This window comes from Sorex fumeus, unplaced genomic scaffold (genome assembly GCF_029834395.1).
Source record: "Sorex fumeus unplaced genomic scaffold, SorFum_2.1 ptg000033l, whole genome shotgun sequence".
Classification (NCBI taxonomy): Eukaryota; Metazoa; Chordata; class Mammalia; order Eulipotyphla; family Soricidae; genus Sorex; species Sorex fumeus.
The window spans coordinates 27018820-27082420 of record NW_026606090.1 but is presented as its reverse complement, the minus strand read 5'-3'; the positions used below and the strand labels follow the sequence as shown (position 1 = coordinate 27082420).

The 63601-nt window shown below is 45.9% G+C and overlaps 2 protein-coding genes and 1 non-coding gene across 3 annotated transcripts; 2 read left to right on the top strand and 1 right to left on the bottom strand.

Moving 5' to 3' along the window:
• The first annotated feature begins 3405 nt into the window (after nt 1-3405).
• On the top strand, nt 3406-18952 carry MAK16 (MAK16 homolog). Its single transcript, XM_056116772.1, has 10 exons — nt 3406-3480; nt 8516-8565; nt 8659-8768; nt 9037-9101; nt 9274-9425; nt 11474-11528; nt 16768-16842; nt 17469-17579; nt 18277-18342; nt 18478-18952. The coding sequence occupies exons 1-10, from the start codon at nt 3466-3468 to the stop codon at nt 18652-18654; spliced, it is 876 nt and encodes a 291-aa protein (XP_055972747.1). The 5' UTR covers nt 3406-3465; the 3' UTR covers nt 18655-18952.
• TTI2 (TELO2 interacting protein 2) lies at nt 17105-30506 on the bottom strand. Its single transcript, XM_056116669.1, has 8 exons — nt 29644-30506; nt 27630-27816; nt 24837-24929; nt 22770-22957; nt 22549-22692; nt 20508-20670; nt 19059-19231; nt 17105-17550 (listed from the first exon to the last, which is right to left on the bottom strand). Exons 1-7 carry the CDS (start codon nt 30504-30506, stop codon nt 19130-19132), a joined length of 1740 nt encoding a protein of 579 aa, XP_055972644.1. The 3' UTR covers nt 17105-17550; nt 19059-19129.
• A 206-nt stretch (nt 30507-30712) lies between these two features.
• LOC130026216 (small nucleolar RNA U13) lies at nt 30713-30817 on the top strand. Its single transcript, XR_008792837.1, has one exon. It is a non-coding gene; the product is annotated as a small nucleolar RNA U13 (small nucleolar RNA).
• Nucleotides 30818-63601: the final 32784 nt, after the last annotated feature.

Sequence of the window (63601 nt, the reverse complement as noted above, 5' to 3'; positions counted from 1 at the left end):
TTTCAAAATCCATTCTTTCTCTTCATCTGTTCTTATACGTATAAACACTTAAAGTATGACTCTGAAAGACTCGACAGGAAGCATGGAATGTTCCTAAGGCAACAGACCCAGGCTAGAAATAAAACTGCCAATGTCAGAGGACCCTCCGCGTTCCTCTTTCAAAAACCTTCCTTTAATGGCCAAAGGCCAACGGCTAGTCTAAATATCTTCAAAGTGCTTTTTGCGATTCAAGACTTCTCATTTAAGATTTATGTATTCTCAACAGAGATATATAAAGAATAAATAATTGGTATCAAAAACAAAGCTATTTCTAGCATTCCTGCTCTAACTTCTACTCTCACTCTGGCTTAAGAACTAGGATAATGGAGTTTCTCATTACACAGTGGCTTGTGTTGCTCCACTATTGCGGCAACCCAGAGTGACAGAGCTCCTTTGGCCCCTGTTTCCAAATATGGCACAGATGAGGCAAAAGGAAAACCCAAATATGCACCCACGATATTGACCCTCATATCTCTAAGTCCTTAGGCTATCTGCTCTCTCTCTCTCTCTCTCTCTCTCTCTCTCTCTCTCTCTCTCTCTCTCTCTCTCAACCCTTAAGAATCTCGCTTTTATCATTGACTTCCAGCATATTTTCATTTCCAGGAATAGAGAAAAGCATGTTTAATTCATCTTTCCGGACATAAAAATTCTCAAGAGGCATTTATAAGTCCCATGGGGCCAGAGTGATGGTACAGCAGATAGAGTGCTTGCTTGCGGGAAGCTGACCGAGGTTCCATCTGTGACACCCCTTATGGTCCACTGAGCTGGCAGCAGGATCCCTGAGCACAGAGCCTGAACTATTCACAATACCCAAGATCTGGAAACAACCCAAGTGTCTTAGGACAGATAATTGAATAAAGAAACTGGCCCATATGCTGTCCCAGCCCATGTGCATCTCCCTTCCTGAGATGTGTACTTTCATGCTTTCATGTCTAATGCTGGGGTGTGTGGAGGGGCTCTCTCCGCCCTTGGAGAAGCCCGGATTCTCTCTCTTGAGCACGTTATTCTCTGTTTTCTTCCACTTTCTCTCCCTCCTTCCCTTCAAAATCTCCAATAAAAACTGAGTAATTTCAAAAAAAAGAAACTCTGGTACAGAGTTTGCATTGCATAATACAATGCATACAACTGACCAGGGGGTTGATTCCCCACCAACCCATACAATCCCCAGAGAGCCAGGCAGTATTTATCCCTGAGAGCAGAGCCAGGAGCAAGCCTGGAGCACCATCCGGTGTGGCCCCAAACCAATAACAGTTACAATAAAATTAAACTAAAACAAAAAAGACAAAAAACCAAAAGTCAAAACCATGAATATTAACACTATCACAAACATGTTATCGAATCTACCAAAAGATCTTTTAAAACTAAGATTGCAGGGTCTGGAGGGGAGTACAGCAGGTAGACCGCTTGCCTTTCATGCCACCAACCAGGGTTGGTCCCTGGCATCCCATAGGGTCCCCAAGCCCCCAGGAGCGATTCCTGAGTGCAAAACCAGGAATAACTTTCGAGCATTGCTGGGGGTAGCCCCAAAAACAAAAACAAGATTGCTCCCAAGATTCCCCTAGGGGTGGTGAGCTTAGATGAGAAGTTACACTAAATCAAAATGAATAGATACAACACTTCCTTTCCTTAAAACAACTCAGCAAGTGTGGTGTGAGGCCAAGTGGCAAGGAAGATTCAGCTTTTGATTTCGTCCACTGTTTCACACACTGTTTTTTACATTGTTATGTCCCGGGAAGGGAGTTTCACTCACACATTGACCAGACCAGATGCGAAGAAGCAAGTGCAAGGCCCCTTTATCACTAGCTCGAGCTAGAGTCCGAGTCTCATCCAACACAGTGGAGTCTTGACAAAGACCCCGACTCTGAATTCTAAGCAGTTTATGTAGGGTTTGGTTACATAACAGCATTTTTCCAGGAACTAGCAATATGTTTCCAATTCTGGTCCCTGTCTGTCCTGTGACTCTAGGGACCAACAATATGTTTCCAATTCTTGGTCCCTGTCTGTCCTGTGACTCCACTCCTCTCATTGGCTGGGCACCACTGCCCATGCCCCCTACTCTATAGGTTGCTGCCATAGGGCAGTTTATCTACCCAGGGTGATTCTGTTTTCTGAGAAATTGGGACTTTCTGATAGGGGAAACTGGAACTTAGGCCTGCTGAGTTTTGGTCCTAAAGTGGAGCCTGCCCTGGCTCCACTTCAGCCTCACAACATTGCACTGTAAGCTATACCTGGGATTCGATTCCCAGCATCCCATATGGTCCTCCAAGCACTGCCAGGAGTAATTCCTGAGTGTGTGAACCAGGAATAACCTCTGTACACTACCTGGTGTGACCCAAAAAGCAATATACACTCTCCGGACACATGAAGGTACCGGCAGAGGAACAAAGGCATGCAGGTCCCAGGGCTGAGATCTCCAAGCCTACTCAGATTGGGGCTGAGCATCCTCCACCCAGATCCTCCAAATTCCAGTAGGCAGGGGTCACACCCACCACCCTGGTGCCGTGTAATCCCATCAACGGCCAAGACCCAGAGATTACAAAACCCAGCTCCCGGAAGTGACATCTTATTATCTCATTCCTACTTTGGACAAACTGGCAGGCTACCCAATGTAGCCTGCCCACACGGCAGAGTCTGGTAAACTCCCCGTGGCGTACCCAATATGCCAAATACCAGTAACAATGATGGGTCTCAGTCTCCTAAAGAGCCTTGAATATAGCACTTTCTTAAAAATCTCAGGGCTAGGATGAAGGAGACGTTACTGGGGCCTGCTCGAGGCAGTCGACAAATAACAAGATGGTCATGATTCGTGAGATATATATATATATATGTATATGTATATGTATGATATATATATGTATGTATGTATTTGGGGGGTCACACCCAGCAATGCTCAGGAATTACTCCTGGCACGGTGCAGGGGAGCATATGGGATGCTGGGAATCAAACGGAGGTCGAGCGCCTGCAAGGCAAACGCCCTACCTGCTGTGTAGAATTCTTAATGTAATAAGCAGTCCACACTTATTTGTGCTTTTCTTACTTTTTTTGGCATTCTTAAAATTACCTTCCTTTTCAAAAACGATGGTTTTGAAAAACCAAGAAATTTTATCCCGCCAAAATAGAGTGGAAAAAAAATCTGTTAGCTCGCCCAAGTCCGTTTCCTGCAGGTTCCAGGAGGGCCCAGCGCTGAGCCTGCAGCCGGTGGCCAGTGCGCAGGCGCGGGCGCGGGCGCGGGGCCGCCCCGAACCCGGGAGGAGCCGGCCGAGAGGCGCGCGGGGCACCCGGGGCGCCAGGGGGCACTGTGCCGAGCCAGCCCGAGATCCCCGAACTCTCGCGAGACGTGAGCTGGGCTTCCCGGAAGTGGCCTCCCGGAAGAAGCATGGCTGCCCCCTGCGTCTGAGCACGCTCTCGGCGCGGACCTCCGGCATCATGCAGTCCGATGACGTAAGTCTGCTCCTGCTCGCCCCGCAGCCGCGTCGGTGGGGCCGGGGGGTTCCCAGAGCCCCGTTTCCCGAGCCTGGGGCTGTCCACCTGGGCTTTCGGGGCCTGGGTCCGGCCAGCTGGACCCCGCGCTCAGCGCAGCGGTCTGGGGGGAAAGGGTCTGGGGCTGGCGGAGGTGGGGGCGGGGCGAAGGGGCCGTGCCGGGTTGCAGCGGAGACAACACCCAGGGGTCCTTTGTACACGTTTACCCCCCGGTGTGCCCAGAGTGCAAACACGCTGGAGAAATGGCCCAGGGGTGCCCACGCTGTGATAGCGACTGGAGTTGTTTTTTTTAATTTTTTTTGCAGCCTTTTTTTTTTTCCTTTGATCACTGTAAGGTAGATGCTCACAGAGCCCTTCACTTTGGGTTTTCAGTCACGCGGCGTCCCGACACCCATCCCTCCGCCAGTGCACATTTCCCACGGTCCCTGCCATCACCCCCCACCCTCACCCCCACCCCCTGACTACCTCTGTGGCGGGCGCTATTCCCTACTCCCTCCCTGGCTCTCCCTCTCCCTCTCCCTGTCCCTTTCCTTCCCTCCCTCCCTCCACCCTCCCCCTCTTCCTCCCTCCCTCCATCCCCTTTTTGGGCTTTGTAGTTTGCAGTGTTGATACTGAAAGTTTATCAAGAGTACCCCTCTACCTCCTTTTAACACTCAGTTCTTGTCCAGCAGGATCATTCCCAGCTATCATTGCCATGCCAGTCTCTTAGCTCCCCTCAGCCCCCCCCCCCCACACACACACACACTTGACCGGACTGCATTCATTTGTGGTATATATATACGTGTATGTACATATACATATGTATGTATGCCACAAATGAGTGCAGTCAATCACAATCACGACCATCCTGTTATTCGTCGATTACCTCCAGCAGGCCCCAGTAACGTCTCCTTCGTCCTAGCCCTGAGATATTTTTAAAAAGTGCTGTATTCAAGGCTCTTTCATAGTTAGGAGAATGAGACCCATCGTTGTTACTGGTATTTGGCATATTGGGTACGCCACGGGGAGTTTGCCAGACTCTGCCGTGTGGGCAGGTGACATTCGGTAGCCTGCCAGTTTGTCCATAGTAGGAATGAGATGATAAGATGTCGCGTGGCCGCACTTGCAGCCACACGGTTCAGGGAGCTGAGCGTGATAATCTCTGGATCCTGGCCATTGTTGGGGTTACACGGCAGTTGGTGGGTGTAACTGTCTAGTTACTGTCAGGTCCAGTCCCAAACTGTGCAGGCTTGGAGATCTCAGCCCCGGGTCCCACACACCTGGGTTCCTCTGCCAGTTCTTTTATGCGTGAAGCTCATCCAAGTGTGTGGAGAGTGGTCCCAGCATGGCCTTGGCTGGGCCCCGGAGGTCTTCAGCTGTTGGGCCCTGGTGGAGACAGTCAGGCACAGGGTAGGAGACTCTGCCTTGTTCTCTCCCAGGAGCTGAGTGTAATGATCTCTGGATCCTGGCCGTTGTTGGGGTTACACGGCAGTTGGTGGGTGTAACTGTCTAGCTACTGGCAGGTCCAGTCCCAAACCGTGCAGGCTTGGAGATCTCAGCCCTGGGTCCCACACACCTGGGTTCCTCTGCCAGTTATTTATGCGTGAGGCTCATCCAAGTGTGTGGAGAGTGGTCCCAGCATGGCCTTGGCTGGGCCCCGGAGGTCTTCAGCTGTTGGGCCCTGGTGGAGACAGTCAGGCACAGGGTAGGAGACTCTGCCTGTGAATGTTGAATACAATATATCATGATCATCCTGTTATTCGTCGATTGCCTCAAGCAGGCCCCAGTAACGTCTCCTTCATCCTAGCCCTGAAATTTTTAAGAAAGTGCTATATTCAAGGCTCTTTAGGAGATTGAGACCCATCATTGTTACTGGTATTTGGCATATTGGGTACGCCATGGGGCGTTTGCCAGACTCTGCCGTGTGGGCAGGTTACATTTGGTAGCCTGCCAGTTTGTCCAAAGCAGGAATGAGATAATAAGATGATAATAAGAATACTATATATATACATATATATAGATGTATATGCATGCTGTAGCACTGCCCTCCCGTTCATCGATTTGCTCGAGTGGGCCCAGTAATATCTCCATTGTTAGACTTGTTGTTACTGTGTTTGGTATATTGAATACGTCACAGGGAGCTTGCCAGGCTTTGCTGTCCGGGCGAGATACTCTTGGTAGCTTGCCGGACTCTCCGAGAGGGGCAAAGAAATCGAACCTGGGCCGACCAGGTCGGCCGCATGCAACACAAAGGCCTTTCCTGCTGTGCTATTGCTCCAGCTGGTATATAGGGCTAGAGCAATAGTACATCAGTAGGGCCTTTGCTTGCGGGTAGCAAGCCCAGCCGAGCTGGGTTCGATTCCTCCACCCCTCTCGGAGGGCCCGGCAAGCTACGCAGAGTATTTCACCCTCTCGGCAAAGCCTGGCAAGCTCCCCGTGATGTATTCGATATGCCTAACACAGTAACAAGAAGTCTCATAATGGAGACGTGACTGGGCCCACTCGAGCAAATCGATGAACAACGGGAGGACAGTGAATATGTATACATATGCACATATATATTTGTAGTAGAAGACTTAAAATCCGTGACCAGGGAAAACAGAGATTTGACTCTTATATAACGAGACAAAAGTCCTGCTTTCCTGAAGCACCTATGGGGTGACAGACGATAGGCAGACATAGCAGTGAAAGTGGTATTATTCCATACTGTAGCCATATAATGTAGACAAGAAGATGGGTGCGTGAAGGAGTCAAGTGGGCTGAACGAGAAAGGTTTCTGTGAAGAATTTCGCGCTGTGAGCTGAAATATGAGAATGAACCAGGGCTTAAAGAGTGAGGGAACAACGGTCAGTTGGGACAGCCAACTATCAAGTCTGGAGACGAGAGAAGGAGTACAGTAAAGAGTACCATTGGCACTGTGATAGAGGAATGAACAGAAAATGGTGCTGCTATGCTTACCAGCACAAAATCATGTAGAGTTGTAGATAATGCTTTTTATTATTATTCTTTTGAGGAGTATGTCAAACTTTCTTTTTTCTATTTGGATTACACCCTGTGATGCACAGGGGTTACTTCTGGCTCTGCGCTCAGGAATTATTCCTGGTGGTGCTCGGGGGACCATATGGGATGCTGGGAACCAAACCCGGGTCGGCCCTGTGCAGGCGAATGCCCCACCTGCTGTGCTATCGCTCCAGCCCCCTTAATGACTTTTGGTGGGGAAAAAATCTATACTAGTGAAAACTCTAGTTGTATGGAAGAGGAGGACTGAAAGCAAGAAGACTGTACTATGATGAAAGGAGCTTTTCAGCTAAGGTAATGCTGGAGACGAAAAGAAGTAGGTGAATTTGGGATCTTTGTATGACTAGTGTAACTTGGTGATAATTAAAATATGAGAAGAAAAATAAATGGGTTTTGGGAGTTGAATAAATTGTGCAGCCTTATTTTAAAAAAAATAATAAATTCCTCGAGGTGGTGGAAACTAAGGAAGGAACACATTGTTTGGAGAGGTATGGAATGAAGAGTCCCATTTGGACAAGTTAATGTGTCTGATGCTTTGTAAACTTTCAGGTAGGGGGGCCGAGTGGGCAGCAGGGTGGGTAGAGTATCCTGTTTACTCTTTATTATGTTTTTCCTTTTAAATACTTTCAGGACTTCATTCCTCAAGGCAGTTCAAAGACCCTCATTCACCTCTTTTTTTCCCCCCCCTCTCTTTTTGGGTCACACTTGGCGATTACTCCTGGCTTAGGAATTACTCCTGGCGGTGCTCAGGGGACCATATGGGATGCTGGGAATCGAACCCGGTCAGCCGCATATAAGGCAAACGCCCTGTCCACTGTGCTATCACTCAGCCCCTCATTCACCTCTTCTGTGAGCCCTCTGTTGCCTAGTTAGTCAGAGTCTGTCGCTATGGTGCTCACGGCTTCAGTGCTTGCACAGGACCCTCAAATGGTCGCTCTTCCTGACCAAAGCGCTCACACATCTTTCCGCGGGAGTATTTGCACAGGGTTGCACCCTTTCGTTTCATTTCGTTGCACCATTTTGTTTGTATTGTAGTGCCTGGGGTTGCCGGGATCCCACAGCAGAGCAGCCAGCGGTGTCTGGCACATCTGCAGCACCAGTGATTGAACTCTCAGTCTTGATGGTTGCAAAGCTGGCGTGATAAACCAGTGAGCTGATCCGAGACTAAGCCCTATTAAATCTTCACTCAGCAAGCACTGGAGTGCATTCTGTGTTGGGATACATTGATGTCAGTCGCTTAAGTGTACGGAAATGCATTAAGAGCATGTTAGTGGAGGACACAATAGATGGTTTCCCTTGCCCACAATGAGCTAAAATAATGGTAAGGATGTTAAAAAAAAAGATAGTAATCCACAGACTTCAACCATGGGTAATAAGCATGCTCATAGCACAGCAGGTAGGGTGTTCGTCTTGCACCTGGCTGACCCGGGTTCAATTCCTCCATCCCTCTTGGAGAGCCCGGCAAGCTACCAAGAGTATCCTGCCTGCACGGCAGAGCCTGGCAAGCTCCCTGTGGCGTATTCGATATGCCAAAACCAGTAACAAGTCTCACAGTGGAGATGTTACTGGTGCCGGCTCGAGCAAATCGGTGAACAATGGGACGACAGTGTTACAGTAAGAAAAGTATTTCATACTTAGTAAAAGTCTCATTTTTACCTAAAATGAGACTACATATATAGTCTGAGGATATAAACATGTGTGTTTGTGTCTGTGTGTATCATTTTAGGTAAAAATATGGAATACAAAATGTTTAGAAACAAAATGTTTATAAAACATTGGTGACATTTTCTCTCTGGACAGTGGAGTTATAGTTTGAGCAAATTTGTATTTTTTTTTCTTAAAAAAAAAATCTATTATTTGTGTTAAGAAAGGAAAGCCAATTAGACTTACAAAGCACTTCTCTTTCCTTAAAGATGCCTTTCCTCAGTAAAGCAGGGTACTACCCTCGGGCATTGTTTTTCTGGGATTAAAACAAATGGATCTTTATTTTGTCTTGCAGGTTATCTGGGATACTCTCGGAAATAAGCAATTTTGTTCCTTCAAAATCAGGTCAGTGTGGATCTGCTACTTGTACAGAGGGGCTTCTGTTGCCTTCCTGGTAACCCAGCTCAATCCTTGTGTGCTTGTTTCCTCCCATTCCAGAACCAAGACCCAGGGGTTCTGCAGAAATGAATACAGCCTCACAGGGCTGTGTAATCGGTCCTCTTGTCCTCTGGCCAACAGTCAGTATGCCACCATCAAAGAAGAGAAAGGTAACGCTCACGTTTCAACTTCCACGAGAACTCCCAACAGCTTGTAAAATGATTTTTCTAAGGGACCAGAGATAGTACATCGGGAAAGCCTTAGACACAGTGCACTCGGGTTTGGTCCCTCGAACCTCTTCCGTTCCCCCTAGCACTGCTAGGAGGGGACTTAGCATAGAGCCAGGAGTAAGCCCTGAGCATAGCTGGGTGTAACCAAAAACCAAAGAAGTAATGAAAAAGATTTTCTTTCATTCGAGGTGTTTAATTTCTCTTGCAGGCCAGTGCTTCTTATACATGAAAGTTATAGAACGTGCAGCTTTTCCTAGGCGTCTCTGGGAACGGGTGAGTTTTCAGACAAGTGTGGCCATTAATTCAGAGCAAAATGCCACATGCTTTTCTGTCCTCGAGCAATCTGTGTTGAACTTTTCAAGTCATTCTCATTAAGCTTGAGGCAGTTAGTGGCCCAGACCTAATAATTAACTCTCGTCCTTGCTAAACTTTTTCTGTTTCGTAGGTCCGGCTTAATAAAAATTATGAGAAAGCACTGGAGCAAATAGATGAAAATCTTATCTACTGGCCCCGTTTTATTCGACACAAATGTAAGCAGAGATTCACCAAGATTACCCAGTACCTAATTCGAATTAGAAAACTTACACTCAAGCGACAGTAAGTACTTAGATCATTCATCTACTTATTTTAAACTGTTTTCCCATGAATCTTTATATGAAGATGAGAAAATTTTTTCTTTTTTTTTTTTATGTAGGAGTACTGCTGTTCATTCAGCCGCTGATTGAATCGGGCATGAACGCCACCTTACTTTTTTTTTTTTCATAATTTCATTTATTTATTTTCTTAGATTTATTTATTGGATTACTGTGGGAAAAGTTACAAAGCTTTCAGGTTTAAGTCTCGGTCATACAATCATCAAACACCTTTCCCTTCACCGGTACTCATTTTTCACCACCAAGAACCCCAATATACCCTCCTCCCACCCCTCCCAATGCCTGTGAGGCAGATGATTTTTACTTAACTCTTCTCTACATTGATTACATTCATTATTTCGACAAAAGATACACCATTATTGTTTAGAATTCCCCCCCCCCCCCCCCCCCCCCCCCGCCCAGCAATCAGAATTGCCAAAAAGGCATTGTGAAACACTTTGTTTTCAATAGCTGGTTGGGTGCTAGTCTCCTATTTTGTTACTTTATGTTCCCCAGATGAATGCAGTCTTTCTATGTCTGTCCCTCTCTTTCTGATTCATTTCACTTAGCATGATACTTTCCATGTAGAACCACTTGTATGTAAATTTCATGTCTTCATCTTCTCTAACAGCTACATAGTACTCCATTGTGTAGATGTACCAAAGTTTCTTTAATCTGTTCTTGGGCACTTGGTTTTTTCCCCAAATTCTGGCTATTGTAAACAGTGCTGCAATGAACAAATAAGTGCAGATATCACTTCAGTAATATATTTTTGGTTCCCTGGGCTTTATTCTCAGGAGTGGTATTGCTGGGTCAAATGAGAACTCAAATTCTAATATTTTGAGAATCGCCCATACTGTTTTCCAAAAGGGCTGAACCAGTCTGCATTCCCACCAGCAGTGGAGGAGGGTCCCTTTCTCCCCACATCTATGCCAAGACCAGTCGCTTTTGTTCTTTTGGATGTTAAAAACTAATTTTTTAACTATAAAACTAATTGGCTATCTTCTTTCAGGGTCCCAGTATTTTTTTTTTTTTCATTGTGATCGCCCAACAATGCTTCAGATACTTTTGAGTTTTCTACAGAAAATTCCTTTTTCTTAGTTCACCTTTGTAAATGCCCTCATATATTTCAGAGTACCTGGGGGGGGAAAGATACCCACATTGAAATATGTTTAAAAGTTCTTACCCCATTAAATGTTTAGAAAATTTTTCTTTTTTTTGTGGGGCCTAATTGGGCCACACCTGGTGGTACTCAGGGCTTACTCATGGCTCTGTGCTTGGGGACCACTCTGGTGTTACTAAGGGACCATATAGGGTGCCAGGGGTCAAACCCAGGTTGGCCTTGTACAAGGCAAGCATCCTATTTATTGTACTGTCACTCTGACTGACCCTGTCTGGGGAAATGTTATGTCATTTTGCTCTATTTCATGGAGCACTGCAAGTCAATTCCAATCCTTTTTTTCATTTTTAAAAGAAAACCTAGCACATGCACTTGGGTATTCTGATCACTATCACGATCACGATCCTCCTGTTCATCGATTCCCTCGAGCAGGCACAAGTAACGTCTCCTTCTTCCTAGCCCTGAGGTTCCAGTGCTCTTTCAGGATTAGGAGAATGAGACCCATCATTGTTACTGGTATTTGGCATATTGAATACGACACGGGAAGCCTGCCAGACTCCGCCATGCGGGCAGGATACTTTCGGTAGCCTGCCAGGTTTTCCAAAGGAAAAATAAGATAATAAGATGTTGTGCGGTCGCATCTGTGGCTGCGCACTTCGGGGATCTGGGTTTTATAGTCTCTGCGTCTTGGCCATTGATGGGACCAACCTGGCGCTGGCGGCAGCTGGTGGGTGTGACGCCTACCTACTGGAAGATGGAGGGTCTAGCTGGCGAAGGCCCAGTCCCAATCTGAGTAGGCTTGGAGACCGCAGCCCCGGGACCCTCATGTCTGGGTTCCTCTGCCAGTGGAGAGTGGTCCCGGATATTCTGATAATGTGTTTTATTTTCTATAGGAAGAAACTTGTTCCTTTGAGTAAGAAGGTGGAGAGAAGAGAGAAAAGGAGAGAGGTGATGTATTGTTTTATATTCATAGTTTCTTAGTCACCTCTGTCTGTGAACTGTTGAACTGTTTAGGCCCTGGAGAATGCTTTGCTAATGTGCAATGTATCAATTACCTGGTTTCCACATCATAGTCTTAGGAGTTTGGTAGCAGTTAAAATATGAGTGCTCTGGGGATATATGTACAGAGAGCAGGGGGGAAAATGCCTTAAATAGAGAAAGACTTATAATTCCTGAACTCAAGAATTTTTTTAAAATTTTCTTTTATTTTTATAAAGTTGTTCGCGATGATTACCACATTCAATATTACAACACCAATCCCACCACCATTATTTCCAGTTTTCCAAACTACCACCCAAGCCTGCCCCAATAGTAGGCCCTAGTAATTTATTTTGTATTGCTTGTTATGAATAATTTGCTAAAACGATCAAAAAAATTTCTTAGAAGAAAATGTGTGAAAATTATTGTGTCTTACCTGGAGCATTTGAACCCTTGTATAAAAAATTACGAACATGTCGTTACAGGTTAAGCCTTGTGTTAATATTTTCTTAACCGAGACCGATTGCCTTCTACTTTATATCCCATCCAATGGGGTGTGCCACTCCTGGTATATCAGTGGTGTAGAGTATGAGATTTGCAGTCTTGTGCTCCAGGACTTCTAAAATTTTGAATGGGGTGAGAGAGCTGGGGTTAAATTTTAACTGGATGGTGACTTTGGGTTCCGGAAGCATCTCTGTTGTTGATCTCAAAATTTATTTATGAGTCTTTGGATCATGGCTGGTTAATGAGCTTCTCTGGAGCCAGAGGCAGTTCATAGGTATGACTGCCAGGCTCCCGGAAGAATGGGGAGGGTGGGGGGAGGTCACCCATTCCATGCTCTGAGAGCCTGGAGATTTCTTGCCCTCAGGTTTTTCAGGTGCTTTGAAATGTTACATACATGTTCCCGGCAGCAAGGTTTGAGCATTTCAGTCAAATGCTAAAATTCCGCAGTGGAATATAAGAATATTTCCACTCCGTCGAAGTTGTAGACTGTTTTTTGGTTGTTGGTTTGTTTTTTGAGGGGTTGTCAAAAATGGAGTTAAGGCCTCACAAATATCCTCCCGTGACCAACCTGCATCCCCAGCCCTAAAAGACTTTAAGTAGTCTTGTGTCTGTTCAGGTCATACTTGACCACTTGATTGAGTTTTTCAGGTTTTGGAGTTTCTGGTTGCACACGGGACCTCTCATTTGATCCCTAGCCGGGCTTCATCTCCTAAGTACAAGCTCTGAACCCTGGGAGCAGCCCCAGGCCCTCACTGGAAGCCCCCCTGAGCACCATTGTGGACCTATGACAAAACAAAAGAGTGAATTGTTTAGTTTTGTTTTTTAAGTAATTCTGACGATAGCACAGCGGGTGGGGCATTTGCCTTGCATGCCACCGACCTTGGGTTCAGTACCTTGGAGAGCCTCCCACCCGCACTGCAGTGATGGCATATTCAATATGCCAAAAAACAGTAACATCAAGTCTCATAATGGAATGTTACTGGTGCCCGCTCAAACAAATTGATGAACAAATTGAATGGGAGGACAGTGTTTTTTTAAGTAAACAGGGCGGTTTTATTCGATGTGGATAATGATTTAATACTGTGCTATCATGGGAACATATGAAGAGGATAAGCCAGCCTCTGTTGCCTAGAATAGACTGCATGTATGTCGACTTTACTCAAGCTGAATTTTCTTTTGGGGGGGGTGGGGAGGGTAGTGGGGGGCGGCATACCTGTCTGTGCCCAGGACTTACTTCTGGCTCTGCATTCAGGAAATCAGTCCTGGCAGGTTTGGGAGATAATTTGCGCTGCTGGAGATTGAACCTGGGTTGGCCAAGTGCAAGGCAAACTCAAGTGCCCACCTGCTGTCCTACCGCTCCGGCCCCTCAAGTGCAGTTTTCTTGAGTCTTTTTGGTGGGTGAAGGGGCATGCCTGGTGATGCTCAGAGTTTACATCTTGCTCTGGACTCAGAGATCACTGCTGATGATGCTTGGGGGACCATATGGGGGGCCAGAAATCCAACCCAGGTTGGCCTTGTGCAAGGCAAACCACCTACACACTGTATTATTGCTCAGACCCTTCATTAGAGCTTTTTAAAATCCAGGAATTAGCTTTTCCTGACAAATTCAGTCATTCTACGTGTGTACTTGGCTTACCTTCATACTCCAGCATTTGAAGCTTTTGTTCCACTAATTATATAGAGTTCTGTACCTCAAAACCTATTACATTGTTGGTTTCCAAACTTTTTTTTTTGGCCATTTAATTTCTATTTTCCAGTTTTCGCCCTTATATTTTATATAAACACGGTTTACAAAGTTGTTCATGATCATTTGTTACAGGCGTTTGTTACAGGCATTTCATCTTCCAGCACCAATCCCGCCACCATTACACCTTCCCTCCACCATTGTCTCCAATTTTCTAAACACCTCCAAAGCCTGCCCACAAAACAGGACCTCAGTAATGTTAATATTACTTATTATCAATAATTTGCTAAGAGAATGATCAAAAAATGTATCCCTAGAAGAAAGTTAATGAAGATTGTTCTATCTCACCTTTGAGCCACTAAGTCCTTGGATAAATAAGAGATTACTAAGATATTGTTACAGGATAAGCCTTCTGTGTTTACATTTTTTAATTGAGATTAGTTGCCTTCTGCTAGTTTATCAGCAGTATTGTAGAGTTTGGGATGTTGCATTTCAAGAGTTTCAAGAGTTTGAGCCCTTGCGGCCGCTTGCTCCAGGAAGCCCAAAATTCTTAATGGGGTGATTCAGCTGGCGTTAAATTTTTAACTGGTTGGTGGCTTTGGGGTGTGTGCGTGACTGTTGGAGCTTCTGGAAGTACAGGGAGATGGGGGTGGGTGGCCCATCCTGACTTCATAAAAGCCTGGAGGTTTCAGTCACAAGGTTTCCAGACTTAATCATTTCTGTCATCAAAACTTTTGAACCTGGGGCTGGAGAAATAATACAGTGGCTGAGGCAGTTGCCTTGCACACATCTAATCTGGGTTCCACCCCCAGCATCACATCAGGTCCTCCCGATTCCTGATTCTTGAGTACAGCCAGGTATGCCCAAAAACACAACAAAAAATGGTTTTTACATATGTTCCCTGATATTTCTCTTTTTTTCCTCACCCTTGTTCATAACGTCTGGGTGCACGAATAGTATGTCTTCACTATCACAGCTGATATTTAAAGGGTATAAAGTGCATTTTCAATGATTTGCATTAAGTACTTGCTTATTATTTTTTGTTCTCCAGCATGATTATACCTTTGTTATTTGTTTTTTTGGGTTTTTTTTTTTTTTTTTTGCTTTTTTGGGGTCACACCCGCCAGTGCACAGGGGTTACTCCTGGCTCATGCACTCAGGAATTACTCCTGGCGGTGCTCGGGGGACCACATGGGATGCTGGGAATTGGACCCAGGTCAGCCACATGCAAGGCAAATGCCCTACCCGCTGTGCTATCAACTCCAGCCCATTTGGGGTTTTTTGGTTTGGGGACTATATGGGTATCAGGGATCATACCCAAGTTGGCGGCATGCAAGGCAAGCGTCTTACCCACTATACTATCATTCTGGCCCCAATTACGCAATTTTTATTCACATCTGCCTAATGAGTTTTCTTCTTTCCTGGCTGTCAAATAGGTCTTTTATAAAGCTTTGAGAAGAATTTTTTTGTTTTACTCTGTTTGAAGCCCTATGAAAAAATGTAGCTATGAAAAATTTATAATTAATGGGTTGAAAACTTGTTTACAAATGTTTTAAGTATGTTATTGCGGTGTTTTTACTTCCAAATTTTGTAAGTGATTGCAGTTTCATAGAGACACATTTCCAACAGTGTAACATAAAGTTCTGTCCACAGTGTTGGTGGGCTGGGCTTTGGGGCCACTGCTAGCTTCTCTGGGCTATGCCTTCCTTGGGGCAGGGTTTGGGGGAACCAAGCGGTGCAGGGACTCAAACCCAGCCCTCCTGCACACTCTTGACAAATACCAGCCCTTTGACCTCTCTGCTCTGCTCTTTAAAAAAAAAAAAATTTTTTTATGTTTTTCAAATTCAGCTACAATATGTTGGTCATTTCTCTTGAAAGAATATTTTAAGAACCAAAATACTAAATAACTAGCATACCTTTGTAACTTTTCCTTGTCTTAGTGCAAATTATTCAATATCATCTGTATTACGCTTTACCAATGTGTGTAATAATCAGGGTTAAGGAGCAGGAGCGGTCAAACTTTCTGTGCTCTATTTTTTCCCTCAGGATAGCTTGCTGATAGCAATAGAGACACAAGGCACCACTGACACTATACATTAAAAATATTTGTAACAAAGGCTGGGGCTACAGTACAGCAGGTTGGGCAATATATAGCGGGTAGGGCGTTTGCCTTGCACGCAGTCGGCCTGGATTCAACGTTCGGTATCCTATAGGGGTTCCTGAGCACCACCAGGAGTGATTCTTGAGTAGAGCCAGGAGGTCATGAATATGGGTGTGCTCTCTCCCCAGCAAAATAAAATAGAAGCAAAGCAAGGAACCACAAGGTGCTTGCCCGCGTGGAGGGCCCAGTTGGATCCCTCTTCCTGGAGTAGGCCCTTCCGGCCCCCGCTGCTTAGCATCCACTAGGCGGTGGCCTATTTCTGGCCCCCAAAGAAAGGCAAGCAGAGGAATGCACTCTGATAACAGAAAGGAGGTTGACAGATTAGAGGCATAAAGGGGGGGGGGGGGGGGTGTCCCCGGCACTTTGCTATCATTGGAGGTGCAGTGATGAACACTTTTGGTGCACTAATACTACAACTGTGTTACCTCAGTTTACAAAGATAAAGGCATAGAAAAGATTTTAAATAAAGATGCATTCTGATAACAAAAAATCCTGTTTCACTTTGTTTTCACTGTCAAAACGAATGCAGTTGTAGGCTAAAAATGTCCATATATGGTTGGTTTTTTTTTTGAGGTGGTACAGGTTGATGATAGATACCATGTCATTTCCTGAGAGCAACTGGAAGAGATTTCTTACGTATCAATGGCTTTGTTAGAACTTAACGAACAGTGGAGTTTGTTTTAAGTAAAAATTTCCTCTGGTTTCAGAAGAAAAATATATCTGACTTAGAGGCAAGCCCCTGAAAACTGTTAAGGGAAATGATTACGTTGTTTTTGTTTTTTACTAAACTAACTTGCTTGGCTTCTACAGGCTAAAAGGGAATCCCAATGAAGTATGAGTTTGCTGTTTTTCTCTTATAGGAAAAGGCATTAATAGCGGCTCAGCTGGACAATGCTATTGAAAAGGAATTGCTGGAGAGACTGAAACAAGATACGGTGAGAAAACTCAGGGCTCGGTTTCTATTTTACACGGCAGTAGGCTTGGAAAAGTGGGAAATGTGTTTCGTTTTTAAAGATGCTGGAATGTTATCTTGATCTTATCCCTGAAATATAGATAGTCCTTGGCTTCCTTGATTGAATTTATTAATGCAGGTACAAAAATACTTTGGTCACATCTGTTCACAGCAAGAATCTTTTTCACTTTTTTCCATTAATCCCAACTGCAACAGTTTCAGATGTCTGCATAAGTCACACATATTTGTTTGAAGTTTAAAAGACCACGGTCTTTGAAGTGTAAAATCACTTTTTATTTTAAAAGTCAGTGTCATTTACAGAGACAACATGAATACTTTTTTCTTACTATAAAATTAGTTATTCCAGTCTGTGGTTTTCATTGACAACTCAATTTTAAGTAATCTGATTCCTTCCTTCACAGTAACTACCAGTTTGATATTAACCATCCGTTATTTAAATATCAGAATTAAGTTTCACAGATAGCTCTCAGCTGGATAATAGAGACATATCATCAAATTGAGAATTCAATTGAAGAAAAGGTGCTTGTCAGATTGTAGACTCTATGTCTAAGGTTCCAGTGTAGCTGAAGCCCATCTCTGTTTCCTCAGTATGGAGACATCTACAACTTCCCCATTCACGCCTTCGACAAGGCCCTGGAGCAGCAGGAGGCAGACAGTGACTCGTCAGACGCTGAGGAAAATGAAGAAGATGAAGAAGAAGTAAGACTTTTTTTAATTTTTGTGGTATCAGGCAGTAATCCCCAGAACTAGATCTATGATCTGTATTGATGAGCCAGAGTATCATTTTCAGATCTCTAGCCCAAAACAATTTGGACTTTTCTCCCTATTATAAGATTGACTTTGACTCAGCAGTTTCTGAATCTCCAGCTTCCTTCAGTTATTTATACATTGACTATTTCAGTCTTTTGGCATCCTCAGGTTGTTCCTAGAAGGTAGTAAATGAGTCCTCATCAACTGGTCGAATGAGAAACTTAGTGAAATTGTGAAGGATTTCATCTTTATTAAAGAAAGGCACTTGAGCAGTAGTATTTTTAGGAGAGGGGCAGATTTAGCAAGCAGATAATATTAGGGGCACGGGGTACCCCCAGCAGTTTACAGGGCCACCACCAGGTGGTTATGCAGTGCCAGGAATCAGGCTCAGGGCCTTAGCATGCAAGGATACAGCCACCTGTCAGCTCTTTCTCGGCCTTTACTAATGTTTCAGGCATGCATAGGTGGAAGGTATAGTTTCCCTACTAGGAGACATTCTGGAATTGATAGTTTAGCTGAATGTACAAGGAACTATTTATATATCTCCCATTAATAATGACTGGCCACTGATGATTTAATTCTATTTTGCAACTCTGATTCTGTTTGGTTTTTACAGAGTTATATAACCAATCATGTTTTATTTTAGGATGTAGGGAAAAGAGAGTTTGTAGAAGATGACGAAGTGGATGAAAGTGATATAAGTGATTTTGAGGTGAGATTTATGGGCTAAATCATCCCTTGTCCATCATCAATGAAGGGGCGGTAATTCCTGAACACATAAAGGCACATAAAACTGTAGCTCTAAAGTGAGGTGACAGTCAATGAGTTTCTTCCTTCCGCATACTAGGATATGGATAAACTGGATGCCAGCAGTGATGACGACAAGTCCTCCAGTGAGGAAGAAGAAAAAGCCAAACACAAAGGCAAAACACCGTTGAAAGGACCTTTTCGGAGAAAACGTGCCTATGTGGAGATCGAGTATGAGCAGGAAACAGAGCCAGCAGCCAAGTCCAAAACCACGTGATTTCCCTTTGTGTTTTAACAGGACCAACCTTTTGAAATCTTTGGTTTCTTTTATCTAAAACGACTTTCAGTTTTTGCTCCTTGTACTTAGAACAGTGTTTGTGAGTTTTTGGTTTGTTTTTTAATTTATGCCCCTCTGTGGGGCAAAAAATACTAATAGAATGACATTGTTGTGAACAGAGAGAGTATTTTTATAATACTGGCATATGTGTTAAAATAACAGCTTGAGCCCAAGCAGCTCAACAGATGAGTCTGTGGATATAAACATTTCTAAATTATAAACTGTCTCCTTGGTGTATTCCCCATTACCTCCCCCAGCATTAGAAATATTGAAACTTCAATTTTTTTCTTGTTCTCCTCTTCCTATGAAAGGAAAAAGATCTGAATCATAGCTTTAAGAAATACCTCTTGTCCTTAAGAGATTTCGTTTATGTAATTGGAATAGGAAAATCCTCTTCAGGAAAATAATACAGATCTTAGGTTCTGCTGTCGGGAGTGCCGTCAGAAACCTGCACTTTCCTGATACAGCTTACCACCGTGTCATCATCACAGCTTTGGACAATTTTGGCCAGGAGACCCTGAAACACAAAACCAAGCAGGCTCAGATTAGTTCTGTTTTAGTTATTTTCCTTCTACTTTAGTATTGGTTCTTTCATATAATGCTCAAAGAAGGAAACAATGGATGACCGTAGGGGAGAGTTCACAGCTTAGCCTAAGAGCTACTGACTTGAGGGCTGGCTCGAATCCAGTGGGGGCTGGTGCAGACACTTGCCTGGGGTTCAGTTCTCGGCATCCTCGCCCCTACATCCCACCCCCACAGAAAAACTCTTGGAATGCTTGAGAATGTTTTAACTTTCTCATGACCCAGCAGATTATTATCAGCGAGGGATCTAAGTCTTGAAAACTGTTTTAAAGAGTCAAGATAAAATTAAAAGTTTTTAGGATATAAATTTCTGTTCATGCTGCCTTTAGGCTTTGATATAGCAAGAGCAACATTACTAAATTACTTTCGTCTACATTTTATTCCTGGGTCGTCTTCAAGACTATTATTTCATTAAAAAATTCAGATGACGAGACCATAAATGAATGTTACAAATCTGATCGTTACCATTTTGTCCATTCTCCATCCTTAGGGAACGTCTGATTCTCATGCCTTCTGATGTAAATGGCTCTGAATATTTTTTAAGGTACTGATCAAACTCTTGAAGGCTCAGAGGTGGACACCCAACTGTCATGATCAAACTCTTAACTTATAGTTAAGAATCGTGGCACTTTGGCCTGGCCCATTTCGCTGCCAGGGTAGCTCACCGCTTGCCCTGGGTCCATTCAGTCCCTCGTCGGGACCCTGCTTTTGGGGTGTTAGGAACTAAGGGCAACTGAGGCTTAAGTCGAGAAAGCAGATGCCCGGGAGTGAATAATATTCAAGGCCAATCAAATCCTAAGTTACAAAGCATAATGTTAACGGTCTTCCTGTATCTATACAAAAAGGATATTACTTTAAGGTAAACTGTTCATAAGGCATAAGGAGAGGAGAAAGGCAATATTTCACTCATACACAGAAAATCATAGATTTCTGGGAAACTGATCTTACAAATTAACAAAATCTGATTAAGGGGGAAGCTGATTATCTGGGTGGGGAGGAGAGCATAGGAAAGACTGGAAGTGGAAGTGCTTCAGGAGCACTGTGATGGGTGTAACCAGATAAACCTAAGCTGCTTGTACTCCAACACCCAACCTTCCAGGTCATTTACAGATTGGTCAGGCATGTAAACACTAATCATATCTATTAGAGCCACTAGGTAAGATAATGAGCCCTAACTGAAGCCAGTTGCACCCGTGCAGACTGTCCCTTACCTTCACCTGCCCTTTCGAGCAGTGGTCCAGGACAATCAGGCAGTCTGTGGCCGCCTCCAACAAGGCATTCTTCACAGGCTTAGGTGTGAGGTCGGGATCCCTGGCGACATCACAGATCAGTTTCAAGAGAGCCTTCAATAAAACCACAGTTCGACAAGGAATTCTGGAATCAAGAAAAACTGCTTAGGCTCCACATCAGAATATGAAAACAAAGAGATGTCAAGTCCATCTGAGTGTAAAACCCTTACTTTATAGGAGATGAAATAAAGTCAGAGTATAATGACATGAAGATGACAGAACTAGAGACCAGACTCCATGCACAATGTTTTTTTTTCACCCCTTTAAATAGCATCTACCCAGATACACTCGGGCCTGTCTGAGAGTATCTGGCTTCCTTCCAAAAGCTCGGTTCCACTGGAAATGGAGGACTGACATCCCCCTTTACTTTGTTCAGCCAGTGACATTCTTTAACTTTTACACAATCGTAGGCTGAAAGTTAAAAACTAAGGAAATAAGCTTGGCTCCTGGGGTTTAAGTATCAATTTGAGCTTCCTGTTATTTAAATTCCAGATCATTTTTATTAGTTAAGTCCAGACTATTACTCATCAGCCTAAGTTGTTTACTTAATGAAGTGGAAGTGGATAATGGTGATAGTTTAAAAAGCTGTGAATAGATTTAGTGTTTCTGAATTTCTTATACATGAAATAATACAGGTTTGGGCTGGAGCGATAGCACAGCAGGTAGAGAGTTTGCTTTGCACGCGGCCAATCTGGGTCCGATTCCTCCGTCCCTCTCAGAGAGCCCGGCAAGCTACTGAGAGTATCCCACCCGCACGGCAGAGCCTGGCAAGCTCCCGGTGGCGTATTCGATATGCCAGAAACAGAAACCAGTCTCACAATGGAGACGTTAGTGGTGCCCGCTAGAGCAAATCGATGAACAATGGGAGGACAGTGCTACAGAATAAAGGTTTAGTGGAAGCTTAAAAATAACCAAAAATATTCTCAGTACACCATAATTCTGGACAGGAATGTAGAATGAAAGACAGCTTGATTTTAAAAGTATTCATGAATTTTCCTATCATTTGTGTCCTGCTCAGCTCTCATTTGACAACTGTCCACTTGCCCTCTTCATAGGTGACATTTCCTACGTAAGCTTGGTTTTCTACATATCTTCTACTTTCTTGATCTCTAGTCCAAATACTTGTGTGCCGATCTTAGATTCTTATACCAATATGAGCTTCGATTCATGCAAACCTTATAATGAGCAGGGAAGAAGGGAAGTAAAAAGAGGCAGTGAGCCCAGTTACAAACATGACCGAAGTGGCCAAGGAAAGGGAGGGGTTGAGGCACTCTGTCCTGCACACATCAGGCACCACCAGGGCTGATCTCTCAGCACAGCTGCGTGGTCCCAAAATACCACAACAGAAAATCTAGGCTACTGAAAGGAAATAAGGGTAGAGCTCAGAACAGCTATAGCAGGCAGTATTTCCTAAAAGACTTAATTCAAGCACGGAAGCCTTCTGCTAATTGAGCTTGTCTGAGTTCTAGCTGCATGTTCCTCAAACCAAAGTGTGAAGGCCTTATGGGAGAAGCGGGGGAGGTGCTTGGAATCAACACCCTGCGATCCCGGGGCTAGGCAGGGCTGCGGACTGAACTGGGTTTGGCTGCACACACTCGAGGCATGCGCCTTAGTCCCTGCCCTCTCTCTGGTCCAGTGGAAATGCTCACTAAGCAATACAGCCTACGGAGTACTATGGTCACTGCCGATACTCACTCTGCAGATGCTACAGTCGCCACACACCCGTTTTCAGGAAACCTCGGGGTGAATGAAGCATGACTTTACAAATCTGTAAAGATGTATACCTAAATAACTGTATTCAACTTTCTCAGTTCAATTGATGTGTGAAAATGAGAGCTCAAACATGTAGCATGACCTTCCTTAATTTAGCATGAAGATGCTAAATGTCCATCTGGGCAAGGTTCTTCTGAGGAGATGAACTGAGGTTTGGTCTGAGCACACCTGGTCTGTGTGGCTGGATTACCTGGGCCATGTACACTGCATGAGGAGTTTTAGGGTTTCCAACATCTTCAATCGAGCCTCCTCCTCTGGTCCATCATAAACTTCCAGATAACCAATGATGACTCGCTCCAGCCTCTTCAAGTGCCGGACAGTTAGGATCCCCAATCTGAAAACAAAAGAGAATGTGGCCGTGAGCATTTGAAGCGGGAGTCCACAGTCCGGCCAGTTTGCCTGAGAGCGCACCTCTTCACAAAGGCCGGCAGGCTTCTTGCGTAAGTCCTGCGTAAGATCAGGCGATGCTCTGGCTCCATGTGGGTCAGCACCAGCTGCAGCACCTCATCACAGTGTGTGGTGGGCCGCGCTGGACCTCCCTTCCAGTGCTGGCCTTTCTCCAGGATGGGAAACAAATCCAGCAGACACGGAAGCACGACCTGCAAGAAGCATACGGAAGCATTACAATTCACTTCTATTCCCAACACTGATTTTCCTAGGATATTCACTAAGCTGCTATTCTTGTAGTTTGTGTTAGAATTCTAAAATACGACAATACACGAAGTGTCTCCCTGCTTTTTATTTTGTTTTTTTGGGCAATGCTCTGGAGCTACTCTTGGCTCTGCACTCAGAAATTGCTCCTGGTGTTGCTTGGGGACTGAACATGGGATGCTGGGGTTGGGTCAGTACCTACTGCACTATCATTCTGGCTCCTTGCTTTTTATTTTTTAACTTTACTTTTTACATTCTTTGTCTCCACCTGTCAGTCTAAAATGGTTAACATTTTATCAGGACATTTTTGCTAATCTATAAAGTGCAGGCAATGGCAGATTCTGGATCTAAGTGATATTTACATGTACTTAAAAACACTACTAAATAAAATCATTTGTGCACAATTTAATCCCTGTATCTGAAGTTTCAGGGTTAAGTTACTCCCTTTGAGCCCCTAGGATCAGTGGTTTATCTTAGGTTTTTGGTTTTGTGGGTTTATTTTTTTAATTCATAAGTGACCTGCACTGTCCTCCCGTTGTTCATCAATTTGCTCGAGCGGGCCCAGTAACGTCTCCATTGTGAGACTTCTTGTTACTGTGTTAGGCATATCGAATACGTCACGGGGAGCTTGCCAGGCTCTGCTGTACGGGCGAGATACTCTCGGTAGCTTGCCAGACTCTCCAAGAGGGGCGGAGGAATCGAACCTGGGTCAGACAGGTCTGCCAAGTGCAATGCAAACGCCCTACCCGCTGGGCTATGGCTCCAGCCCGAGTGACCTAAATAACTAAAATAGTTTAAAAAGAAGGATGGGGACAGGGAAGGAGATAAGAAAAAAAACAAGCTAATTTCGATCAGAGAGAGAGGCAGTCCAGTGAGTAGGGTGCTTGCCTTGCACACAGTCGACCAGGGTTTGATGCCCAGCACCACATATGGTCCCCCAAACCCCACTAGGTGAGATCCCTGAGCAGAGCAGAAGTAAGCTTTGAGCACAGCCAGATGTGGCCCCCAAACCTACCAAATATCACTTCTAGCTCTTCTTTTATGACTTGTCTCCTCTAGCTGGAGAATATTCTTCACTCTCTTAAAACTTTAGATAAGCAACTGTCACCTCCTTCCAAATCCTAAAACCACACCCAACAACACCAATCTGGCTGTCTGCTGTTGGGTACCCACTGCACATTACACAAACTTCTTTCCACTGACTCACCACTCTAAAGATGTGTCTGAACATTCAGATGAAGTCAGAAACCCTTTGTGATACTCTTGGAATCTATCATGTTTACTGGTACTCGGTGTTGGATAAAAGAATAAATGACATTAAGACATCAACATGTAAAGAATTTCAAGTATGTTCTGATAAAAAGCACAGGATATCAGGGAAAGAGCTCAAGGGATAGAGAAAATTCCTAGGTGCTCTGGCTTCCATCCCCAAAGCCCCACAAATTTGATTCTCTGTAAAACCTGGCCTGAGCAACATTGGGTGTGGCCCCTATTTTTACAAAAAGGAAGAAAAGATACTTCAATAAAACAGAACATAATAAATACTGCAATGAAATGATTCATAATTGTCAGTAGACTCAAATGAAAAAAGAGAAAGACAAAACACTGATTTTTCTGTTAAGATTCAAGAAGGGGACTGTCCACTTCATACTGAGAAAAATGTCACCAGACAAATGCAACGTCCATATTCTCAACTTGGCAGGAGCTTTAAATTATCACCGTTACTTTCAAGAGAAGAAAACATTGCATAACTGTTCTTAGTCACAATTCCACCTCCTACTCAAACTTTGAACCCAATTCATAGTTAAGAAAAAAAGTTAAAATTACCTCAATGAGTTGGTGCTCTGGTGTGTACAGGTGGTTGAAAAGGGCATGGTACACGACCTGGGCCCTGTTATACTGGAGCAACTCAGCGGCTGGCTGCAATCAGATAAAGAAGAGCTCAATTAAAAAAGTCTTCCAAAGTTGGCAGGAGACTGGTCATTTTGAAACTTAATTATGGATACATAGGATTCCTTACACAGCTCTCCCTAATTCTGATTATATTTTTAAGTCTTCATGATACACAATGTTTTAAATAAACAACTTTCCTTGAGTAATAGCTTGCACACTTGGGTATATTCCCTTCTAGTTTGTTGTCTTCCTTGAAAGCCAATTACTCAAGGTCTGATGATTCAGTCATGACCACCTCTCCATGTTGTATAGACTCATATGTAATCTCTGAAATACAACTACTTTAAGTTGGCAGAGGGAAAATATAAGCACTCAGTTAAATAATATCATGGAGCGATAGCACAACGGGTAGGGCATTTGCCTTGCACGCAGCCAACCTGGCTGACCCAGGTTCGATTCCTCTGTCCCTCTTGGAGAGCCTGGCAAGCTACCAAGAGTATCTCGCCCGCACGGCAAAGCCTGGAAAGCTACCCGTGACATATTCGATGTGCCAAACACAGAACAAGTGTCACAATGGAGACGTTACTGGGCCTGCTTGAGCAAATCGATGAAAAATGGGAGGACAGTGACGGGCAATTAAAAATTAAAAAAGAGGCAACAATTAAACAGTGATATTGTGAACCAGTCTTGTAGTTGGCGAAGGACAAGCAGGCATTGCAAATGCTTTTCCCGGCTTCTGCTGCATCAGCCAGCACTGCTGCTCCTCTCTTTGAGGTCTTCCTTTATTGCTTCTCTGCACAGCTTTGTGAGCTCTGATGTTAGCTTGTGATTGCCTGAGGCTCAATCTGAACCACATTGGCGAATGAGCACAAGAGTTTCCAAAGACAGGTGTCTGTTTGTGGCTTTTCCTCTCTGGGCATTCCTCGTACAGTCATGGTGGTGCTGAACCAGTTGATTGTAATCCTCATTGATGTTGTCAATGACAGTATCTTCCCACATTGCTGCAATAGTGCCAATGAGCTCCCAGTTGGTGGTCATTCTGGGAGTTCTCTTCTTAAACGTTGCAACCGTTTCTTCCCGCTCCGTGAAGTAGAATTTTGCACGAAGGGGACGGTAGTCTGATCCCGCTTGGAATTTTGGGACAACAGCAACATCGGTCAGGCAAAACCATCGATTCAATATGATGTGGTCAATTTCATTGTGGAACTGTCCACCAGGAGACTCTCATGTCCAACATTTAGATTTGGCCTCCTGGAAGTATGAGTTACCATGGATGGTCCTGGTTGACATGATAAACTCAGACAGTCTCTCACCCTGCTCTTTCCATTCTAGGCCATGGGTTCTGATGTGTTCGTCCGTTGATCTTCTTGGTCCTATCTTGGCATTAAAATCACCGACAATAATCTTGTAGAAGGTGTGGTCTTCTTTATAGAACTTCTCCATCTCCATGTAGAACTTCTCAATTTCTTCATTGTAATTGGATGTTGGTGTGTAGACAACGAAGACAGAAACTGCTGGCAGTGAGCCACATCTATTCAAGTGTATTCGTCCGATTCGGGTTGTTAGGCATTCAAATGAATCAACACTCATGGCAAAGTTCGTGTTGGTAAGGACACCGACACCACTGACGCCTCTTTTGTCACACGTTCCAAGGAAGTTCTCCAGTGTCGAAAAAGGCATGATGTGATTGATGCCTTCTTGTCTTGGTCAGACCGAAGATGTTGTACTTGATCTTTTGCACCATCAGGTCCTCAATGGGTGCATCTGATGCCAGCATACGTACGTTGAAAGTACAGTCATTTTACTCCATTTTGGCAGCCTAGTTCGGTCCTGAGATTTTTACCAGCTTCTCCTTCCTCATCCTTAACGCTGCCATATTGGGGGCTTTTTCAGGGTCAGGGGAATGAGATCCATTGTAGTTACTGTTTTTGGCATATTGAATAAGCCACGGATAGCTTGCCAGACTCTTCGAAAGGCATAGAGGCTTTTAGGGTGGCCTCCAATTGCCCTCGCAGGTGTTCCCATAGTTAAAACCATACTTAAACCCCATCAAATATGGTGCGGTAATCTTGAAAGATCAGTATTAAGTGTCTTATGATGTGTCGCATGGCCGCAAAGCAGCCACACGGTCCAAACGTGGCCTGGAGCACGGCGGTGGCTGGGTAGTGGAGGTAGTGGTCTGCCCTCCAACATCCTGATAGATCTATCACATCTTCCAGAAGGACAATGGAGAAGATTATCCATGACTTCTACTCGGATCCCTTTGATAGCCATGTCCACCTGCCCACATACCAAATTCCGCAGGATGGATATGTTATTCCCAACTTTCTCCCTTCCAAAATCCAACATGCCATTTCGTTGATAAAGAAGCAAATAGCACCCGGCCCAGACAAGGTCAGACCCGAACACCTGAAGAATTTGCCATCAGTACTCATCAATACACTGGCTCGGCTCTTCACACACTACCTGTCTGAATGCAAGGTTCCGTCCCAATGGGAAGCCAGCAGGACTATTCTACTGTACAAGGGAGACATCCACGACATTGGCAACTATCGCCTGATCTGTCTGTTGTCTGTCATCTACAAGCTTGGGGGACTATCACTGTGTGATGCCGAGGATTGAACCTGGGTCAGCCACAGGTCAGGCCAGTACCCTTCCCCCTGTACTGTGTGATCCCTGAGCACAAGCAGGTGCGGCCCCCATAAAACGGGGGTGGGGGTTGCTTACCACATTGAGCAGAATGTGATGGAGGCACTGTACACCCAGGATCTTGTTCTCTGTTTGATAGTCGTCTGAGATGAGCAATGCTGGAGGAAGGACCTTTTCCAGATACTGACCCAGCCAGGGTCGTGTGACCTGCTGCAGGGTCCACGAGAAAACATGTTTGGTGGCAGGGTTCTTCTTCCAGGATTCTCTATATGGAAACGGGAAACCAGTGACATGGCATTGAGTAGCAAAATCCAAGATCCAATTAAACAGAGTAGGTACTTTTTCCTTGACCAAAAAGAAAAAAAGGGGGAAAAAAACCCCAGAGAAGCTAACTCAGTGTTAAAACATATTTTAATACTTAAATCAAAATAACCTAACAATCACCCAGGTCTGTAGGTCTAAAATTGATCTAATGAGACGTACTTATTTGTAACCAATTACTTCAAGACTCTGTGATCTGCTTAGTGAGGCTGTAAAAAGCAGGGAGGGGTAGAGAAAAGGCCTTAAGTCTATCTCACTGGGACCTGCCCCAGTTTGTCTGAAAAATATATTCAGGATTCCTGCAAAATGGGGAGTTTTTTCTACATTTTTTCTTTACAAACATGCACATACAAAGGGCAAGTGGAACTCACCAACAGCTCTGATAACAGCAATGCAAAAGGGCTTTAATTTTCCACCCCAAATAATTACTTCTGTATCTAATAGCTATCCCTAGCTAATAACTACGGATGTGTCTGAAGTGCTCTAAACTTAAATCCTGTACAGGTCCTCAATTCCACCTGATTTAAGAAAAAGAAGCTGGGGCTGGAGCAGGTATAGTACAGCGGGCAGGGCAGGGCGTTTGCCTTGCACGCAGCAGACCCTGGATCAATTGACAGCATCCCGTAGAGTCCCCCCAGCACCGGTAGAACTAACTCCTGAGTGAAGAGCCAGTAGTAACCCCTGCTACTACGTGGGGTGCAAAAAGCAAAAAAAAAAAAAAAAAAAAAGCAGCAGCCTTGGGGCCAGAGCGGGCTGGGCACTTGCCTCCCACGCAGCTGACGGCGGGAAACATAGGTTCGATTCCTGGCACCCCATGTCGTCGTCGTCCCCATGTAGTCCCTGAGCACTGCCAGGAACATTACTGAGCGCAGAGCGAGGAGTAAGCCCTGTGCATCGCCAGGTGCGATGCAAAAAGCAAAAAATAAAAAAAAAGAATGAAACAGCAGCAGCAGCAACAGCAGCAAGGCTAGAGGATAGTACAGCGGGCTGGGGGACCTGCCTCCCATGCAGCTCACCTGCGAAAACCCAGGTTCGATCCCTGACATCCCAGGTAGTCCCTGAGCTCTGCCGGGAGTGATCCCTAAGCTCGGAAACGGGAGTAAGCCCTTGGCACCACTGGGTGTGGCCCCCGCGTGAAAAATAAACAAAAGCTTTCGATCAGCGGGCTTTCCGAAGCTGCCCCAGGCCTGGACCGAGCCCTCTGCGGCCTCCATCCAGGCCTGGACCGAGCCCTCTGCGGCCGCCATCCAGGCCTGGACCGAGCCCTCTGCGGCCTCCATCCAGGCCTGGACCGAGCCCTCTGCGGCTGCCATCCAGGCCTGGACCGAGCCCTCTGCGGCTGCCATCCAGGCCTGGACCGAGCCCTCTGCAGCCTCCATCCAGGCCTGGACCGAGCCCTCTGCAGCCGGCATCCAGGCCTGGACCGAGCCCTCTGCAGCCTCCATCCAGGCCTGGACCGAGCCCTCTGCAGCCTCCATCCAGGCCTGGAGCGAGCCCTCTGCAGCCGGCATCCAGGCCTGGACCAAGCCCTCTGCAGCCTCCATCCAGGCCTGGACCGAGCCCTCTGCAGCCGGCATCCAGGCCTGGACCGAGCCCTCTGCAGCCTCCATCCAGGCCTGGACCGAGCCCTCTGCAGCCTCCATCCAGGCCTGGACCGAGCCCTCTGCTGCCTCCATCCAGGCCTGGACCGAGCCCTCTGCTGCCTCCATCCAGGCCTGGACCGAGCCCTCTGCAGCCTGCCCCGGCCCCGGCCCTCGCAGGTGACACTCACCTGCCCAGCTCGGGCTGCAGCAGCGCCAGCACCGCGGGCAGCGTCCCCGGGTCCCCGTCGCCCTCGCCCACCAGCAGCCCCGGCACCGAGGCGGCGCCCGCGGCGCTCAGCAGCCGCGCCAGCACCCGGCGGGCCACGTCCCGCGCCGCCCCGGGGCCGCCCCCGTCATCCGCGTGGCTCACGGCGAACACGTAGGCGGCGCCGGCCACGCGCGCCCGGCCCGCGGCCCCCGTCGCGTCCAGCAGCCGCAGGAAGAGCGCGCCCACGGCCTCGGCGCGCGCGGAGCCGGCGGGGGGCGCCGCGGCCCGGGCCAGCGCCCCGGCCACGCGGCCCAGCAGCGCGGGGTCCTCGCACAGGCGCGCGCCGTCGGCGCCGTCCAGCAGCGCGCCCAGCTCGCAAAGCGCCCGGCCGCCGTCGGGGCCCGCGAGCCGCTGCAGGACGCGCGCCAGGGCCCGCGGGGGCGCGGGGCGCGGGTCCCCGGCGCCTCCGGGCTCCATGCGGCCGACCCCCGAGGGGCCAGGGGCGAGGGGCGCGGCGGGGACCCTCCGGGGCGCGGAGGCCGGAAGTGGCGGGAGGGCGGCGGCGGAGGCCCCGCCCGCGGGAGCAGGAAGCGCCGCCCGCCCCGAGGCTGACGGCCGCGGACTCAAAAGCGGTCCCGGCAGCCGAGTCAGCGGACGCGACACCAGCGCGGGGACACCCCAGGGCGCACCCGGGCGCGGGGCACCCCGGGGCCGCGAGCTGGTCCCGCCGCCAAGCACGACGCCCGCTTCCGCCGCCGACCTACGGCCTCGCCCCGACCTTTCACGACGTCGGGTCGTAAAGCGTGACTCCGAGGAGGTGGAGCCTCGGCGGCTTGTTTGCATAGATTATCATAAGCACGCACTATTTTTGTTTTCTGTTTTCATTTCTGGAGGCAGAAAGAGAAGAATAGGGAGCGGGTCACAGAGGAGGTTGACAATGGAACATCCTGAGGTGTACCAAGATTAAATACATTGAGCTGATGTATATCACCCTGGCTGTAAAGGGGGTGAGCTGTATTTGGGGCTCCGCAACACGCCTACAGCCTTCGATCCTTTTCCGGTTCATAAGCATGATGATTGGGTGATCACACGGTTGTGTGAGATGTGCCGCCCTTTAATTCTTGTTACGCATTGGGCACATTACCCGTCTGACGTGAACTTAAGGATCGTTCCTGAATCTTTCCTGGAGTTTGTGTGACGTTTTGAGACGTGTAACTTTGTTTTATTTCTGTGTTGGGCACTTCGTTTGTTTCTCTCCTAGGGAGCGGATTTTCTTCCTTTCCTTCTGTGTAGTTTCTAAATAACATGTTCTACTTAACTCTCAGACATTGTTTTCTGCCCGGGGAGTTGAGGCCTCCACGCGTTACTAGGCTCATACTTTGACCCGGCGTGGTAGGATTTGTGGCTGTGTGTGTTGTCCCGGGTGCGTGGCGGGGGCGGGCGCTTTGCAGCAAGGGCAACGCTCCTAGGCGCTCGCGTGGGGGTGGGGGGTGGGAAGGGGCGCTGCGTTCCCCAAACACGCTGCAGTCTCCTTTCTGGCTCGATTTCTCCCCCAAAAGAGTCGAGGGTGGGGTCCGCAACGAATTCCAAGTCTTATGCGTGTCCCCACCACCCCGCCCCACCCCCACCTTGCCAATAGGGGACCCACGGCCTGTAAGTGGACTCTGCCCACCACCGCGAGTCCAGCTGAGCTGAAGACGGGCCCGGGTCCGGTGCTGGCTTCTCCTGAGCAGTTTGTCCGGGGCCACGTGTCGTTCGCAACCCGCGGACGCCAACGCCGCCGTCTGTGCAAAGGGGGCGTGGAGCCACCGCGGGTCGGGCAGGCCCTCCACCTCCAGCCCCCCACGACCTCCCGGAGAGGAAGAAGGAGAGTCCAGGGCTGGTTTCGCTTTGTTTTTTCGGTCACACCCGGGGCTCCAGGGCGACTCCTGGCTCTGTGCTCAAGGGTCACTCCTAGCAGGGCTCAGGGGATCCTACCCGGGTTGGTGGCGTGCAGGACCACACACGTGCTCTCTACCTGCTGACCATGCTCCCACCCATCGGAGTCACTGGACGGCACGCATGCCTTTCCTCCTTCCTCCCTCCATCCCTCCCTGCTCCTCCTCCTCGCTCCCCCGCGGTGTTGACCTTGGGCGGAAAAAGTGAGGCAGCCGCTTTGTGCCTTAATCGCTTTAAAATGAGAGTTAAGATCTCTGCTTCTCGGGTTTGGGGGTGCCCGAAGGAGTTAAGTGTAGGTAAGGTGCTGGTTGGCGCGATCTCGGGGCACCGGTAAGTTCTACCGAGGGCTTGCTCACTGTTTGACCACAGCGGATATTAAGTTGCACTTCCTCTTTGCCGGAGAATTTTGCGGTTAGGCCCCTTCCTCCCTGCGTCCCCCGTTTGGCCTTTCCTCCTCTGACCAAGTGGTGGCGCGCATGACTTTCTAAGCAGCTCCAAGCTTGGCGGAAATCCGTTCCCTCTCCTGGCCAAGGAAGGAGGTGGCACAAAGGACTGGATGGAGTGCCTTCTGGCTTGCCAGAGTTGGTGCCGGCCTCACCAAACCCACCCCACCCGAACCCCGGGCTCCGTCTGTAAGGAGTTCCCCAGCCTACCCCTGAGCACTTCTTGGGAGGCTCCAAATCAACCTCACCATGTCCTGGTAGGGACTTCTGTATTTAAGGAACACCCAAGGGTGGTAGAGATAAGGACCAGGAGCATCTCTGCCCAACTTCTGGCCTCGCATGCTGGGGGAAAAGGCAGCTCAGCTAGAGAAGGGACCACCAAGTAAAGGGTGCTTGGAGGACACGCTTGGGATGGGATATGCATGCTGAAAGACCATAGACAGAACATGATGGGCACTTAATACCTGCATTGCTGACCACAACACCCTAAAGGGGGGAGAGAGAGAGAGAGAGAGAGAGAGAGAGAGAGAGAGAGAGAGAGAGAGAGAGCGAGAGAGAGAAAGGGAGTCGCCTGCCACAGAGGGGGGTGGGGCTGGGAGGGAAGAGAGATACTAGGAACATTGGTGATGGAGAATGGGCACTGGTGGAGGGATGGGTACTCGATCATTGTGTATAACCGAAACGTAAGCACGAAACTAAGTCTGTAACTATCTTGCGGTGATTCATTAAAAAAAAAAAAACTTCTTAAAAATAGATAATAAGGTTCATGTGGGAGCCAATGTCCAGCAATAGACAGTTATTGTCCCCTTCCGTGAGTGAGCCTGTCTGTTTTCCACCGTCCCTTGTGTTCAGGGGCTCTGAGGTCTTCCCACTCATGAGGAAACTGCTTGTATTGCAGAGATGGCCCCCACTGCACTCCGAGTTTCCTGAAGCCACACAATTTCTTTATCTCCAGTGCCTGGCACAATTTAGTCATGCAATAAATGCTTCTTGCCCCCACACTTTCATCCCCACGAGGCTGACTGAATAAACCATGGTACCCCTTACAATGCAGTTCTGTGCAGCTGTAGAAAGGCATGAAAACCATCCCTGTGAAAAGGCCATGGGACTCCAGGATGGATTAGGTGAAAAAGACGAACTGGAGACTCTGTATATGTTGCCTTTCTTCTGAGAAAGATGTGTGCTTTTGCTGGCATTTTAAAGAAGCTGTGAAAGGACAAATCATAGATTAATAAAGCGGCACTTGTGGGAAAAGAATGAGGTGGAGAAGTGGAGAATGGCAGCTAAAACTCTTTTCATATCCTGTGTTTTGTAGTTTTAACTTTGGAATCAGGTAAATGTTTTATATAATGCTTTTTAAAAAAGAAAACTACAAAGTATTCCCTTAAAAAAGCCATTCATTGGGTTGGAGAGATAGTACAGTGGGTAGGGCGTCTGCCTTGAACACGGCCGACCGGGTTTCTATTCCCAGCATCCCATACGGTTCCCTGAGTAATTCCTGTGCAAAGCCAGAAGTAACCCCTGGGTGTGACTCCAAAAGAAAAAGAAAAGAAAAAAATGCCATTCAAAGTATATTTTGAATTGCTGACCTAGTCACATGGAAAAATAAGGCACTGACTTTAAAACTCATTATTTTGACTATATAGCCTATGTGACATATCCAAGGCCAAAAAAGGAAGGCAAATACAACAATATTTAGAAATAAATTTTTTTCAGTAATTACACTGGTAATGTTATTTAGATGCAACTGAATGTGTTGTACTCCGGGCACTGCTAAGTTCTACAGAGGGCTTACTCACTGTTTGACCACAGCGATATTAACTTACACTTCCTCTTTTCCAGAGAATTTTGTGGTTAGGCCCCTTCCTCCTCCACATATAATGGATAATATGTAATTATCTACATATTAAAGTCTTTAAGCCAGAGAGGTAGCTTAATGAGTTGAGTGTATCCTTTGCATGCAGGAGACTTGGGTTCGATCCCCAGCACCACAAGTTACCCCAAGCACCACTGGAAGTGACAGCCCCAATCAATGGGTTAGGTTGAAAAGCATATACAGCATATACATACATACACACTTATATATATATATTCAGTTTGGGGTTAAAGAAAGAAATATGATTATTAAGTTGATGAAGTTTTCTATCTACTCTATTGTCAAACGTTTGAATTGGCAGTCACAGCATAAATTGATTAGTTTTAGTCTTTCTGCAAAATGCATATATCTTGGGCTGTCCTGGGAAAGGCAAGAATTAACGACAAACAAACCATGCGCAGCCTTTGAGTCTAAATTCATAATATAAAAGACATTGCCCATCAGACCAGAGGTGACATAGAGGATCCTGGCCATTTTGGGGTGTGTGGGGGTAGGAGAGGGGAGTGTGCTGTAACTTTGTACATTGATGCCAGCAACAAGAACACTGTTGTGGGGCTGGAGAGATAGCACAGCGGTAGGGTGTTTACCTTGCACGCGGCCGACCCGGGTTCAATTCCCAGCATCCCATATGGTCCCCCTGAGCACCGCCAGGAGTAACTTCTGAGTGCAGAGCCAGGAGTAACCCCTGTGCATCGCCAGGAGTAACCCAAAAAGCAAAAAAAAAAAAAAAACCCACTGTTGTAACCCTATTACCTGCACTACAATAAAAATAAAGTTTTAAATGCTGTCGTCCAGGTTCAGAGAGTGAGTACAGCCAGTAGTAGGGCTCTTGCTTTGCATGAGGGCAATCTGGATTCAATCCTGGCATCCCAAATGATACCTTGTTCCCCTCCAAGAGCAATCCCTGAATACAAAGCCAGGAGTAATCCCTGAGCATGGCCAACTGCTCCCCCTCCACAGTAAAAAGAATAAATGGAATCATATAAAATATATAATCAAATATGTGAATTTTAATTAATACTAAAAAATGTTAAACCCTTCCTTGCACACTCTCGGATTACCTAAGGGATTTTTGTATTTTGGAAATTGGTAAATAAGAGGCAAAAAGCAAAGATATATTCTGCCATATATTTTAGGATACCCAAATGTTGGGGAACTGTTATTCCCAACATGTCCAGACATGTTGTGCAGTGGGTCGAGGCAGGAGCCTGGCTATGGGACAAAGGAGGACAAGCACGTGGAGAAACTCCTCCGGGAGCAGTTGATCACAGCTCACTTTATTGCCAAATACACACATTTTTATAGAGGGTCCCAGTTTACAGAAGTCCAGTCACGTGCTGCTTAACACTACTGGCCTATCACTTTTTCCTCTCTGCTTTGCCCTGGTCCAATTCCCTTCAAGGCGGGTGTGATGACTTGCTCAAGGTATACGTGATAATCTTTGCATTTTAGGTGTACGTGACTAGGGGGTTGAGGGAGGCTCAAGGCAGACACATGATGCAGACATCCTGTCTTGCTGTCCGCCCAGTTACTGCCCCTTGTGAGGTTTCACTTCAGGGATGTTTTGCAGAGTCGGGTTTTTCCTGCTTCAGTTCCCATCGCCCTGCTCCACACCCAAGCGATGAATGCTACAGAGATACAGTTATTACAACTCCTGATGAAACTAAGGGACAAAGCATCCATAGCTATTAAAATCATGAGCTGAAGGCTGATAGGAAACTTGATAACAGCTCAATTGAACCAAGAGAATTTGAATTCACTGATACACCTTAGCACCACTAAAAGTGAGACAACCTGAGGCCATGAGCTTCCTGAGGCAATGCAGTAGGAGGAACATCCCGTCTGTAAAATATTCTTGCACAAAAAGAGACCCTAATATTGGGAGACTGAAACTCAATCACGAACAACTTTGTAACTGTTTATCTCACAGTGGTTCAATAAAATAAATGTATGTGTATAAGTAAAAGTGACCCTAAATCAAATCAAACTTCTACAGCTAACTGCCAAATGACAAAAGTTATCAGCGAAGAGAAAGATTAAAGAGACCAAGATGTTAGAAACAGTGAAGCTAAGAATGTGACGAATTCTACAACTACTAAGTTTCTTCATAAAATAACTAGCAGAGAAGTGGAACGTAATATAAATGAAGTTTTTGAAGGCAACACCACAAGATGAAATGCTAGACCTTGTTTTCAATAAATGAATTATAAAAAGATATATTTAAGACAACTGGAAAAATCTGAATATAGATCCTTTACTAAGGACATTCATACAACTTACTGTGTAAATAGGACACATTGTGAGTTAAAGGGGAACTATTAAAAGGGGAAAAAATTGCACTAGTACAGAGATTTAATTGTACTAATTTAATTACAGAATATGTCCCCTGTAAATCTGAGTACTTGGTATTATACAATATTGTGTGATTTTTGTTAATTTTTTGGTTGATAATTTTATTTTGGGTCAGAGAGAGCTCAGTAAGCTCAGTACATACTTCGCATGTGAAAGGCCCAGGTTTGAGCTCTTGAACCACATGGTCCACCAGGAGCAAGCCCTGAAGAGAGCCAGGCATAACCTCTGAGCATCACTGGGTATGGTCCCTAAACCAATCTATATATATATATATAGAGAGAGAGAGAATGTTAGACATTTATTTTATTTATTTATGTATTTTAGGGCTAGAGAGATTGTATAGCATAAGGCACTTGCCTTGCATGCAGCCAAGCGGGGTTTGATCCTTTGTATCCCATATGGTTCCCTCCCTGGGCCCCCATACACACACACGCGCCCACTAGGAGTGACCTTTGGAAGTAGAGCCAGGAGCAAGCCCTGATCACAGCTGAGTATAGCCCCCAAACCAAAACCAAACCAAAGACATCCATTTATTTGTTTATTTATTTATTTATTTATTTTGAGTCACACCTGGCAATACACAGGGGTTCCTCCTGGCTCTGCACTCAGGAATTACTCCTGCGGCGCTCAGGGGACCATATGGGATGCTGGGAATCGAACCCGGATCGGCCGCGTGCAAGGCAAATGCCCTACCCGCTGTGCTATCTCTCCGGCCCCCTATCCATTTATTTTTAAAATAGCAACAACAAACCTATTTACTACACATTAAATAAAAAAAATATATCTTAAGGAAAACTATCAGTACTCTCCAAGAGAAAAACACTGGAGAAAAGTGGCATTCTTATACATTGTTTTAAACATTTGTGAAAATTGTTGGACTGGAGAAATAGTACACCTGGTAGGGCATTTGCCTTGCAACCCACCTGGGTTTGTCTGGTATCTGGCTTAATAGGAAACAACTTTACTTTCAGATGTAATACTGTATTCAATCTGTCTTGGAAAACCCCATTTACATTCATAAGAAAATGAGAACGAAAAATACAAACCACATGTTAACATAATTATAAAAAATAGTTTTGATCTGAAAAAATTTCTCATAGGTTCTTGGGAAACCTCAGGGTACTCCAGATAATATGGGGAACTGTTATTAGGGAAATAAATGGTGCTGGGAAAAAAGGGACATTTTTCTCCATAAAGAATGAAACTAGATCACTGTTTCACACTGTCCAACAAAAATTCACCGCAGATTCAGATTCATCAGAGACTTGTATGTAAGAACTGACACCACAAAATACATCCAAGAAGACACAGGCAACACACACCACAATATTAACTTCAGTGATATCTATAGAAACTCAACTACAAAACAAAGCAAACAAAAGGAAACAAGCAAAAACAAACAAATGGAACTAAAATAATTCTGTTCTCAGTGGAAGCAACTAAAATAACATTTGGGTGGGGGTGGTCGGAGAGATGGGACAGAGATTAAGGCATTTACCTTGCATGCACTGACCCCAGTTCAGTCCCCAGCACGGCATGATCCCCTGACAATTGCCAATGACCTTGAGCACAGACATCGGAGTAGTACTGGGTGGCAACATGTGTGACCCCCAAACCAACCTAAAGCCCTGTAATATGAGACTTCTGGGATGGAAAGATAGCCCAGTGCATTGAGCACATATTTTGCGTGAGGGAAACCCAGGTTTGATCTCTGGCACCATGTGTTCTCTTGAGCACTGCTGGAAATCCTGCTTGAAGTGATACCTGAGCACAGAGCAAGGAGTAAGCCCTGAGCACACCGTAGTAGGATGTGCCCCCTACTACGACCCCTCCCCCAAATGGGAAGATCTGAACAGATGCTTCACCAAAGAAGACATACAGATAGCTAATGGGAATATGAAGAAAGGAAAAAAGACACTCACGAGCACTTATTCTCAGGAAAATGCAAATCAAAGTACAATGAGATGCCACTTCAGCCTGTGAGAATGACTGTATCAAAAAGGCCAGTGCTGCTGAGAGTGTGGAGATGAAACCTGGCTCTGTATTGGTGGGAGTGTGTTGGAGTACACGGAGCTTAGGTTTATCAGATTGTGCCCATCACAGTGCTCCCGAGTCACTCCCATTACTTTGTCTGTCTGTAACCTCTTCTATGCTCTCTTGCCCAACCAATTCGTAAGGTCTCATCCTTCTTAGACACTGAAGCTGTACTGTAAGTCAATATTGCCTTTCTCCTCTCCTTATGTCTTTGAGCAGTTTACTTTAATGCAATGTCCTTTTGTATAGATACAGGAAGACAATTAATTAATATTATGCTTTATAACTTAGGAATTGATTGGCTTTGAATATTATTCACTCCTGGGCATCTGCCTTCTCAACTTAAGCCTCAGTTGCCCTCACTTCCTAGCATTCCAAGGGCAGGGTCCCGACGTGGGACTGGATGGAACCAGGGCAAGCCGGTAAGTTATGTGCTACCCTGACATCGCGATGGGCCAGGCCAAGGTGCCACGATTCTTAGCTATAAGTTAAGAGGTTGATCATAGGCAAATGCTGTCATGATCCAAAAGTAACGACAAGACTAGGGCCCTGCTGCTAGGAATAGGAAAGCTACCTGGCCTGAGCACTGCAGTCTGAGATCGAGATGGCCCTAGGAGAGCAATTCTATAAGCTCAAAGTATTTCTTACTGTGTCCATACGAAATGATTAATATTATGTATGCTTATATGTTGGTTGGACAAGGAGAGGAGAAACACGTCCTAGAAGCAGTTTCCTGTGTGTCCTGACTAGCTTGGATGAGACTGCTTTTTTGGAGATGTAGATTCCAAGCTCTAGCAGACTGGTCTTTGTTGTGCTAATCTAAGTGTTTGTAGCTTGTGAAAAGGTGAGGCCAGGATTACTGGCCTGCAGATGTAAGGAAACAATGTATGTTTGCCGCCTCAATGTTCTTTCTGTAACTCCTTTTGATGACATCATTATATTGCGCCCTTTAGAGGTGCTATGATCTATATAAGGGAGATTTCAGGGCTCTCTGGGGGGACACGTGCACCAGAGAATCTGGGAAGATGGGGCTGAGGACAGAAGCGGAGAGAACAAAGGCGCACGTGCCCGAGGATTCCTGAGGCCTCCATGACATACATCTCTTCCATGTAATAAACGGCTACTAAGACCAACCAGCCTGGTCCCCGTTTCCTTCCTTCGCCTGACCATCACCATCAACCTCCCTGGAGTGGGGAAGCGGCCAGACCGCCGGCCTTTTTATTTTTTGTGTGTTTACACGGGAGTGCACACTGGTCACACCACACCTCCCTGAAAACGGTGTGGTGGAGACTTTTACCAAATATTAAGTAGATATATCCCACGATGTTGTACCATGTTGCTGTACCTGAAGAACACAAACACATCAATTCCGAAAGAAAGGGGCACACTTAGGCTCACTGCAGCTCTGTCACACAAAGGTCAAAAGATGGAACAAGAACCGAGCGACAGATGAGTGACTAGAGAAGTTGTGGATTATAAAAATGACCGTAATCTTGCTCAGCTATAAGGATGGTAAGATCTTGTCTTTTGCTACAACATAATTTAGCTAACCAAAAGAAAAAAAAAATCCAGGAGAAAGACAAAACCCGGATGATTTCATTCCTAGTTGGATATAAAGAAACAAAGCAAGGAAACAGACAAAGCCAAATCAAAACAAACCCTTAGATTCTGACAGCTGAATTTAGGTTAGCACAGGAGGGGGGGGGGAGGGGAGGTAATCAAGGCAGGGGAGGGCAGTGGCCCTGCTAGGGGAGTCCTGCTACTTTGCTGTTGGACATGGTGTCATAATAACATACATTTGGAGTGGTGTGAAAAGACACAACTAAAGTATATAGATTTATGGGTTCATTTTACCTCAATTAACAAATTGAGGGGAGGCTGGAGAGACAGAAGTACAGTGGACGGGCTGGAGTGATAGCACAGCGGGTAGGACGTTTGGCTTGCACGGGTGCGATTCCGAGCATCCCATATGGTCTCCTGAGAACCGCCAGGAGTAATTCCTGAGTGCAGAGCCAGGAGTAACCCCTGAGCATTGCCGAAATGTGACCCCAAAAGGGGGGAAAAAAAGAAGTACAGTTGACAACCTGGGTTCAATTGCCAGCACCCCCGATGGTTTCCCTAACCCCACCAGGAGAGATATCTGAGCACAGAGCCAGTAGTAAGCCCGGAGCACAACCAAGTGTGGCCCAAAACAAAACAAGCAGACAAAACCAACAACAAGCAGAGAGGCCCACAAATTAAGGGGCTAAGATGTTTGTCTTGCACATGACTGACCCCAGTTCTCGGGCATTGGTACCATAAACACATCAGGAGTGACCCTTTAGCATAGAACCAGAAGTTGACTCTGAACACTGCCAGGTGAGCCAAACCTAATTAAATAATGTGTGTGTGTGTGTGTGTGTGTGTGTGTGTGTGTGTGTATATACATCTACCTATCTATCTATATGAGTGTGGGGGCTGGTAGAGCGCTTGCCTTGTACTTACCAGGTTCCATTTTGAGCATCCCATATGATACTTCAAGCACCACCAGTAGTGATTCTTGAGTGCAGAGCCAGGAGTAACCCTTGAGCACTATACAGGGTGTATATACATACATATACATACATACATATGTATATAAATGCATTGAAAATTGTCGAAAATCAGATGGGCTGGTCACGTAATGAGATTTAAAGACGACCGCTGGACTAGAGCTCTTACTGACTGGATTCCACGGGATGTCAAAAGACCGCGTGGCCGCCCACCTACCAGATGGTCAGACTTCTTCGTCAAGATCATGAACGATCGGTTTGAGGCCCTTCATGTTCCCGGAGCGAACAGATGCCATTGGGCTACACTAGCACGCGACAGGGACAAATGGAGACGTTACTGGCGCCCGCTCGAGCAAATCGACGACTAACGGGAAGTTAAGTGATTATGTATATAAATATATGTATATATACACACATACATATAATATAATATACACATGGTTTTAAAAAATTAAGACCATGTTTTAAAAAAGAACACCTATATATGTTGCATACTTATATATATCTTAGAATATAGGAGCAAGAAGAAAATGTATCCAGATTCTCACCAAGAGAAATAATGGGAGAAAGAACAAAATAAACAAAACAAAAAAGTTTTAAAAATGACCAAACCTTTTCACAAAGGTAAATGTAATTGTTATATTTCTGTGCTAATAGAAAATTTCAGCATGAGTTCTGATAGCATACAAGGATAACATAAAATTTTAAAAATATTTTCTTTAAGGAAAAATCAGAGAAAGCAATAGCTTTTAGAGATCTTGCAGCAAAATGTTTACCAATACCTCTGCTTTCCAGAAACTACCTGGCTAACAATTCGGAGTAAAAAGCTCTTCAGGAGGAAAAGCAAATGTGGAAAAGTGAAAAAAAAAAATAGACGTGTTTGCTTCTTTTCATTCTACTAAGAGTAACGACTGATGTGATCATAACATGCAGGCATTCCAATGACGTCTTTCAAGATTCATATGGTCTAAATGTGGTTAATAATAGGATCTTGGAACACGCTGTAAGATAATTACTGCTTTCAGCAGAGCTATTTTTCTGATTACAGGCCAAATGGAAAGATGAGAGTACAATATTTACAGCCCTTGAACGCCTGTGGAGAATATACAACCATATATCCTTTTACATAACATTTTTAACGGTGGGGGTGAAGGCTGGTTGGGGCTAAGGACCATGCTAATGACTTTGAAAATTCCCATGTTTATAAAATATGCACGAGCACCAAATGGTATTTAATGAAAAGATAGGGAAGGGCCAGAGAGATAGTGTAATGGGCTAAGCGGCTGGGTGCACGCTTGGCATGCAGAGGACTTGGTTTCTATCCCCAGGAGCGAACCCCAGATGGGGGTACCCTCTCTCCCCAGCACCACCAGGTGTGGCCCCCGAAATCAAAATAAAAGAGAAATAGATGAAAATTAGGGGAAAGATCTATCAAATAGTAAAAACCATAGCCACGCTGTAGATTTGACTATGTGAGTTGGCTTTCACCAAGTTGCGTTACATCCCCAGAGTTCTTTTCTCTTTATACACTTTCCGGGTGTTTGGTTGTTGTTTGTTTTTGATGCTTGCCTTGCACACAGCTAACCCAGGTTCAATCCCCAGCACTCCATTCGGTTCCCGAGCCCCTCCAGAAGTGATCACTGAGTGCAGAGGCAAGAGTAAGCACCCTGGGGCTGGAGAGATAGCACAGAGGGTAAAGCGTTTACCTTCCACGCGGCTCACCCAGGTTCGATTCCCAGCATCCCATATGGTCCCTCTAGTCACCACCGAGAGTATGGGAATGAATGAATTAGTAGAGAACACAGAATTCCTGAGTGCATGAGCCAGGAATAAGGAACCCCTGTGCATCGTGAGGTGTGACCCCAAAAGCAAAAAAAAAGTGGGGGGGAGTAAGCGCCGAACACCTCTGGCTGTGGCCCAAAAACTTAAAAATAAATAAATAAAATAAATAAATAAAAGATGTAGTACACGGTCAAAGAATATCTTAGCCAAAGTTATTTCTTCGGCGGGGACCCGGATCCTGTTTCCTGAGAGCCCCAGCAACTGTGAGTTAATATTCTGACACTTGTTCTTACTAGTTTTTTCATTAATTCATTCATCATCCTGTTATTCGTCGATTGCCTTGAGCAGGCCCCAGTAACGTCTCTTTCATCCTAGCCCTGAGATTATATTCAAGGCTCTTTAGGAGAATGAGACCCATCATTGTTACTGGTATTTGGCATATTTGGTACGCCACGGGGAGTTTGCCAGACTCTGCCCTGTGGACAGGCTACATTCAATAGCCTGCAAGTTTGTCCAAAGTAGGAATGAGATAATAAGATGTCATAAAATGATGTCCTGATAAGATGTCGCGCGGTTCCGGGAGCTGGATTTTATAGTCTCTGAGTCTTGGCCGTTGATGGGATTACACGGCACCAGGGGGCCAGGTGGTGGGTGTGACCCCCGCCTACTGGAATTTGGAGGATCTGGGTGGAGGTTGCTCAGCCCCGATCCGAGTAGGCTTGGAGATCTCAGCCCCGGGACCCGCGTGCCTTTGTTCTTCTGCCAGTACCTTCATGTGTGCAGAGAGTGGTCTCGGCATGGTGGTGGCTGGTCCTGGAGGGCTTCCGCTGCCAGAGCCCTGGTCGGGGCGGGGAGGAAAGCTCAACCCACTCCCCTCCAAGGGACCCCGGCGAGGAACAGCCAGGCGCAGGGGCAGGAGACTGCACTGGTCTCGTCTGGGAGCTGGATTTTATAGTCTCTGAGTCTTGGCCACTGATGGGATTACACGGCCCGTGTTACTAGTTTTATGTGGTCTCAAAGGATTTGATAGATATGGTGGGAGGGTCCTTGTGGTTGTTGTCTTTCTAAAAAGTTGTGAAAAGGGGACTAGAGCATCCAGGAGTTAGGATGCCTGCCTTGCATGTGGCTGACCTGGTGAAATTCCCAGCACCACAGGGTACCACCAGGGGTGATCCTGAGCCTACAGCTGGGTATAGCACCTGAACATGGCCTGCCAACTTGCTAAAGGGAAAAGGATATTCCCTTTCTGTGTTCTCTTCTAATTCATTCATTCCCATCGATACCCCAAAAGGTCTTTGTTTAAAGCTGATTCCTCTAGAAAAATCACTGTTTCAGCAGATGTTGGAAAACAACAAAAATTAAAAAAGACAGACACAAACCTGCACACATTTTCCCAACTCCTCATGTAACGCTCATCTCAGCTTGGTTGGTCGGTTGGTTGGTTGGTTGGTTAGTTGAGGTTGAGATGACCAAAAAAATACTCAGAGGATCCTGGGATCACTCGGAGCAAAACTTCACCCAATGGAATTGGCTAACAGTTCAATTCTAAAGCCCGGTGACATTGTGATGCTCACACCCAGTGCTGCTGGTGGTTGCCAGTGTACATCCAACTGTGCCGAGGTGATCATGAGGACACAAGATCAAACTCAGGACCTCCTGATCCAGAACTATCTCCCCAGTCCTGGAAAGTGTCTTATGATGGAAGGTTCGCACATGGTTAGTCTCTTAGATTTTGTTTTATTATAACTGCTCCCCCCTTCTCTCCATAAAAATGTCACGGAAGAAACAGTGCCATTTGTCGTGTAAGGAATGGAAACACTGAATGTGGCAGTTGCTGCTTGTTCTGCTATGTCATTTGTCCCCCCACCGCCACCCTGTTTCCTGTAACTGCAGCTGAGGCAGAGGGAGGCTTCTGGGTCACTGGCGACACCCAGATCCCACTGTCGTGGGGAGAAGAGAGAGAGGTGGGCTTGGTCAGGTTCCCCAGCACTCTTAACCTTGGTGGCTTTAGCTGCCAGAAATCATCAGGAACCAATGTTCTTATTTCTTCAGGGATTATAAAATGGCAACATTCTAATTCTATTCCAGTTTTCATTGATCAAGGGGTGTTTGGGTCACAATCAGCTTTGCTCTGGGCTTACTCCTGGCTCTGTGCTCAGGTATCCCTCCTGACAGGGCTTGGGGTGTGTGTGTGTGGGGGGGTGAACCATATTAGGCTCGAACCTGGGTTGGCCATGTGTAAAGAAAGCCCTTCACCCACTGTCCTATCTCTCTAACCCCCTATTTTTGCATTTTTCTAAAACATAGAGCTTTACTTTAAGCAGACTTTCAGCAGCAACTAGCTATACGATCATCCTGAATTAATATGACACCCAAAAATAAATGCTTGATTTTTCAGACAATATCCACTACCTTTTAAAATCGATTTTCAAATTCACGGAGTTCAATTTTAGATTAGTGATTAATAATTTTTTGATTAACAACTAGCACCTTCATTGAATATCTTATATGTTGTTGCTCTTATTCTTATTATATGTTGTTCTTTTAGCTTTTTTGCAGGTAGGGGAACCTCCCAGCAGAGCTCAAATTAGGCCAGACAGTTCAAAGCCCTGACCCAGCAATGTGACTCAGGTCCAGTGGTGTTGGTGGCCACCAAAACCAGCAGTGCTCCTGGACATCCAGGGATACACCACTTTAAAGCCACAGTGCTCAACAACACTTTTTGTTGCAATGCCCAACGGAAGTTGCATGCCAGGTAGAGGCGCTCACAGGTTTTAGTGTGCTGTTGGCCAGAGGCTGACGCGTGTCCATACTTGGCTGCAGGGTTCTGGAGACAACACACTTTCTTGCAGTGTGGCACCAGGCATCACCAAAGGTAGTGTGACGGCACTTACTCTAGTTGCATGTGGGATGACTCCAGGAATCAAACTCAAGTTCTCTCTTCAACAGGGTAGGTGTTTTGCCACTGAGGACAACTTCGTTATTTTCTTTCAACAATGTATGAGTATAAAACTATTCTAGTTGAGGACATTGCATTGTAGCACTGTTCTCCCATTGTTCATTGATTTTCTTGAGTGGTTCCAGTATCGTCTCCATTGTGAGGCTTGTTACTGTGTTTGGCATATTCAATACGTCACGGGTAGCTTGCCAGGCTTAGTCCTGTGGGCGTGATACTTTCTGAGCTCTTCGAGAGGGGCAGAGGAATCAAATCTGGGTCGGCCAGGTAGGCCAGGTTGGCAAGACAAACACTCTACTCATTGTGCTATCGCTCCAGCCCAGTTGGGGACATTTGTGATGGAAAATATACACTGGTGGAGGGATGGGTGTTCGATCATTGTATAACTGAAACTCAAACATGAAAGCTTTGTAACTGTATCTCATGGTGATTCAATAAAAATGAAATAAAACTATTCTAGTATTAAAACATTTGTTTTGTTTTTAAGTTCCCTGGCCATAGGGATAGCTCCATGGACTGAGTGCACGCCATGTGGGTGGCCAGGGTTTGGTCCCCAGCACTGCATGGTTTACTGGCACCATGAGAGTAACCCCTGAGCACTGCCGGGGTATTCAACCCAGTATGAATAACAGTTTATGGGCCTGGGATGTGGCTCCGTGTGAGCTCGTGCCCTTACATGTATCAGGGCCTGGCTTTGATCCTTACGCTGCAAACAAAATGCCTTACAAATGATGTTGGGAAAGCTTGTCTCCAAAGGTGCCCTGCTTTCTCTCTTCAGATGTCCTCCTGCAGGACATCTATATATATTTATATGGTCCCCTCAATTCCCCCCATTTCCTGACCTCTTGCTATCCTAAGGCTCTAATTCCTCCACTCAAATCCTCCATGAGGCTCTTGGGGGTCCTCTGCCTCCCCTAGCACCCCGAATGTGCTCTAAAGAAAGAACTGAAGAGATAGTACACAGGTTAAGACTCTTGCCTTGCCTGAGCCCGAGCTGGTTCTATCCTGGGCTCCATTCCTGGAATGATCTCTGAGCATAGAGTCAGGAGTAAGCCCTGACTATGGGGTCTAGAGGCATCGCTGCAGCTTGTTGTTCTCCTCTGAGATTTATTTTTTGAGTCTTTGGATCCATGGCCGTTAATGAGCTTGTATGACGCCAGAGGCAGTTCGTAGCCGTGACTGCCAGGCTCCCAGAAGAAAAGGGAGATCCGGGGAGTTCTTGACTCAGTGAAAGAGATTTGGGTCACAAATCCTGCATACCGGGGTTTTTCAGCAGATTCATTCATAGATGAGGCTTGTCCTGAGCCTGTGGAGATTGGCCGAGAGCATAGTGGCGGTTGGGTCCTGGAGGTTTTCAGCTGCTGGGGTTCTGTTTGGGTGGTGCTCTTCGGCTTCATCAGGAAGCTCCATACCATTTTCCAAAATGATGCGACTAATTTACATTCTCTCCACACTGTATCAGGATTCCTTTTCCTCCACACCCTTTCTAACGCTTGTGTTTATTGCTGCTTTCGATATAAATATTCTCACCTGTGTGAGGTGGTATCTTATTGTGATTTTAATTTGCATTCCCTAATGACAGGTGATGCTGAGAATGCTGAGAATTTTTTATTCGTGTGTCTATCCAACATCTGCTTGTTTTCTTTGGCGAAGTATTTTTCTGTTTTCTGCCTATTTTTCTATTTCTTAGGGATAAATTGTACAAGTTATTCATAGACCTTGGATATTAGCCCCTGAGCAAAAGTTCAGTTTGTCTGTTCAGTACCAATATTGATTTTCTGGAGTTTTCTGAAGTGATAGTTTGTTTTATTATTATTATTATTTTGCTTTTTGGGTCACACCCAAAGATGCTCAGGGGTTACTCCTGGCTCTGCACTCAAGAAATACTCCTGGCAGTGCTCAGGGGACCATATGGGATGCTGGGGATTGAACCTGGGTCAGCCGTGTGTAAGGCACTACCCACTGTACTATCGCTCTGGCCCCAGTTTGCTTTAGTTTTTGACTTATTTTGTGTCGTATAATTCTCTTAATCCCACTCTATTTTGTTGCAAGATTTTCATTTGTACCTTGTTCAAGGCTTACTCCTTGGGGGCTCCGAGGAACATACAGAGCCATGAATCGAATGTGGGCCAGTTGCTTACAAAGCAAACTCCTTCTCGTTGTCCTATCTCTCTGACCCTTTCCCTTCTGTTTATATTTTCCTTTTCTAAACAAAAGCATTTCAATTTAACTTAGTCTCAATTGTTTATCTCCAGATCCTTGTTATGTGGTTGAATCTCCAAAGGTCTCTGAGGGTAATGTTATGGAATGCTTCACCTCTGCTGTTGTATATGTAGCTTAGGGCTGGGAGTCTTGCATACAGGTCTTTAACCCACTTTGAATCCTTCTGTCATCACTGTCATCACTGTCCTCCCGTTGTTCATCAATTTGCTCGAGCAGGCCCAGTAACGTCTCCATTGGAGACTTTGTTGTTACTGTGTTTGGCATATCGAATACGTCACGGGTAGCTTGCCAGGCTCTGCCATGGATCCTTCTAGATATATAAAATTAGAGAGTAGCCCAGTTTTATTCTTTTAAAAAATTTTACATCAATTTAAAAAAAAGGGCTTATTGTAGAAAACTAAGGCCTTACATGTTTTCAAGCTCAAGAGACTAGGTAATTTTAATCGGTCACAAAAATTTCACTTTTCCTATTCTCCCATCTCCAGTTATCACAGTGCCTGAAACAAGTGTCATCAAAACAAACACAATAAATAAACAAACCAAGTCCTTTAAAGACAACTATCTCCAATGTAATTTCTTGGCACAGATTATCTCCATGGCATGGGATGGTGGCATTGATGGAGTGACCTGAACTCCCTGTTGGGCGTCCTCGGCAGCCTCAACCTGAATATCTGTAGCACTGTAGCACTGTCCTTCCGTTGTTCATCGATTTGCTCGAGTGGGCCCAGTAATGTCTCCATTGTGAGACTTGTTACTGTGTTTGGCATATCGAATACGTCACAGGTAGCTTGCCAGGCTTTGCCCTGCGGGTGCAATACTCCCAGTAGCTTTCTGGACTCTCCGAGAGGGGCGGGGCAGAGGAATCGAACCCAGCTTGGCCGGGTCAGCCACATGCAAGGCAAATGCCCTACCTGTTCTGCTATTGTAGAAATTGAAGGGATAGCACAGCGGGTAGGGCATTTGCCTTGCACGCAGATTCCTCTGCCCCTCTGGGAGAGCCTGGCAAGCTACTGAGAGTATTGCGCCTGAAGGGCAAAGCCTGGCAAGCCTGGCAAGCTACCCGTGATGTATTCGATATGCCAAAACACAGTAACAAGTCTCACAATGGAGATGTTACTGGGCCCGCTCAAGCAAATCGATGAACAACGGGAGGACAGTGCTACAGTGCTACGGCCTGAACATCAAGTTCAACAAAAGCAGCGTCATATTTCCCAGGTGCCAAATGTACTTCCTGGTATCCATGATTTGTGTTGAACTTCAAACAACCAAAGGAAAACAAGGTAAGAGCCCAGCTTCATTCTTTTGCATGACTGTCCAGTTCTCCAAACAGAGACCGACTAGGGCTGGAGCGGTAGTACAATGGGTAGGGCACTTGCCTTATGCGTGGCGGATCCAGGTTCAATCCCTGATACCCCATACGGTCACTGAGCCTGCTCTAGAAAAGGTTCCTGAGAGCAGAGCCAGAAGTAAGCCCTGAGCACTCTGGTGTGTCCCAAAAACGGAGAGAGAGAGAGACAGAGACAGAGACAGAGACAGAGACAGAGACCAATCATACTAGAATTGTTCAACAATTTTCTGCCTGCTGTGTCTTCTCATTATGCTCTTCTGTGGTCTTTCCCCAACTCTTGGCATTATTTGGATCTTCACTTAAATATCTCTACTCAAGAAGACTATTCCTGCGTGTACTCATCACCGCACCCCAAAGTTATTTTAGGCAGGTCTGTTGACTCTTTCACGGTTGGTGCGCACATGTTGTTTGTTTAGTATCTTTCTCATCAGACCATAAACATCTTGCAAGTTGGGTTTTGTTCTTCAACACAGTTACTGGAAGATTTATAAGGTACTTAATTAATATGCATTCACTTTTAAAAGTTGCTTAAAACTTTGAAATATGGGGTTGGAGAGATGGTGCAGCAGGTAGGGCACTTGCCTGGCCTGTGGAAGACTCAGATTCCATCCCTGCATTCTATATGGTCCTGAGCACCACCAGGAGTAATTTCTTTGTGTGCGTGTGTGTGTGTGTGTGTGTGTGTGTGTGTGTGTTCCAAAAAATTTAATAGACAAAAAGAGACATGTTCCAAGGTACATCTCATGTACCTTGCTAGCAATTTATGTTGCCTGCTCTTTTTTTTTTTGCCACTATTTGACTCTGATGTAATCTCTCTTAAATTCATTTCATTTTAATCTAATATTGTCACTGTCCCCTGTCCTCCCGTTGTTCCGCGATTTGCTCAAGCAGGCCCAGTAACGTCTCCATTGTGAGACTTGTTGTTACTGTGTTTGGCATATTGAATACATCCCGGGTAGCTTGCCAGGTTTTTGCCGTTTGGGCGAGATACTCTCAGTAGCTTGCCGGACTCTAATATTGTGAAAAAGAAAATTAGAAGTGTGTGTCCAGAGTTGGAAAATCTATGGAACAGAGATTTCTTTCACCTTTAAAAGCATCAAAATTGAATGTTCCCTGAAAGACTTCGATCTTTTTTGCTTTTATTATTTATTTTTTATCTTTTTTTTAAAAAGAAAACCTTTTTATTGAATCACTATAAGATAGACCCTTACAAAGCTGTTCATGATTGGATTTCAGTCATACAGTATTCTAACACCCGTCCTTCCACCAGTGTACACTTCCCAGCACCAGTGTCCCCAGGTTCCCTCCCATCACCCCCTACCCCCCCCACTCCCTGTCTGCCTCTATAGCAGGTGTTTTTCTTCTCTCTCTCTCTCTCTCTCTCTCTCTCTCTCTCTCTCTCTCTCTCCTCTCTCATTTCTGAGTGCAGCGGCATGCACATGACGTAGGAGGTCCAGGAGATGGTGATCTTAGCATATCTACCCGCAAGTATGTGACCTCAAGTTTGGGTTCCTGGCAGACCTGCTGTGTGAGCCTGGTGGCCCTGCGGTCTGCTGTCCCTGCCACAGCAGGTGCTTTCTGACCATACCATAGCCACCGTGAGGGGTGTGACAACACAGCCAGCAACTGCGAAGGACACGAGCACCGTGGTCAGAATGTGGGACCCTGGGCCACACCACCTTGACCCCAATGAGCACCACAACCTTAAAGGTGTGTACCTCAAGGAAGAGCGCCATGCCCAGCCAGCCTGTGAGCAAGCAGCTACAGGAGTGCAAACCTCGGTGAGCCCTGCACTGAGTGTGCGGGCAGCCCTGTGGCCGAGTGTGCTGGCAGCCCCATGCTGAATGTGCAGGCAGCCCCGTTCTGAGTGGGCAGGCAGTTCCGTGGCCAAGAGTGCAGGCAGCCCCGTGCTGAGTGTACGGGCAGCCCTGTGGCCGAGTGGGCAGGCAGCCCTGTGTCCAAGTGGACAGGCAGCCCCATGGCCGAGTGTGCAGGCAGCCCAAGTGTGCAGGCCACTTCAGCCTGATGTTGTGACCCTGGAGAGCATCAGGCCCTGGCCTGCGTGACCACCTCACCACGTCTCCCACTTCAGTGACAAAATTAGCCTTGAAAAGAAGGGGCAGGAGAAGGAAAGAAAGAGGTTTTGCTTATTATGAGTATCACAGGGGTCAGCTGCGCATTTCTGAAATTGTAACTGGTTGGGGTCCAGAGACATCTCTACAGGGAGCTAGTCCATTTGTAAGTTCATTTCGGAGTCTCTGGATGAGGCCGTTGATGCACTCAGATGGTGCCTGGGGACAGAGTGTGGGGGTGACAGCCAGGACCCCAAGCCCGTGGGAGACCGGAAGGGCCAGGCTGTCTCCCCTGCCGCCATGTGGCCTGGAGTCTTTAGTCCTGGAACCCGCGTACCTGGTTTTTCTTTTGGAAGCTTGTGGCCATGGGGGTTTCATCTGGAGCGTGCCCCAGTGGAATTGGCTCCCCATATGGGGTTCGGAGAGATCTCCGGCAAGCTGCTGTCTTCCAGGATTCACTGCTGTATCTCTGGACCAAGGCCTGGCAGGCAGGCTTGAGCAGTGGTGGGGAAATTCGAAATAATGGTGATGGGAATGTGAAATGGTAGAGTTGTCAACTGCTGTTAAAATATTGAATGTGGATAACCTTATGAAAATAAAATAAAATAAAATGACTAGATGAGTTGCAATTTCTGTTCCTGGAAAATAAGTCACAAAGTACCCATCTGATATTTAGACAGTGATAATTAAGAAACAGTATTTTATAACATAATGTAACTAGTCAAATGTTTTAAAATTGCTTTTTCACAGCTACCATAACAAACTATTGCTTATTTTCTTTAGGTATTTTTATAATTTGCCATCATTTATTGAAAGTTTATAGACTAGTTACAGTCTTTTCAGGTTTATTTTCTAAACTTCATTTGACTTTAATAGCTAGTCATTGGCCTAAACCATTTTTAAAAAAATTCAACAAGTTTACTGAGTAGCTATTGTATTCTTGTATACTTTTAAATGCAAGAAACATTTTGAAAAATATATTTACATTCTTGAATGGTGAACATATCTTAAATTTTGAGATACTATTCTTTACAATAAATTTAAGAGTCATAAAAAAAAGATGTTTTTAAAGGGTAGGGAGTTGGGGGGCCGTCCGAGCTTCCATCTGAATGGAATTGGAGTCATGTTACGGATTAGCTTTTTGGTATTGGTATTGGTGGTGGGTGGGGCCCAACCCCTGGCACTTCTGGGCCTTTCCTAGCCCAGTACTTGGGGGCTGATTCTGGTGCAGCTCAGGAGACCCTGTGCTGAATGCAAAGCATATGTGGCAGCCCTTTGAGCCATCCTTGGAGCCCTTATTAGACATTCCTTTTTAAAAACATTTTTATTTTATTTTTTGGATTTTGGGCCATGCTTGGGGTTAACTCCTGGCTCTGTGCTCAGGGATCACTCCTGGAGAGGCCAGGAGTTTAAACCTGGGTTGGCCACATACAAGGCAAGAGATATCTCTCTAGCCCCTACATTTTATACTTGCAATGCTGCTACAACAGAACCACCAGCAAAGAACCCCATCCTTTGACTGTTCTCCTAATATTCTCCCTCCACCTCCCCACTCCAGAGCCCCCAGATCTCAATTCTTCTGACGATTTCTCTGGGTTGATTCCATTGGGAACCGGCTAATCCTTTTCTCTTTCTTCCCTTCTCTTTTAGTTTTTGGACCACACCTGGCAGTTCCCAGGGCTTACTCTTTGCTCTGTGCCCAGGGCTCACTCCCAGGGGGGGCTTGGAGTGCGGTGCCAGGGATCAAACTTGGTTGGCTGTGTGCAAGGCAAGTGTCCTCTCCACACTCCAACCTCCCTGGCCACGCATCTTTCTACTCTTCAAGTGAGTGAATCATCTGGTGTTTGTTTTCTTCCTGATTCACTTTACACGACACCCTCCAAGTCCGCCCAAGTTGCAGCAAACTTCAGAATTTCATCTTTTCCTCATAGCAAAGTAGTATTGTGTATACATACATACATACATACACCAGAATTTAAAAAATATATATTTAATTGAGTGATGTTCTGTGATTTACAGTACTTTTTTTTTTCCTTAAATTTTTATTAGTGAAACACCATGAGGTACAGTTGTAGACTTATAAATTTTTGTGCTTGGGTTTCAGTTATACAATGATCGAATCCAATGATCCAATGATCCCTCCACCAGTGCCCATCCTCCACCACCACCAGTCCCAGTATCCCTCCCTCCCCCACGTCCCCATCCCACCCTACTTCTGTGGCAGGGCATTCCCCTTTGTTATCTCTCTCCTTTTGAGTGCCGTGGTTTGCAAAAGAGACATCGAGTGGCAATCTTGTTCGGACTATAGTCTACTCTCATCACACATTTCCCATCCTGAGAGGAACCTCCCAACACCCTTTATTTGGTGCTCCCTTCTCTATCTGAGCTGACTTTTTCCCTAGCATGTGTGACTGGCCTCCAAACCATGGAGTAATCCTCCTGGTACTTACCTCGGCTATTCTAGGATGTTAGTCTCCTATTTTGTTACTTTATGTTCCCCAGATGAATGCAATCTTTCTATGTCTATCCCTCTCTTTCTGACTCATTTCGCTTAGCATGATACTTTCCATGTAGTACCACTTGTATGATTTACAGTACTCTTAATGCTGCTTCCTCATGTATATATTTCTAAACACCAAACCCATGAGCCCTTCACCTGTGTACCCACTCCCCTCCCCCAGAACACCCCTCCTGACTGCCAACACCCAACTCAATTGTGTGGATCAGATTTCTGATTGTGTTCCCTTTAGCTACTTGTTGCCACCTTGCTTATACACCACAATTTCTTGATTCACTCATCTGTACTAAGGTACTTGAGATGTTTCCAGAACTTGGCTAGTTTAAATAATGCTTCGATGCATTTAGGAGCCCATGCATTTGTTCGGATTGGTGTTTCTGTGCTTGGGGGCTTATGCATTCTTGCATGAACATCGGGCAGCCACAATCAGGGCAGTTATGATTGTCTCCATTTTACAGAGAAGAAAAGTGAGATTTAGAGAAGGTAAGAAACCAGGCCAGATTTTCCCAGCTAATTAGAGGCAGACAGAGCAAGGCTGAACATTCATTCCTTGCATTCCAGTGTTAGCTTTGTTTATTTCACTGTACAAAATTAATCTCATAATGAGGAGCAGAAGCTAGAGTACGATGATGATTTCTTAAAACAGTCACACACGTACGTTTATTGCTAACTAACTCTTGCCAACAAAACTTTAGTTTTTCCAATACTGAGTCCTTCTCCTTTTAAAGCTAAGAGTGATAAACATTATTGACTTTCCTAACGAAAATGCTCTTTCTTCATCTGTCCTAGTTGGTCTGCCACATTTTCTTTCTAAACCACAGTTGAAGAAATTTATTTCTAATTGTTTGCTCCATAGGCACATCTTAAAAAAAATCAAACATTGTGCAATTATTTCAGTGTTTCATAGCATACACAATTTAAAAGCAAAAGTCCTTAGATCCCTTTTTAAAGATTTTTTTTTTCATCATAAAGAGGCTCAAACATAGAATTCCTTTAAATAATGAACTCCGCCTGGTGCATTTCAGACCATTATTCAATTCATCGTATAAAATTGCCAGAACCCATAAAGCAGGGGTGCCTGAAATGCATTGCCTGTTTCTTGAGTTGTGTATAAGTGTTTTAATCACACAGATTTGTAATGAATTTGCTGGATAACTGTCTTCACTATGTCCTCCTCACAAAACAAAGGAGGGATCCACTTCTTTGCAGAATCATAAGGGTGAAGACATCTTATTCTAGCCACAAAGAAATGCAGATTGCCCCGTCACAGCACTCTGCATTCTTCCTTTCAAAATCGTTCTTAAAGTGGTGTTTAAAACAATAATTCTAGCTTGCTAAATTTAGGCTGGGAAAAAGTCCAAAACAAGAATATTCCATGGGTAATTGGTAATTGTAGAAGAAATGTTAATGTGTACAGAGAAAAATATTCTCTCTCTCTGACTGTCTGTCTGTCTGTCTCTCTCTCTCTCACTCTTTCCTCACCCCCTTTCTCTCCAAACAGAACTTCACTTGATCACTTTACTTCCTGTTAATCATCGATTTGCTCGAGTGGGCGCCAACAACGTCTCCATTTATCCCTGTCGTGTGCTAATGTAGCCCAATGGCATCTGTTCATTTTAGGAATGTGAAGAGCCTGAAACGGATCATTCAGGGTCTTGACGAAGAAGTCTGACCATCTGGTAGGTGGGCCGCTACGTGATCTTTTGACGTCCTGTGGAATCCAGTCAGTAACGGTTCTAGTCTCCAAATCTCATTACGTGTCCAGCCCATCTGATTTTCGACGCTTTGGCAAATGAGACAGCGTCCCTGATTCTTGACCATCGATGGAGGTTGGAACTCCTGATTCTTTCTCTCATTTGAGTAAAACGTGATACTCCAAGCTTAGCTCTTTCAATTCCTCTCTGGGAGACCTGAATAGTGTTCTTTCTCATCCTGTTTGCGTAGGGCCCAGGTCTCTGAGGCATATGTTAATGCAGGAAGAACAGTGGAATCAAAGAGATGTGCCCAGAGCCGGAGGTTCTTCATCCTCTTAGCTATTTCTTTGATGCTCTTGAAGGTGTTCCAAGCCGCTCTCTTCCTCCTGTGCAACTCAGGTGCCAGGTCATTTGTCATGTTGAGTTCTCGACCTAGGTACACCAAACTGTTGCATTCGGAGATGGTCGTTCCGTTGAGAGCAAATGAGGCATCAGGAACGAGGTTGTTTCTCATAAACATTGTCTTTGTAAGATTCAGCTGTAGTCCGACCTTTCCACACTCATGGTCAAAGTCGGCCAGCATTTGTGCCGCTTGGCTAATGTTTGGTGTTATTAAAACAATGTCATCAGCAAAGCGGAGGTGGTGTAGTTGCCGACCATCTATCTTCACTCCCATTCCTTCCCATTCCAGTAGTCACATGATGTTCTTGAGGGTGGCACTGAAGAATTTCAGTGAAATGGTATCACCCTGCCAAACCCCTCTCATGACATCAATGATCGCTTCTTTGTAGAATGGTGACATCCTGGTAGTGAATCGTAATACAGCTCACGAAACATCCTGATGTATTGAGTTTGAACACCCTGTTTGGCTAGGGCTTCGATGACTGCTTTCATCGCAACAGAATCAAAGGCCTTCTTTAAATCAATGAAGGTTTGATAGAATAGCATCTTGAACTCCCGAGAAACCTCCATCAGCTTGGTTATCATATGGATGTGGTTGATCGTGCTGAATCCTTTGCGGAACCCGGCTTGCTCACATGGTTGTTCTTCATCTAATATTTTGCCAATCCTATTCAGGATAACTCGAGTGAACAGTTTGTAGATGACAGACAACAGATCAGGCGATAGTTGACAATGTTGTGGATGTGTCCCTTCTTTTTTTTTAGTTTTTATTAGTGAAACACCATGAGGTACAGTTGTAGACTTACAAATGTACTTTGTGCTTGGGTTTCAGAGTGTGTGGCTGGCCTCCAAGCCATGGAGTAAACCTCCTGGTATTTTTCTGGCTATTCTTGGGTATTAGTCTCCTATTTTGTTACTTTATGTTCCCCAGATGAATGCAATCTTTTTATGTCTGTCCCTCTCTTTCTGACTCATTTCGCTTAGCATGATACTTTTCATGTAGTACCACTTGTATGTAAATGTCATGATTTCATCTTTTCTAACAGCTACATAGTCCTCCACTGTGTATATGTACCAAAGTTTCTTTAACCAGTCATCTGTTCTCGGGCACTCAGGTTTTTTTCCAGATTCTAGCTATTGTAAACAGTGCTGCAATGAACAAACGAATACAGATGTGTCCCTTCTTGTACAGTAGTACAGTCCTGCTGGTTTTCCATTGGGACGAAACCTTGAATTCAGACAGTTAGCATGTGAAGGGCCTAGCCAGTGTATTGATGAGTACTGATGGCAGGTTCTTCAGGTGTTCTGGTCTCACCTTGTCTGGGGCAGGTGCTGTTCAATTCTTTACCAATTCTTTATCGATTCTGAAATGGCATGTCAGATTTCGGAAGGGAGAACATTAGGAACGACATATTCATCCTGCGGAATTTGGTATGTGGGCAGGTGGATGTGGCTATCAAAGAGATCCGAGTAGAAGTCATGGATAATCTTCTCCATTGCCCTTCTGGAAGATGTGATAGATCCAGCAGGACGTCTGAGGGCAGTCATCTTCGTCTTGTAGTTGGCGAAGAACAGGCAGGTGTTACGAATGCTTTTCCCGGCTTCTGCCTCATCTACCAGCACTTCTGCTCTTCCCTCTCTGAGGTCTTCCTTTATCGTGTCTCTGCACGCCAAGCAGAGTTTAGCTGGGTTAAAGTTTACCTGAAGCCAGTGAAGAAACCTTACATCCCGTCACTACATTTTAAATATAAATGCTTTAATTTTGGGTGGATTTTATTTTTGTTGCTGTTGTTTTGGGTTCAAACCCAGTGGTGCTCAGGGATTATCCGTAGCACTGTACTCAGGAATCACTCCTGGCAGGGATCTAATTTAATTTGGCCCATACAAGGTAAGCACCTACAGGCTGTAATATTGCTCCGGTCCATAAATATAAAATGCCTTAATATTATTTATTCTAGAACCACCCTACAGTCTGAACCACGCCTCAAAATTTATCGGCAAGATCTAAGAAATCCTAATCTTCATATTCAAGGCAGACTCCTGACCCTTCCCAGTTTGCTGGCGAAGAGAAGTTAGCTCTAAATGAACCGTTGCCATTTTCTAGAAGTCAGCGACAAGCTCCAGGTACGAGAGGCGGTGGTGGCAAACACCAAGCCTCATGGGGCAACAGGACAGGGGAGGAATCGGCTCGTCTCCCTCCCCCCGCCTGCCCCCCCCCCCACCGATGAGACTCCGAGACACCATCTACTAAAGCTCCCACATGGCCATGATCCAGACACACACACACACACACACACACACACACACGAATCTTGGACCCAAGCAACTTGCTGCAGCCGTCTCTTCAGACCCTAATTATTAAAATTTTAGAATTCTTATATTATGGATACATTATATTGTATCTATAACAAGCAATACAAAACACATTGTCTACCATTGCAGTTTTGGCAGCTACGGGTGGTGGTAGGATTGGTCTCGAAATATCGAAGATAACTAAAGTAGAGAAAGAGAGTATTGTACATATTGTCTGTCACACAGGCGGGGGGTGGGGGGATGTGGAATGTGGGGAGAGGGGGAGACTGGGGGTTTTGGTGGTGAAAAATGTGCACTGGTGAAGGGGTGGGTATTTGATGACTGTATGATCGAAGCTTAAACATGAAAGTTTTGTTACTGTACCTCATGATGAATCAATTTAAAAAAAAAGAAGAAGAAGAAGAAGCAAACTGGTCTCTGAATCTTGTTTTGAAATGCACTGAAAATACATTGATTCTAGATAGATTGAAAATACATTGATTATAGATAGATTGAAAATACATTGAAGCGGGTAGGGCGTTCGCCTTACAAGCGGCCAACATGGCTGACCCGAGTTCGATTCCTCCGCCCCTCTCGGAGAGCCCGGCAAGCTACCGAGAGTATTTGATATGCCAGACACAGTAACAACAAAGTCTCCAATGGAGACGTTACTGGGCCCGCTCGAGCAAATTGACGATCAACGGGAGGGCCTTTACCTTTACCTTTTACCTTATAGATAGATAGATAGATAGATAGATAGATAGATAGATATGGAACAACACAAGCATGGCAAAAGGTTTATATTGTGGAATACAAGCAGGTTCCACCCTTCAATGTCTCAACTTGACAAGGCTAAAGGCCTGGGGTAGTTCCACAACAGAGTGCTGGCCTCGCAAGGAAGCCTGCATCTCATCCCCACTCCCCCATATATCACTGTTTGTAATCCCCCAGTGGCACAAAACTTGTGCTTTCTGCTGCATCCCAAGGAAGTGTATGTGTGACCTCTGATGACCCCCACCGCAGGAGACGAGCTACAGGGTTAGTGCGGCTTCACCTTAGCTCCGGGACCCCCAGGACGTGGAAATGCCTGGGAAGGCTGAGTCCTCTTCTCTTCCACAAACTTCTGTGACAGCAAACGGGGTACCAAGGATGCGAGACGTGGAGTCCAGAGGTGGGGCATAAGGGAGGTGGGGAGAGTGGATGTGTGGCAATCTCTTTAAGACTCCCACATTCATGATGATTCCAGGAAAAAGAAAGCACTACAGACAGGGAGAATGTTGGTGACTCAGGGGCCATGGTTATTTCAAAAGAACTATAGGGATGTGAACTGAGTGTGTGAAGGCGATTTACACTGACAGCAGAACACTGAAGATGGCACAAAGCCGCTTGCCCCTTGGTCTTTGTCCAACCAGCTTTGAAGGTCTTTTGTTTGGGGTCTGGGGAGATACCTCCAAACACTGAAGCATGTGTCTAGCATGCACAGGGCCCCAGGTTTGACCCCTGGCAAGCAAGGTCTATCAAGTAACCACTGGGTGTGCCCTTGAGGAGTGTTCTGCAGTAATTTTGGTGCTTACAGTAATATTAAACAGAAGGTTGGAAAAGCTAGAGAGACAGTACAGCAGGGATGATGCTTATCTTGCACAGCTGCCCCCTGTAGACCCCCAGCATACAGAGGATCCCTCCAGCACTACCAGGAGTGATCTCTGGGTATACAGGCAGGAGTAAGCCCGGCGCACAACCAGATATGGTCCAAAAGCAAAAGCAAAGCGGAAAAAAGCAAGCAAGCTGGGAGACAGAAAAGAAAGGTACAAATTAACCAACAAGAAGGGAGGACTGGAGCAATAGCACAGCAGGTAAGGCATTTGCCTTGCACTCGGCTGATCCCGGTTCAATTCCCAGCATCCCATATGGTCCCCTGAGCACCATCAGGAGTAATTTCCGAGTGCACGAATCAGGAATAACACTTGTGTGTCACCGGGTGTAACCCCAAAAAAAGAATAAATAAATACATAAATAAATAAATAAGAAGCAGGGAGAAAAGAGGAGGGAAAGGGGAGGAAAGACAGCCTAGAGCAACAAGCCGAGATCTAGCCTGGCATAGAGGAAACGTAAAGCTGCTGCCAAGCGCCCGCAACATCGAGAACACAGGCCTGGGTGGTGCGGCAGACACCATGGGGCACCGTTTTAAGAAACAGCCGAGAGAGGGTGAGTGGCTGGAACGCAAACGTGAGGCCAAGAGTTCGATCCCTGAGGCCTACGACGTGCATCCCGCCCGAGCCCAACAGCTTTGCTGTGGGTAATCCACCTGCGCAACAGGCCATTCCAAATCACATCCCAGCTGGGTTTGAAGGAGCAGCCCAAAGAGTGGGAAGATGCCAACCCCCAAGGCTGGGAGTGTAAGCTACCACGGGCGTACAAGTGAGCACCACTGATGGGGCTGTGAGCACTGCAACGTGGTCTCCCAACACCAGGACCAGGCTCATGTGCGGCCCCGCTCACGCCACTGGTGTCCACAGCAGGAAAGGAAGGGGGAAAGAAAATAAAGGTGGGATTGGTGGGAATCGAATAATTTTAAATTTATTACCTGGAGCATGGGAAACAATTGAATCATTCATTCTCTGTTTGTTTGTTTGTTTGGTTGGTTGGTTTGGGGGCCACACCCAGATGGTTCAGGGCTTGCTCCTGGTTCTGTGTTCAGGGACACTCCTGGCATGATTTGGAGGAACATACGAGGTATAGGAGATAGAACGTGGGTCAGTGGCATGCCAGGCAAACACCTACCAACTGTACTCTCTCTCCAGTCCCTGACTTATTCTTTCTTTGAATTTTCAGTTTGGATCACACCTGGCAGACAGACCTGAAGAGCTACTCCTGCCTCTGGCTTGGGGATCACTCCTGGTGGGGCTCAAGGGACCCCATATGGCGGGAAATGAACCCATTGCTCTCAGCCCTCTTAAGCTATTGCTCTGACCCAACATCTAATTTATTTTCCCATCAGCAAATTTTCTTGTCCAAATATGCAGACTGGCCATCATTTTATTAATTTTTTATCAATTTTTTTTTTCTCCGCAGGTTGATCACTCCTGACTCCTTGGTTGTGTGGGTGGCTTTTGCAAAAGATTATCATGTTGAGAGTGCCGTGGACAAGGGTTCCCAAGATGTTATTCTGAGCACACAGAAGCAGAGGGGTGGCAGGTAGAAGACCAAGGTGGGTTAGGCACTAGGGAAGGGGGACACATGGCCAACTTAGGGGGGCATGGAAGATCCTATGAGAATGATCAAAACCACTATGGGAATGAGGGGCTTGGAGTGGGAAGGAAAGAACTGATGGAAAATAGAACCAGAAGATGTATCTGCTGCAGGAAACTTTGTCTTGATCCACGAGTCAAGGAGTTTTCAAAGTCTGCTGCTTCTCACCCCCCCCCACCCTTCCACACTAATAAACAGTGAATCCTCCAAAGTTTCTCTGAGTTATGTAGTTAGAAGGAAACTATGGGGGTTGGAGAGATAGTACAGAGGAGAAGCACTTGCCTTGCAAGCAGCCCACCCGGGTTTGATCCTTGGGGCCTCCTGAGCACCAACCAGGAGTGATTCCTGAGTGCAGAGTCAGGAGTGATCCCTGAGAATTGCCAGGTATACCCCCCCAAAACAAAACAAAAGAGCAAAAATCATGGAGCTAAGATGAAAAAAATCCATAACACTACTGACAAGCACACACACCAATCAGCAATTATCTAACAAAATTTCTATATTCCACGATGCCCTCAGCACCTGCTTCCCGTGTGTGTCTTCACAGAGAGAATATGCCTCCTGAGCTAAGCTGGGGAGCAAGGACAAGGCGCTGAGCTTGGGTCTGTAAGAGCCGACAGTGTCCCTGGGTCCTGATGCGAACCATCTGCGTAATTGTGGGTAAACTGTTTATTTACATTTCTCAACAGTCTTCTAATCTCACATTCAGAGGAGTAAATACAGAGGGGGACAGAAAAGCGTATTGTGTGAAAGAACTCAGCGGTAAGCGCCCATTGTGATTTGATGGATTGCCCGGTCATAGCGTGGGTCACAGCGCTGGAATCCTGGTGTGTATGACTATAATGCAGCTTCCTGCAGGGTTTCACCCTTTGAGACATGTCCAAGCTGCAAACTCTTCTTCGGCGGTGGGAATAGCATTTAGCACATGTAGTGGTGATCCAGGAATGTTTGGTGTACAGAGGAAGTAACAACTTAGCCTACAAACCAGATCACTTTCTTTCACGCCACCCCCCCAACCCCCCCCAAGAACCTGATCTGTAGAACCCCAGGGTTCTCACTCTGTTGAGCCCCACCCCAACCTTTCCCCACCTGCACTTCAGCTCACGTCACAGGTGTTCTCTGCATCTTGGCCAGAGTCCTTTGGCTCATGTTCCTCGCGGAACTTGCAGATGATTCCTTGCAGGCAGCTCGGCACTCAACTTCCACAGTGTCCCTGCACGTCTGCTCACCCAGCATGCACTGGGGCCCGTGACCTTTCCCAAGGTCAGGGTGTCTTCGGGGGTCCCACACCCACCTCCCACCCAGCAAGCAGGTGTGTCAGAAAGGCCAGTCTACATCACAAGACCACACCAAGACAATCTGGGACTCATGACCAACATGTGACCAGCCTCCGCGAATTCCTGTATAATCATCTGGGAAGTATGTGTCTGGTTTCCGCATCCTGGAGCCTGTGGTGCCCTTTGACCTGTTCGTTCTGCAGCCCTGGAGATATCCAGGCACTAGGTCACCGTTCCTCAGATTTGCAGGCTGACCTGTGAGTACCAAGTCTTCCAGTTGGTCCATTACCTCCATGCTGCTTTGTAAGAGCTGGAGAAGCACACAGACTTGGTTGCACTGCATAATGGTTCTAGGTGGATCACATTCTTTTTGTTTTTGGACTACCCTTGGCAGGACTAAGGGACTACTCCTGACTCAGTGCTTGGGGGTCACTCTTTTTTTTTCTCGCTCTCTCTTTATTAAATCAACCTGAGATATAGTTCATCGATTTGCTCGAGCGGGCCCAGAAACGTCTCCATTGGAGACTTTGTTGTTACTGTGTCTGGCATATCGAATACTCTCGGCAGCTTGCTGGACAAGCTTTCATGTTTAAGTTACAATCACACAATGATCAAACACCCATCCCTCCACCAGTGCACATTCCCCACCAATATCCCCAGTATACACCCCCTTTCCCACCCTCCCACTGCCTCCCTGGCAGACAATTTCCCCCATACTCTCTACTTTGGGGCATTATGGTTTGCAATGCAGATACCGAGAGGTTATCATGTTTGGTCCTTTGTCTACTTTCTGCACACATCTCCCATCACGACCGATTCCTCCAACCATCATTTTCTTAGTGATCCCTTCTCTATTCCAGCTGCCTTCTCCCTTGGGGGTGGGGGTCACTCTTGGGGTTGAATTCGGTCCTGCCCACGCACAGCATGTGTTCCAGCCTGGGTCACATTCTT

Bases quoted from the DNA above. Each gene is read 5' to 3' on its own strand.
- MAK16 (XM_056116772.1), top strand. The intron at 8,566-8,658 runs GTCAGTGTGGAT...CTCCCATTCCAG, and splicing joins TTTTGTTCCTTCAAAATCAG to AACCAAGACCCAGGGGTTCT. The intron at 8,769-9,036 runs GTAACGCTCACG...TTTCTCTTGCAG, and splicing joins CACCATCAAAGAAGAGAAAG to GCCAGTGCTTCTTATACATG.
- TTI2 (XM_056116669.1), bottom strand. From the start codon at position 30,506: ATGCAAACAAGCCGCCGAGGCTCCACCTCCTCGGAGTCACGCTTTACG. The intron at 22,693-22,769 runs GTGCGCTCTCAG...TTTTGTTTTCAG, and splicing joins CTGCCGGCCTTTGTGAAGAG to ATTGGGGATCCTAACTGTCC. The intron at 20,671-22,548 runs GTAATCCAGCCA...TCTTGATTCCAG, and splicing joins ATGCAGTGTACATGGCCCAG to AATTCCTTGTCGAACTGTGG.